Source organism: Suncus etruscus, chromosome 1 (assembly GCF_024139225.1).
Source record: "Suncus etruscus isolate mSunEtr1 chromosome 1, mSunEtr1.pri.cur, whole genome shotgun sequence".
NCBI classification, from domain to species: domain Eukaryota; kingdom Metazoa; phylum Chordata; class Mammalia; order Eulipotyphla; family Soricidae; genus Suncus; species Suncus etruscus.
In genome coordinates, this window is record NC_064848.1 from 78408729 (window position 1) to 78480817 (window position 72089).

At 35.7% G+C, this 72089-nt stretch overlaps 2 non-coding genes across 2 annotated transcripts; both read left to right on the forward strand.

Moving 5' to 3' along the window:
- Positions 1-40870: 40870 nt before the first annotated feature.
- On the forward strand, positions 40871-40975 carry LOC126028243 (U6 spliceosomal RNA). Its single transcript, XR_007502407.1, has one exon. It is a non-coding gene; the product is annotated as a U6 spliceosomal RNA (small nuclear RNA).
- A 6192-nt stretch (positions 40976-47167) lies between these two features.
- Positions 47168-47302, forward strand: LOC126030295 (small nucleolar RNA SNORA72). The gene has a single exon (XR_007503098.1). It is a non-coding gene; the product is annotated as a small nucleolar RNA SNORA72 (small nucleolar RNA).
- The last annotated feature ends 24787 nt before the right edge of the window (positions 47303-72089 follow it).

Here is a 72089-nt window from a genome sequence, read left to right on the forward strand (position 1 = left end):
GGATGCTGGGGATCAAATCTGGATCTGATGAATGTAAGCCAAGTGCCCTACTTGCTCTATAATCACTCTGGCCCCTACTTCTTTATTGTTTTTAGTGTTTTTTCTACACTATCCATTTTAAAACTACAACCTAAAACTCATTCATAATACCTCTCTTATTATTTAGTTATGCCTTATAATAATAATTTCACACACATATTCTATTTATTACATTTTGTTCATTTTTTCTTTCATTCATAAGGTCAACTCAATAATTTTTCAATTGTATAAGTAACAAGATATTCACTTATTTTAGTTTTGCTCTCCCTTATTTTAACCTGTTTTCTTTTTCTATTTTTTTAACTTTAAATTTTAGGCAAAGTGGCTTGTAATATTACATTTTTATTATCTTGTCTTTTTCAATTTTTAATATATTTTTTAAAGCACCATGATTTACAAAGTTATCACATATACAATGTTTCAGCACCCATCCCACCACCAGAATAAAATTCCTTTCACTCTTATATATTGTCATTTGTTCTTGGACATTTGTGTTATTTCCAGACTTTGTTTATTATTATTAATAGTGCTGCAATGAACATAGATGATAATTTATTTTCTGAAAAGTTAGTAAAACCTATGGGTAGATACAAGAAGTTGTATTTCTGAGTCAAATGGAAGATTAATTCCTACTTTTTTGAAGAGGAGTCTATATTGTTTTCAAAAAAGCTGCACCTGTTGACATTTCCACCAGCAATATATAAGTTTTGCTTTTTGTCCACATCCATGCAACACTGATTTTTTGGTGATGTGTGCCAATCTTTCTGCTAAGATATCTCATTGTTTTGATTTGCATTACCCTGATAATAACTGAAACAATAATTTTTCATATATCTTTTGGTCTTTTGTATATATTCTTTAAAGAAGTTTATGTTCATTTCTTTCCCCTCCATATTTTATGATTATTTTTCTTATGAAGTTATACCTGTTTTCTGTATTTCTTGAATATAAAACCTTTATCAGATGAGTGCTAGGAAATTATTCTTTCCCAGTCAGTGGGGTGTCTCTTTATTCTGGTCATCTTTCATCTTTTCCTTATGCTTCTAAGTTTGACATAGTCTTATTTGTTTATTTTTGTTGTTATTGAATTGGTAGTGCTGTTATTAAATTATTGAAGATACCTCTAGATATGAAGTCATTGAGTTATTCTATCTATGTTTTCCTCAATATAATGTATGGATTTAGGTCTGATATAGAGATCTCTAATCCATTTTTATTTGCCTTTTGTGCATAGTAGTAGGAAGGAAACTAAATTCACTTTATTTTTAACATGATAAAACAGTGTTCCCTGCACCATTTGTTGAAGAGGCCTTCCTTTACTACTTTATCAAAGATTAGCTATCTGTATATCTGGAGATCTATCTGTGGACTCTCAATGATATTACATTGATCTGAAGATCTATCTTAATTTCAATTCCATACTGTTTATTATTACAATTTTATATAATTTGAATATGTGGAAATAAAAGTCTCTTATAGTTTTTATAGTATTTCTAGATATTTGGGGGTAGGGAATTATAACTTGATATTAATTTCAACAGAATTTTAGCTATATATTTAAAAATGTTTGTGGGTATTTTTTGGCCTGCATTAAATTTGTATAATATTTTTGTCAAGATTATTATTGATAATATTAACTTTTCCAACCCATGAACAGGTAATCTGATATCAGTTCATCATATTTTCTTTTATTTAACTTAATAACTATTTGCAATTTTCTCTCAACCAATTTTTAAGCTTATTCATTGGCACTTGATTTTTGAAGACACAATTGTAAAGCAGCTGATTTTAATATTTCTCTCATTTTTAATTATTTGCATATAGAAAAGTCATGCTATTCTGTGTAAAACTTTGTTGCTTGCCACTGTTGTATAGGTCTATTGTTTCTAGGAGCTTTTTTGGTAGAATTTTTAGGGATTTTTGAGTATAGTATGTTATCTATAAACAGGAAAGTTTAACTTTCTTCCATTTTGGAAGCCCTTAAGATTTTTTTTTGTCTAATTGATATGGCAAGGACTATATCCAATACTGTCTCCCCCCCAATTTATCCAAACTTCAATAAGAATCTCTATACACATGTTAACTGCTACTAAAAATCTGAAAGTCAAATGATCTATGTGAAGTATGCTGGTATTGATGGCTCACCAAAGTATTTAATGTTCTACCTACATTCATTTCATTTATTGGATGAAGCTTTTCAAAGTATCTAGGGTTAGAGCTGGAGAGCACAGCGGTAGGGTGTGTGCCTTGCACGTGGCCAACCTGAGACAGACGGTAGTTTGATTCCTGGTTTCTCATATGGTCTCCCGAGCCTGCCAGGAGTGATTTCTGAGCACAGAGCCAGGAGTAACCCCTGAGCATCACCGGGTGTGACTCAAAAAAACAAAACAAAACAAAAACCCAAAGTACACAGGGTCAACAGAGAGATAGTATAGCACGTGCCTTCTACACAAGCTGACCTAGACTCAATCTCCGACATCCCTATGGTTCCCCAGAGCACTGCTGACTGCAGAGCTGGATGTTACCCCAGAGAACAAAAAAAAAAAAAAAAAAAAGCAGGGAGAGAGATGGGGCTGGCGAGGTGGCACTAGAGGTAAGGTGTCTGCCTTGCAAGCACTAGCCAAGGAAGGACCACAGTTTGATCTCCCGGCGTCCCATATGGTCCCCCCAAGCCAGGGGCAATTCCTGAGCGCTTAGCCAGGAGTAACCCCTGAGCATCAAACAAGTGTGGCCCGAAAAAACAAACAAAAAAATGGGGGTGGGGGGGGGAAGAAAGAAAGAAAAAGATCCTTGGCATCTCATATGGTCCCCGAGCATATTAGGAGTGATTTCTGAACACAGAGCCCTGAGCACAGCCGTGCGTGTGCTCCCTCCAATTTTTTTTAAAATGGGAACTTAAGTATATTCAGGACTGAAGAAAGCTCAAAGGGTTGAGGTACATGGAGATGCATGTCTGATCACCAGCACCATAAACAGTCCCCTAAGCACTAAATGAGTGACCTAGAGATTGCAAAATACCAATCTGAAAATTGCCCTGTGAACTGCTGCTAGGTGTGATCCTCAATCAGTACCCCCACAAAAAAACATTGAAAAAAAAAAAAAAACAACCTAAAAAGTATATTGAAGTCATTCTAGTTTAAGTTACACAGATTTCTTCTTAGTTATGATAATTTAATTAGGAAAGAGGTCCCTGCTCTACATAACCAACCCAGGTGGACCCCTGGTACCCCATACGGTCCCCCATGTCGAGAGATGACCTTTCACCTCTAGCTAGGTGTGCCCTCCCCCAAAAAATGTACAAGTAAAAAATGCAGGGCCAGGACAGCCTCATGGAGGAGACCTTGGGTTCCATCCTCAATAGCTCATGAACACCACATTTTCCCAGCAAGGTACCCCCAAAAGAAAAAGAATGACATTATGGAATCTATAGATAACTAAAATATTGTCAGCTGTCTGTCTTTTGGAGTAGAGCTTTCCAAGCTCCTGTATAATTATTCTAAAATTCCTATTAAAACAGAATAGCACAGGAATAAGGATTATGGCTAATTGGATTTTTGCGTCATTATTTTCCATGTTGAACTCAGGAAGCTGTAGATAGTACTTGCAGTAACAACGGGTACATTGAAAGGCCTTTGTTCTTGTACTAGTCTCTGCTTCCTTCGGCTGTGTTTCTCCCAAGTATAACTAGCGCAGGTATCTTCTTCCGAGCTACAGTATCCTCTCCTTGAGGTTTTTCTGCACAGTCAACAGTGTTCGCAACTCCCTCTGCCTCCAGACAGCTCTGAACCCAGACTTCTCATATTTCCAGTCTTGTTCCTGCTGCGGAGATGAATAATCCAATTGAAGAGAGGGCTTGGTATTAGAGTCCAGAATCAAAGTTCTAAGGTTCTTGATTAAACTTTTTACAAAAACTGTAGTGGCATCAGGATCCTGGAAAGGTCCTGCAGACGACCCATGAGAGAGTAGGCATTGACTTTACGGGAAATTTCCAGAGAGTCACAGCTCAGAAGAAGCCTGGCCTGTAAATTTGGGTTGCAAGCCAATAGCTACCTAAATAACTGGGAGGAGAGCAAGACTGAGTGCTCCAATACTGTCTTAACAGTAGTGGAAGAGTATGAAACAATGTCTTATGCCTCATCTTAGAAAGAAGAATTTCGTTTTTTACCATTGAGTATTATGTTTACTTTTCACTTATAATAAAAAGACGATGTTGAAGAAAGTTCCTTCAACCCCTATTTATTGAGATCTTGTATCATGAAAGGCTGTTGGATTTTGTTAAATGCTTTATCTGCATTCATTAATATTATCTTATGGCTCTTATTGTTTTGCATGATATGGTGTTATGTTGACGAACTTACTGATATTGAATCATACTTAGTCATACTTAGCCATGGTGTGTGATCTTCTTGATGTATTCTTGGAATTGGCTTGCTTTTATATTGTGGGGATGTTTAATAGCATTTGTTTTTATCAGAGATTTAGAGCTACAGTTCTTCTTTATTTTGATCTCCACCCCCCCTGCTCTTGGTATATTGACAGTTGCCTTGTAGAAACTGGGATAATGAGCATTTATTTTTCTTTCTGAAAGAACCTAAAAAGATTTGAATTAGTTTTTATTTTTTCTTAAATTTATTATTTGAATGCCATCTGCAAATATTGAGAGTTTGACTATAATTCCAAACTAGATGTCATTAATATCTCTATCTTGTCTAAGTGCTATGACACAGACTTCCAATACTATAGTGAATAGTAGTAAGGGTAGTGGCAGATCTTGTCCTGTGATATGCTTAATAGGTTTAGACGATTCACCAATAAATTCATCTGGCATAGGATTTTATTTGGGGGAGTCTTAATTATCATTCAGATTTCTTTGAAGTAAATATACTTTTCAGCTGTTTCTTCTTTATTCAACATTGAAATATTATAGGAGTCCAAAATGTATCCACTTCTAAATACTCCAGTTTTGCATACAGGTGTTTTGAAATAACATCTGATAATCCATTAAATTTCTGTGGTATCTTAATCTATTAGCAGAGCGAGTCTTCTAAACTCTAAATGTGATCATAACATTTATTTCTTTTGTTTGTTTGTTTGTTTGTTTGTTTGTTTTTTTGCCACACCTGGCTGTCTCTGCACTCAGGAATTACTCTTAGTGGTGCTTAGGGGACCATATTGGATTCTGGGGATCAAAACCGTCTTGGTCAAGTGCAAGGTAAATCTGTATTATCTCCTCAACCCTATTCCTTTTTCTCTTTTTCTTTCTTCTTTCTTTCTTTCTTTTCTTTCTTTCTTTCTTTCTTTCTTTCTTTCTTTCTTTCTTTCTTTCTTTCTTTCTTTCTTTCTTTCTTTCTTTCTTTCTTTCTGCTTTATTTCTTTCTTTCTTTTCTTATCTTTCTTTTCTTTCATTTCTTTCTTCTTTCTTTCTTTCTTTCTTTTCTTTCTTTCTTTCTTTCTTTCTTTCTTTCTTTCTTCTTTCTTTCTTTCTTATCTCTTTCTCTTCTTTCTTTCTCTTTCTTTCTCTTTCTTTTCTTTCTTTCTTTCTTCTTCTTCTCTTTTCTTTCTTTCTTCTTTTCTTTATTTCTTTCTTTTCTTTTCTTTCTTTCTTTCTTTTATTTCTTTCTTTCTCTTTCTTTCTTTCTTTCTTTCTTTCTTTCTTTCTTTCTTTCTTTCTTTCTTTCTTTCTTTCTTTCTTTCTTTTCTTTCTTTCTTTCTCTTCTTTTCTTTCTTTCTTTCTCTTTTTTCTTTCTTTTCTTTTCTTTCTTCTTTCTTTCTCTCTTTCATTCTTTTCTTTCTTTCTTCTCTTTCTTTCTTTCTTTCCTTCTTTCTTTCTTTCCTTTCTTTCTTTCCTCTTCTTTCTTTTTTCTTTCTTTCTTTCTTTCTTTCGTTTTTCTTTTTTTTTCTTTCTTTCTTTCTTTCTTTCTTTCTTTCTTTCTTTCTTTCTTTCTTTCTTTCTTTCTCTTTCTTTCTTTCTTTATCTCTTTCTCTTTCTTTCATTCTTTTTCTTTCTCTTTATATCTAGTTTTCTTTTTCTTTCTTTCCTTTCTCTTTCATATATATGTATATATGTGTATATATATGTATATATGTGTATATATAATTACTCCTGGCTTGGGAGACCATATAGGATGCTGGGGGATCGAACTGCTGTCTGTCTAGGTCAGCCTGCATGCAAGGCAAATGCCCTACTGCTGCACCACTGCTCCAGTCCCATCTTTCTTATATCATTTTAACCAATCACTTAGTGTTACTCTATGATCTCTAGTCAAAAGTCCACAACTTGTGAAATATGTGTATAATGCTTGCCTTGCATATATGAAACTCTGAGTTAAATCCCTAGAGCCAACATAAAAAAATAAAGATGGAAGACAGGCCAGAGAAATAGTAAATAGTACAAGGGTTAAGGTACCTGACTTGTCTGCAGCTTAACCAGTTTGATCCTCAGTACCACATATAGCTCCTACCATCTCCAGTAATGATATTTGAACACCTATCAAACGTAAGCCTTTGGGGCAGAGCAGTAGGGCATTTGCCTTGTACTTGGCCAATCCAGGATAGACTTTGGTTAGATCCCCTGAGTCCCATATGGTCCCCCATATTTCTGAGTCATAGCCAGGAGTAACCCACAGCATTAGAAATAATGAACTTTTACCAAAGCAATTGTGAATAACTTCTAAACATTATATATAGTGTGTGTTGGGTGACTGCATGAAGCTTTTCTGTGGAAATAATTAAATTCAAATTTAAATATTCTAATGATTCTTGCTTATAATATTTTTCTCATCACTATTAATTTATTAATCACTTAGAATACCAGAGGGAGGATGAAAGGCAGAAAGAAAAAAGGTAGACTCTTGGTTTGGATTGGTGTATCAGTGTGTTGTACACATATAATTATAATTATTATAAATTCATATCTAAGTATGTCTAGATAAATATGTTATTCTATACATTTTATATTAATACTAAAATTCAAATACTTTATTTTAATATAAATGTAATGGAGATGATCTTTGCATATATTGCTGATAAGTGTGAAAATGCAACCATTATTTAAAAGATACGTTCTACAAGATATAAAGAACTTTTATAGCTTCAATTTTTAAAATCCTTTGACATATCTTATGAAAATAATCCAAATAATTAAAAATATAAATGACTATAGTGAAATGACTAATTATATCATAAAGCAGTTTTTAAATAGAATTTAAATAGTTCCTTAAAAAATGAACTGATAAAAACCATATGTTAGTCATATAGTAGGAAAGTGTTTATAAGCTGAGTGGGAAAAAAAGCTAAGAATATGAAAGTATGACTATGCAATAATTGTAATTTAGAAATTATGTGTGCATGTAGGCAATGACTATAAAAGAAATACAAGAAATCAGTTTGATGAAGAAGGATAAATATGATCTGTAGGTAAATTCCTGATTTTATTTAGAATGTGATTACTGTTTTTCAACTAAAGCAAAAATAAAGTAAATTGATGGGAACAATTTTTCTTATTTTTATGACAAATAAGGATGTATCTGAGCTCTTTAGCAGACCTAAATCTTAAGAGAATGTTGATTGTATTTATAAGTACTTTAAGAGCCTACCTTCCTCTTCATCCTAGAAAATATATTTCAGATTCTACAATTACCCCAACAGAATGTCAATTGTACCACTGGAATGTCTCATATCAAAAGTTGATGGAACTTGGAAATTTGCTGCATTCAACCCACAAAGTTAACTGCACCCTTGGTGCAGCCAAAAAACTCAGTCTGGAATTGATTGCTATCATTCTCTCCCAGAGCACAATTAAATTGAATGCTTTTTGAGAATTCCTCTTTGGGATTCGCTGAAATGTGCTGGGTGGGTGGCTTGTGCCCCTAGTTGGACCAGAACTTGAAGAAGAAATATCTAGGGCTCATCAAGCAGAAGGATCTTTTGGAAGGAAATCTATTCTTAGACATGCTCTGGTAAGAGTTGAAATTGAGAACTAGGAAAACATGATAAAGAGAAGGAGCTAGAAGTAATCATTTGGACATCTACCACTAAAAGCCAAGATAGTCGAAACATACACTCAGCAGAAAGTGAGATTATCAAAGCATGCATGTGAAGATATTTCTTTTATTTAGGTATGGGCCACAGTAGCCTTAAACTCTTAAAGACTGTAAATCTGCCTGTACTAGTTAATAGAAGCTAATTCTTCAGTTCTCTGGCCTCTGAGTTATATATATGCTTGTAGATTATATTTGCTTTATTTATTTTAGAATTGCCTTCACTAGTAACAATTTAGTGTCTTTCCTTCTTTAATAAATAACTTTTAATAAAATAGTGGTGTCAAGACTGTTGCTTTATTTTTTGTAGTTACTTTGATGACATCATCTATTGTTTTACTCAATGTCTATGTAATTCTTATAATTGACCTTATAATTTTTATAATTATTTAATAAATGCTTTCAGAATTATTTTAGGTTGCAGTGACAGAAAAATCATCTTTTTTATTTAAACAGTGTGATTTACAAAGTTGTTTATAATGTAGTTGTTTGGGCATTAAATTTTTTTTTTTTTTGGTTTTTGGGCCACACCCAGTAACGCTCAGGGGTTACTCCTGGCTATGTGCTCAGAAGTCGCTCCTGGCTTGGGGGGACCATATGGGACGCCGGGGGATTGAACCGCGGTCCGTCCGAGGCTAGCGTAGGCAAGGCAGGCACCTTACCTTTAGCGCCACCGCCCGGCCCCGGGCATTAAATTTTTTAACACCAATTAAATTTTTTAACACCAATCCCACCACCAGTGTTATACTACCTCCAACATTATCCCTAGTTTCCCACCCACCCCAAGGAAAAATAATTATTCTATATAGCTTGTTATGATTACATTGTAATAAAGCTATTGAAAATATTTTGGTAAAAATTGTTGTAAAAATTATTAATCTCACAATGTTACAGTTTTCTGTGTTATTTTTTGTTGTTGTTGTTGTTGTTTTTTGTGCTTACTTGGCTTCTCTGTTACTTTTCACTTAATCTGGGTTGTCAGTTCTGAAGAATTTGGAGGTGTTGGAATGTGTGCTAGGAATTCCCAAGATCTGTAGAGCTGAGCAATAGGCTTACATGACTGCTGCTGTAGGATGTGTGTTTGGATTCTGGGACTTCTGCAAGTACAGTTCAAAGTGGAGGAAGGCTGCCTTCCTCCACTCCAAGAAAATTCTAGAGTTTCAGCCCCCAAACTGAAATACCTAGAGTTTTTATTGTCTTGGTATCTCTGGAATGTGGATGTGGCTGCTGGGGCTTTAGTAAGGTGAAGACTCAGCCCATGGGAGTTTTCTAGATTTTTCAGATGTTGACCAGTGTAAACCTGAATTGTATGGGTTTGGCTTACCTGTCTCCTGAGAATAGTCAAAAGTTTGTGGAGCTGAGCCAATGAAGTTACATGGAGGCAGCTATGGGTTGTGGATGTGGCTGCTGGAGTTTCAGAAAGTACAGGAGGCCAGAAGAGGTTACCCTCCCACTCCAAAAATACCCCCCAAATAGTCTTTTTTTCTTCTAATGACTCTTGGTTTCCCTAATTACTCTGGTTAGAACATGAAACTATAGGTGTACTTGTTTTTGTTTTTAGTTTCAGTAAGTTCCTGGCTAAATGTGACACTTAAATAGATACTACTTTTCTTTTAATTATGCTATACATAACCATCTTTCTGCTTTAAAAATGTGTTATTTTAAAAAAATATATATAACCCCAATTTACTTTGTTCTTTATTGAGTTTTACAGTTTTACATTCAAATTTACAAGGAAAAGAGATAATCTTTAAATAATTTGTAAATAGAAAAAATAGAATGTGAGGTATCACTTAAGTTATAGTTTAATAACTTGGTATTATTTGTAATCTTAGATGTTGGTTATATTGATAATCCTGATTAAGATTCAATATGCTCATTTGCAAAGTATAGATAATGGTTTTATAAAAATGTTTCACACCCACTTTTATTCACTGTAGCCTAAAGAAAGATGGAGGATTTCAGAACACAAATTCTTTGCTTCAAACCTCAATTCTTGTCCTTTATAAATAATATTAATAATAATAATAGAGACCCCACAGGTCTCTATTAATTCACTGTAAAGTGAGATTACTAATAGGACCATTGTAGAGAGTCAATAAAAGAAGGCATGCAATTTACTCAATTGAGGACAAAATGAATAATATTTGCTCAATAAAACTTAGCTTCCTTGATCTATTTTATTCGCTCTAAAGGCTTTTCTTATTACCTTGTGTTAGAATACTAACGCTTTTATTTGGAGGGGTTATTCCTAAGAAGTATAAAGGACTCACTCCCTAATATTTTTTTTATTGTGAGCAAACTGAATTAAAAATCTTTCACAGTAATATTTAAGGCACATAGTAATAACGAATGAGGGGCATTCCCAACACCAGTGTTGTCCTCCCTCCACCCCTGTTCCCAGCATGCATCTCACTTCCCCCTCCTCTATCCCTGTAATGCTAGTGCAACTGTTACCCCTTGTACAGTTTGATGTAGATTGGGTATCATTTCTGTTGCTGTTGACTTTGGATTTCGTATTCAAGTCTGATCATTTTTATTTTCACCAAATGAACATACGACTGGTCCTGGTACCATCCATTTTCCTCTCTCCACTTAAGATGCTGATCAAGGTAATTCTAGTAATGTGGCTCTATTGGAGACATAAGAAAGGATATGGGAGGAGTCTGTCTCCATGCTGTAAGTATCCATTTGGAAGAAGAAAGGGGAAAGAAGAAAAAAGTAACAAAACAATACTAGACAAGGCAAAAACAACAACAACAAAAAAAAACACAAGAAAACAATAAGGGAGTAACAACAGAAGTACAAAAAGAATTAACAAAAAGAATAAACCAAAAACCAAAACGATCAGGTACAGGAAACAAACAAACCAAAAAAAAAAAAAAAAAAAAAAAGAAAAAGCTCAAAAACTCAAACACAAAAACAAAAACACAAAAACAAAAGCAAAAACGAGAAAAAAAAAAACCAGAACAGCAACTCTTAAAGTAGGGTTGTTGTTGTATATGTAAACATTTCAATGGGATTATTATGTTACTGACCCTACCCTGATTGGTGATTGTGCCCTACCCTAGGGTGTGACCTGGCATTCTGCTCCCATCCTAGGGTGGTACCACCATTCGGTGGTACCTGATCCCACCATGAGGTGGTACCTGATTCTGGGGAATAAAAGCAAGGGTCTGTGGAAGGAGAGGGGCTTATTCCTGGGGCTGATTCTGTTGCCTTTTGGCTTCAGCCTCTTCTACGGAATATAAGCTATTTTCTTCAGAAACCTGACTGCCTGTTAGCTGTCTTCCCACCGCATTCACCACAGAATCGCTGGCTGAACAGGGTAACAGGCGCGTGGTCCAAGCTGGAGGAGAAAAGCCTCATCGTCCATCTCTCCATCAGTCAACCCCATCAAGGGCAGTATTGCAACAACAGTATTGCACAGTAAATATTGGGGATATTAGAACGGGAATTCCCTTGGCCTAAGAGATACAGGGTTTCTCTGCCCTTGAAGCATACTGCCATAGGAAAAACTACAGGCTCCATACTCACTCTTTTACACACCCCAAGGTCTTTTTATGGTGCCAAAGACTTTCCGCTCAGATGTAGGTGATGACATCCTGCCTCTGTAGCTGAAGATCTTGCTATTTGAGTAGGTCATGTGGTGAAGGCTAGGAGAGAGGTTTTTTCTTTTTACGGTTCTAGGATTTCTGTTCCATTGTTGTTGTAATCAATCTTCTGTAATTAGTGGACATGGTTTTTGCTCAAATCCTAGGTCAGAGCTTAGGGATATAGTCTTTAAGCATGGTTCCATATGTTCTGCTTAGTTGCAGTTGTTAAAGTCAGACTTCTGGGATTAGAGAACTTGGTTTTTGTACGAATCCAAAGCTGAGGCCTCGTCTAGGAACTTCCTCAATGGTCCCTTGTTAGGTTCTTTCCAGTCTGTTTGTCAAGGTCAGTCTTCTGTAAATAACAATTTTGGTTTTTGCTTAGGGAAAAGGATGACATGTCTCCCAATTGTATCAGACTGCTAGATGATGAGATAGGGCAGCCCTCTCATTGCTCAAGTTGTTGCTATTTCCTCATGTCAGGATGTCATAGTAAAACTGGTGCAAGTTGGTGCCAGGGCAGCGTTTGGAATTTCCCCAGGTGGAGTCTAGTTCCTGGTGCTGTTGCTGGGAACTGTGTCAGTTTCACATCTGGGATCTGGGGTTCTTGGTTGGATGGTTTCTGACTGATCACCTGGAGTCCAAGTTGGGTCCACATGACATATGTTCAGGGTGGGTCACTCCCTAATATTCTTGATTCACAAAAACAGACTGTTGAATGCAGGAGGATACAGTGCTGCTCAAACTCTGAAGTGCTGGACCCCTATCCCCTATAATTTCACCAAGTAAAACTAACCCAACTATTATTTCCCAGCCCCAGAATGCTAACATCTTTAATCTAGCAACTAATTAGAATTGCTCCTTAAGTATTTCATCAAACCATTTAATTTATAACTCTTTTTTTTTTGTTTGTTTTTTGGAGGGGCACACCCGGCGATGCTCAGGGATTACTTCTGGCTATGCGCTCAGAGATCTCTCCTGACTTGGGGGACCATATGGGACAGCGCGTGCATAAAGCAGATACCTTATGCCCTGCGCCACCCCTCCGGCCCCTATAACTCTTTTTTAAACAAAAGTTTAAGCCTTATTCATGCATTTATTCTCTCAACCAATTATTTAATAGCCACAGTTTCTTATAGTTTGTGAAAAAGGTTATTATATAGGAGTATATGATAATTACATATATTATACATATATAATGGATTGGTATTCATTCATAAAAAAAGAAAACTTTGTCATGGTGAAAATATAGAAGTCATTGAAGATATGTAAAGTAAAATAAATGAAATATAAACAACTACCATGTAATCTCATATGTAAAATACAAAAGAAAAACAAATTAAGCTAAGATATAAAAAAGATTGGTCATTGTGAGGTGTGCCAAATTGGTAATGGGGCCAAAATATACAAATTTTTACTTATAAAATAGATACATTCTGGGGATATAGATATAGTGACTCCAGTTTAATGAAATCATATATTGTATTTGAAAGTTGCAGAGAAAAATCTTAAATGTTCTCAATAAGAAAAAATGTAATTATATGTGATGATAAATGTTAACTGGGCTTGTGTTGTTCATGCCACAATACATACAAATGTCAACTAATAATCTCTACAACAAAAGTAATATAAATTATATGTTAATTATACCTCAGGTAATATTGATCACAAGAACACATACCTATTTATATAAAAGTAACCAAATGCTATGACCTAAGGGCCAGTCTTCCTGTCACCTATTATATGTCCTGAATGAATGTATAGTTTAAGCATCATAGTTTAATCTTGTGACTCAAAGCAATGGGATAGAATAAGAGAATAAATTATGTTATGATATGATTATTATAATAGTTCACATAAGATAAAACCATTATATTCTATAAGGAAGAGACTGTAGCACATAGAAGAAAATACATGTATGGTGTAAATGTGTATGAGAGGAGAGTGATTCCAGAAGTAGACTCAGAATTCAGTGGTTGCCTTTTCAGGTAAATAGAATAGGAAAAATGGTTAAATGTAAAAATTATATTTTTAGTGTTAGTGGCTTTAGTGGTATGTAGTTGCCATTAATAAGCATTGGGGTTACAAATTGGAAGATGCTTGTGCAAAAAGATGAGTTGAGTTCTATGTTTGATTTGAAGTGTTGGTGGAACATTCAAAGAGAGTAGTACTAGCAAGAAATATGATACAATATCCCAAGAGACAAGAATGTTGTCAGAATTGTTCCTAGACAATGTGGAGAAAGAATTTCAAGTAGAAAAAATTTATGTACAAAAGCTGAAGGTTAAAAGTACTGCCAACTTTTAACGTTGTAAAAATAGTGTGATCAAAACAATTTACGAGACAGGGGGAAGGATAAGAGTTGAGATTGTATTTGTATTATAGATTTATGTCAGAAATAAACTTGTGTGAAAAAACAAGGGGTTCAAGAATCTTCTAGGTTATAGAGAACCACATATATAACATATATAACATATATACATAGTTAGATTAGAAAAAATATGATGAAAAAAACCACATATATAACATATATACATAGTTAGATTAGAAAAAATATGATGAAAAAAACCTATCATTTGAATTCAAATGTAAATTGTGGACCAGAGCAATAGTATAGCAGATAGGGTTCTTACCTTGCATGTGGCCAACACAAGTTTTATCCTTGGCACCCTATATAGTTCCCAGAGCCTACCAGGAGTGATCCCATAATGCAGAACCAGGAGTAAGACCTGGAAACCACCAAGTGCACCCCAATTATCCAAAACCAAAAACAAAAAACAGAAGCAAATTGCTGAACCCCCAAATTTGAGTTCAAATGTGGTCTTTTTCTGGATTCAGATACTTTTAATTCAATCAAAGCATGCTCTTCAGTTTTTAAACCTACAGAAGGTTTCTGCTTTAGAGTAAAAGGAAGAAAAATCTTTTATTTATGTACTTTACTCCTTGACCTTGTAAAAGCAAAAAAGCAAGAAGATGACATTGCTTACTCCCAGAAACCCAAGTCTCTTTTTCTGAAAGAATGGAGTCATTTCTTAGAATCTTTTGAAAGAGATTCTATAGTAGATGAGAGATGTTGCCAACAGAGTTAAGTCTCTCCCTGCCCTGTGTTTTTTAATTTTTCAGGATGAAGAACAGAAGATTTCTATGAGAAGAAAGTTCATGGATTACTTGTCCAATGAGAATTCTCTGGCACAATTCTGGAGTTCCCATATTCTAGGAACACCCCGGTGATGCTACATGGTCATAAGTAATCTAATTATTCTCTAATGAGAACAGCATAACATTGACATCTTCTACCTCTGACCCACACATGAATGTGTTACCAACCAAAAGGAAACTGGGGATCTTAATACAGGAGGAAATCTATTATCAGGCCAATGTGTCCAGTACTGCAGTACTATGAATGCCTTATTGGCATTCCTATTCACGTCCCACCCCAGCGTAATTAATCACTGGTGCTTTTACTATCCCAGGCTACAAAGTTATGTCTCAAAATCTTTTCAAGTTTCTTCCAAGCTTCTTGCCTTGGCATCTTCCCAAACTGCTTCTTGAAGAACAGCAAGCTGGTATTTGGAGCATATGGCGATGGCCTGTTTGTGTGTTCATTAAATCAAGATACCAATGAAAAGAAAAGCAGAAAGCTTTCTATCCTTTAAATGAAATTGTCAACCCAGATATCTCCTGCCTTCCCCAAATCCTAGCCTGAAATGCCTGGCAAGTGGGTCTGTGTTACAATGACAAATTAATTCACATCAGGCTTTGATCATGGCCTGAAAAGTTTTCTGACATCAATTTTCAGGAGTTGCATTTAGAAAATCAGAAATCACTTTAGTGTTTCCAATTCTTACCAGTCACAGCAGAGAACTCTCATCCTCTCTAGGATGTCAGCTTCTAAGATGAGGATGGGAGGAGAAATTTTAGGGCTGTGACAAGTGTGCAATAGAAGGCTATGTTGGGGGCTGTTCAGCATGCATGGTCAAAACCCAACAGAAGAGGGCTGTCTTGCTGACTAGAGACCTGTGCACAACAGTGTTGTAGCTGCCTCTCTCTCCCCCTCATTTTCTCTTGCTCCTTCCTCCTGCCATGTAACGTGTCAAAAGCAAATGAAAATTGAGAGGATTCGGCTGAAAATAGAATTGAATTCTATTAGTCCGCCTAATAGTGAAGGTACATTTGGAAATACAGTGCAGTATAGCTAATGTTTACCACTTGACTACTCATGCCCCAGGCTCAAAATGCATAATGATGCAAATTAAAACCCAGCAAATGGAGGAGCTGGAATCTCAAAGATAACCATACCTAACGCAGGGTATGACAGAACATCTGCTCTTTAATTAATCTTACGTAAAGACTGAAGCACAGCATTAAGATGCACAGTGTTTGTGACAACTGTTTTTTGTGCTTAACATGCTCCTGGACTCCCTCATGTAATTGTTGCTGCTTTGTAACTTACACAAAGCCCAGCTGAACAACCCCCATCAGCCAGAAAGGAAATATGGGCAGGAAGGATATTGAAAAGAGAATATGATGATTTCAGAATATAAATCAGACCAAGCACTAGTTGCAACTTTCATTCCCTTACTTGTGGGTTGACTAGACTAAAAAGTTCATCAGAATATTACATTTTAAAAACAGAGAAAATATATATATTACATATATATGCATATATGCATTATGCACATAGCCACACATATGTGTTGTATATATTGCTATTTTATGCTTTGTAAATAACTCTTTTTCTTCTGTAAGTTGTTTGAATTCTTCCACAATGTTCTTATCTGTAATTTTAGTAAGTTGCTTTAACAGCATTGTTCCTCAGATTCTTTCTCTATGCAAAAGGCCTACAAACACTTCAACTTTTAGAAGATTGTTGTAACCTTCTAAAAGGTTTACATTATCACCTGAATTGCTATATATAGTACATTCACCAGGTGCTAGATGTATATATTTTATGCCAAAGGTAATATATATTTAATCCTCATGACCACTCTGTGAAAATGGTTGTTGGTTCCCCACTTTATAGATTAAGTTGGGGTCAGAAAGTAATTCAGGTAACCAGTTGAACTCAAAAACATCATTCAGGTAACCAAAACTGTACATTCAGAGAGCAACCACATAAGCATCTAGTCCCAAATTATATGACTTTAAATTTTGTACCTTAACTTTCATTTTATTTTAAAACTGAGGTGTTGCGTAATTGTAAAAATGAAGGTGTAAAACGAGGAAAACAGTTTTAAATTCATGGCAATATTGTGTTTGTTCAAATCAGTCCCACCCAATCAAGCATGCTCAGCTCTGAAAGAAAATGGAGGTTATCTCAAATGTCAAAACACTTCCCTGTGAATATTACTATTTTGGACACTAGCCATTTTACAAATTTCAATATTCATGTTTGCTCCACTGCTGTTTGGTATTCCTGTGGTATTTATTCACCAGGCATGAGGGTAATATTATGGAAACGATGAGGCATCAAGATCTTAATTTTGCTCTGACATGGAATCTATTCCTATTTCATATCCAGGTTGGCTGTTATTTTTCAGCAGATGCTTTAACGTTCATACATATAAAATCCACACAGTGTAGAATTAAGTAGAGGGGGGAAAGGGGAAAGGAACAAAAAAAAAAAAAAAAGGAAAGAGAGAAGTGAGATGCTTATGTTTTTTTGACACCGAGATGGAATCTTAAAGTGTATTTCAATGCACTGACAACTAATTCTCCTGTTTGCTGGGTGAGCTTCATTTAGTGGCGTTATTTCCCCATGGATATTAAGAGTCTTCCTGAGATGAGCACAGGAAGCTAGTGGCAAACAAACAAAGAGAAGATGGTAATGCTTATTCCCAGCCACCTTGTTCCTTCCACTGGAGGGGGCTCTCTCAACCCCTTCTCTTAGAATGTGAAAACAAACCAGATGGGTGTGCTATCTCCATCTTTTGGCCTTTAGCAGAGTCTCTGGAACAAAGAAGGGCAGCAGGGCTTCTTGAAGACTTGCTTGGAGAGGGAGTGAGAGAGGCTGGATGGAATCTTGAATAAAAATGATAGGTTATGCTTTAAGCTGAATAAAAAGAAGCTATCTGAAGAATATAGAGAAGTGGCATGCATGCTGCCTCTGAAAAGATTCATTTTTACTTGTCTATCTATGTAGAAAGGAAGAAGGTAGATAAATGGAAAGGAAAGTGCCATATCTGTAATGTTCACTCTGGCAAAGGGTTTGCAAACAATATAAAAATAGTGGTTCTTCCAAAATGAAGGCTTTTTTTCGAATGTATCCAAATCTCTCCCCATTTTTTGCACACCCCCAATACTCAAAGCTAGCAGAGTCACTATAGGAAAAAACAGCGATCTTTTGTATGCTGTTATAATTAACCAGGACCATTTCATCATCAGATTATAGAATGGGATGTAGTGTTAAAAAAAGAACTAAAGGAAGAAACCAGGAGAAATGACTATTTTAATTGCATGTTTATTCTCTCTTCGCTTCCCAAATTGGTTTCGTTTCCTCTGAGTGGGGTAAGTGCCAGGGTATTCATATGAACAGGGGGCCAGGGTGCATTCCAACATTTACCAGCATTTGAATTACCTCTGGACGGTTTGGCGGCCTCTAAATTTATACCCTTGAAGGCACAGCAACAAGCCTTCATCTCCTATGGAAGAGACTTGAAAGCATGCCAGAACAGGACCTCCGTCCTCCCTTCTTAGAGTCCTGGCACGTAGAATCACACAAGAAAACAAAAGGCATTTGTGAGGAGCCGTCCAGGAAGAAAGATTAACAATATAAACCGAGGGGGGAAAGAGAAAGAAAAGAAAAAGCCCTTTAAAATGGTTTTGTGCTTATTTTAATAGAACTTGCACAGTCTCTGAATATCCTCTAATCAAAACCAAATGCTTGTTGCTGTACAGCTCTCTTTCTTTGTTCCCTGGTAATGCCCACTCTGCTTGGTTGGGGGGGTGGGGTGGGGCCAGGATCTGGCAGGCTTATCTTTCCACCAGGAATAAACAATGTCTTCAAGGTTAGGGCTTGGGACTGACTTGGAAAACCAGAGGGAAAAACACCCATTGGCAGCTGGACCTTGTTCTCTAGTCATCTCAAATGCCTGATGCAAAATGTGAAGATTTTTATTCCGTTTGATCCTAAAATATGGCAGGAACAGGACTAGAAAAATGAACTATTTCCCCCCCCCCCACCTCCATCTCTGTCTCTCATTCCCTGTCAGTCCATCTGTTCACTTCTTTCTGGGTATTATGCTCCTCTGTTCTTCCTCCTTCATTCTTTTTCCAGCTACCTCTATCCCCCTTTTCCTCTCTGACTCACTGCAGAAAATCACACCGCTTTCAACTTGATTGGCTAATGTGGCTGACCTTGACTTTTAGTGGGCTGGAAGGATTTCAGTCTTGGTTTTATCAGGATTAGCTTTTTATCTGCCCAGTAGAACCCGAGCAAGTAACTCATCTCCTTGTCTTTCACCTTAGCCTTGCTGCTTTCCCCTCTAATTTCTCAAACATCCTGGAGAAAATAAACAGGAAGATTGTGATGATTCTAGTGATATGACTTTCACTACAGGTCAGAAGGGACAAAGCTATCCTCTAGTCCCAGGCTCAGGATCAATGACTTGGGTGATGTTATTAAGGGAGTCAGCAGAGTGTTTTGTTTTTAAGGCCAGGCACTTCTTTTCAAATGCTTATGGAGTATCTTAGGCATCCTGTTCAGAGGGAATGGCAGGGAAGAAGAAGACCATGGAAACCCAAAATACATAGACTCTGCACCTTTTCATGTCGCTCTGGCTCCTAGCAGCACAAATTGACTTTGTAAGATTGGCTCTGAAAATGAATACCCAGGACATCGCTCTGTGTTACTTTCCTGTGAAATTACTTTTCTGAATGAAAATATTGAATTCCTTTGAAAGCAAGTAGTATAATATCTCTGGAAATGAAAATCCTGTGGAAATCACAAAGGAAAGAAGACTGAAGGATATGAAAGCTTTATATCTCTAAATGTTAGTCAGGCCCTGGATTTTTTTTTTCCTTGACAACAATCATAACTGCTCTTTCTGATGTTGATACACAGCACTGGAATCTCCTAGATGCTCCTATTGCAGATTTATGTTTTATCTTCAATAAACAGCCAATATCATTATCTTAATTTACTCCAGCATTTGTATGCACTTGGCACATTTTGTAGTCTACTTGCCTTGCAAGTCTGACCTGCGGAATTTTCCTTGTCTCAAGGGGAACATATTGACTTACCGCCAGGCTTCCGGCCATCACAGACAGGGCTTCTGCTGAACTGACAGATGAAGAGGGCAGAGCCTTCCAAGGGGTGGCTGGGCAATAGGACTTCTCACATGGCATCGGCTTCCTGATTGCTCACTATTATTTCTCTGGTCTTCGTGACAGGGACAGCCACCACTCCCCTTGTGACACTGGCAAGTCCACCAACTCCTAAGTAAAATTTCCTGCAAATGAAAGAGCTCTTTATAAAAATTTGCCTCCACATTTTCATTTTTTTAACCATCAATGTTACTATAGACTTAGTTCAGTGAAGCACCTTTGTTTTTATAGCTGAGTTATGCTTGGTGTCTTATATGCCTTGTTGTGATTACTTTTAAGGAGCCAGGTGTCAATTGTCAACTGAAGAAATTATAAAGTGTCTTTCTCAGTATCTTTTAAGATCAGTATTTTTCTTCCAAAAAGGCAGGAAAGAGAGGAGCAATCATTAAAGGGGGGATCTGGTTGTCTAATCAAGATAAAGGGATTCCTAAAGTGTATTATCTTTCTGTGAAAAACCCAGGGGCCTCTGCCTAGATGGAATTGCAGTCTTGCCTGGTGCTGGGCTGAGAAAGGCTGCAGATAGGATTGCCAAGATGTTTTCAGCCATGTTTGAGGGACATGGAGAGTAAAGTGGCACTAGTTGATTGAGTCAATTGTTTCATTTCAAAATAATTTTGAAAGCATGAAGATGCACACCGTTTTTAAATAGGTGAAAAAAAGCAGTGGAAAAAAGTCAAAGGGATCCCTTAAATTTAGCAGTAATCCTTCAAACTAAATTATGTCAAATCGCCTTAATTTTGTTTGATGGATAAAAACATAGTCATTTATAAAATCCTATGGATGCATTAGGTTTGGTTCCAGGTACTTTATAAAACCTTAAAGAGGAAACAGAGCTTGATGATGTCAATATTCTGTAAAAAAAAAAAAAAAAAAAAAAAAGGAGTGTTCAGAGAACTTTGCAATAGATGTCAGAAGAGACATCCCTGAAGAAATGGCAATGCATCAGGTTCTTCATCCCTCAGGCCCAACATTTTTAAAGTTATAAGATAAGGGAATATGTCTTTCTCTTTTGGGTAGGAGGGAGAGGAGGGAACCACACCTGGTGGTTGCTCAGGAGCTATTTCAAGCTTTGTGTTCAGGAATGATTCCTGGCAGTACTCGTGGAATCATAGAGGTGCCAGGGGTAAACTGGGGTTAGTAGTATGCTAGATGAGTACCTTAATACCTGTACCATCTCTCTAGCCCAGATGATACCATAAAGTTGGAAGGAATAACAAACATGTTGAAACATATTACAACAAAATTTCAACCAAAGTAGGGTTAACATTAAGATGAAATGGCAAACACATCATTTGAATATATGTATGGCTCATGTGGAACTAAATAATTGAATGTGATAAAAAAATGATTAAGACAAACCTAGTCAGTATGAAAAGCTCTTGATTTTTCTTTCTCCCACCTCAAAAGTTTCCTGGAAGATGTTCATATTAAGTCAGTCTCTTCAAAGAGAAGTCCATACATGCCTTTGGCTCTCCTACCCTTCAAAAAGATTTCAAATACATTCTACATTTATAAATATCAAGATATGATTTAATAGATATGAAAATGTTCTGGCATATTATTGGTACCCTCAAATTACTCATGGATCCCATATCTGAAACATTTTAAATTCTGAAGTTCCAATGTATACTTCATGCTGAACTTTTGCCCTAGGACACTCCTTGTGCCTCCATATATTGAAGTGTTTTAATGTCCTACTACTATGTGAATGAAAATTAACATCCTCAGTCAAACTTCTAATATGCCTTTTTATATCAAGTTTTCCAAAAACCATTGGATAAAGGATGGCTCATTATTATTTTCCACAACATATAAATACAATTCTGGTATAACAACTATTAAAGATCAAGGATTCTTGATTAGTGGTTGAATTTTCTAAGAATTTTTTGACATGACCAGAGTCCAAATTTTCTAACAGAGTATTGGAATTCAGTATTAATAGGATATTTCAATAACTCTATGAATTATCTTAATAAATATTTACTTCAAACTTCACACATTTAGTAATGATATAGGGTGAAAGGTTGACTGAACTGAGAAGAATTAGAGATGATAAATCAGTTTCCTTAAGACTGTCACAAGGTTGATGACTATGAGTCATACTGAGCACAAGAGTTTTTTCCCTACATTTAGATGAATTAAAAATGTTTATCATATTGCACAGCAGACTAAGGTTCAAAAATAGTTTAGAGAAATGAATCTGTAGTGTAGAACAACACAAAGAACAACACAAACAATAAAATTTTCTCGCACTCAATGGGGAAGCTATGTGGTAAAAGACACTGGAATATTGCCATTTATTGGTAATTAGGGCCACCAAGATTTAGTGACCACCTGCTATGGTATTTCCCACATGTTGTAATACATTACAATATTGTTTCACAAAAGGTTTAAGTAAATTACTATAATATTTTAAATATGCAAAACAGATGTATCAATATTTCCATAAAAATAATCATAAGTCATGCAGCATTTATATTTATTTGTTTTAGTTTGAGGCATAATGTATGTAAATCAAATGAGCATTTTAGATTTTAATTTTTAATTTAGGACCTTCTTTTTTGGTTCTCATAAGTGAGAAATATGCATGGAATCCAAATATTGACAACTAAATTAATTCTTTTCAAATTAATCAACCAATTAACAGCAAAAAAATATTCTTTCTAAACACAAGTCTTGAGTTGGTTTGGTAAATAAAAAAATATTTTCTCTCTTCCTCCTATTTAATACTTTCCATATTTTTTATTTCCATTGCAATGTTTATTGGGGAGAGATTTATAAAGCAATTACCAAAATTTAGTATAGTGAATGCTATAAGTATAAACCATAGGAAGGAATGAAAAGAGGGCTTTATTGGGAATTAGAATGACTGGAATTTTGTTGGCAAGAGTGGCAACAGGCATTCATATCTGACACTAAATCTCTAAAATTTCATTATATTATAAATCAATGATAATTATAAAAAGAAATTGCATACATGCAATTTCAAGAAGCACATATTTGAGAGTTGGGTGTGTTGACAGCTTTCTTGAAAGAGATAGCAACTAGGTTGAGTCTTGAAGCTAGTTTATTTTCAGAATTCAGATGAAATGTCAAGCTATATAAGGATTGTTCTGAACTTTCTACTCTTTCTTTAAAGGTAGAAGTAAAAAGCTAAAATTTATTTTTGTATTTATTGGATCATTCTCTCTTGTTCACTAACTGTCAACTTTGCTTTTTGTTAGAAATAAGTTTGGAAAATCCAAATGTAAGTTGAACTGGTTGCTAGCTCTGTTATTTAAAATAAACACTCCAGGATATTTTCCTATGGAATATTGGGGAGGATAGGAAGAAATGGAAGTAAAACATTTAATGGTACAATGGAATAAATGTCTTTTGGTGGAAAGAGTTCTACCCTTAGTGGGAATAGAAGGTGACTTAAGAGTATTTGAGAAGCCTTTCTCTCTAGCTGTTGTAGCTAAGTCAATATTGACAGAATTCTGGGAAGACAGAGTACATGCAGAGAGAGAGAGAGATAGATAGAGAGAGAGAGACAGAAAGTCATTCAAGACAAAGATCTAGATTTGAAGCACCATGTCAAAACTCTCTTCCTTTGGTTCAGTATTGGAAGGGCCTGGTTGAGATGAGAAAAAAAAAAGTGGTAGGATGAAACAGTATCTTAGACTAATTCTTCATCCATTACTTATCACCTACCCATTATGTTTGACCCTTTATTGCCTCTGAAATATTCAACATTCACTTTCTTCATCAGATCAATGTGGAGCATAAGGAATAGGTTTAGAGAAGATGGCCTAAATATTAAAAAATTTAAATTTAATCAATTATGGCTACAAGAGGCTCATTTTTATTCCTCCATACTCATTGCATACATTTTTCTCTGATAAAATCTTTGTATGTATGTAAGCAAATATATCTGGAAACTACATGGAAGGCTTATGAGGTAATAAAGAATTGCTAATTACTACATCTTACTAAAATGTACCTCAATATCTGATTTCAACATTCTTTCTTCAGGCTGTCTCCTACTAGTCATCTTCAAACATTTCCCAATTCAATCAATTTTCACCACTACCAGAAAATGGCAAACATGTTCTTGTCTCTCTATTGGCTTGTTTTCTAGAAACCTCTGTAGTAAAGTATTCCCTATGTTAAACTCAACCTATCATTTGTATGGTTGGTTAGTCTGCTTTTGGGGCCACACCCAGCCATGCTCAGAGTTGACTCCTTGATCTATGCTCAGGAATCACTCCTGGTAGGTTTGGGAAGTGTATATGGTGATAGGAATTGAATCTAGACCAGCTACATGCAAGGCAAACACACTACCTGCTGTAATTGCTCTCTGGCTCTCAACTTGTTCATTAAGGTCCATCACAGACACCTGATCTTCACAAACCTCCTCCCAGAAGCTAAGATAAAGCAGTCTTAGTACCCTGGAAGATCCCCACTCGGGTAATTTTCTACATTGAATTAAATTTGTCTAAATTTATGACTTTTTATTGAAGAGATATTGGATCTGGTATAAACCTCAGAGCTTATTAAAGTGCTTGGGACTCAAAGGAGAAGGCATGAGGATGAGTTTATAATGGTGCACTAGTGTCAGGGAAAAGTAATTTGTTTTCCTTTTGAGACTACAGCATTTTTTCTTAAAGTAACATTGCATAGTAATGTTATGTATTTCAGATGTGCATATTTATAAATCAGCAACTTTATAGCATACATTTTAAGTAGGCACAATGAAAATCTAAGTTATTTATCAGCATATAATGTAAGATTCTTCATCATCTCTACCTTTGGTTCTAGTTACATTAAATGCTTTCTGCTGTGAGAACTTTTCCTAGACGTGTGTGTGTGTGTGTGTGTGTGTGTGTGTGTGGTCATTTGCACAGAAGGTTCATCTTCCTTGAACTTTTCCCAGATAATAGCATGCTATTTTTTTCATATTACTGCTCAGTGAGGCCTTTTTACTTCTCCCTTCATAAAATGCTATTTTTCTAAGACTCTATCACTTATCTTTCTCTTTTTTTTCATAGCACTATTGGCTATTTGCAAGAAACCCCAGGAAACAAAATGCTTATTTCACCATTTTTCAGCAGTGTCCAGAACCATGCCTGGTACACAATAAAATTCCTATGTCATTCCACCAATATCTGCTTATTCTCATCATTGTGTCTAAGGTATGTCTGAAGACTTTTTTTATCCTCATGAATCATTTTTAGCTTGATTACAAGACTCAAATAAGACTTGAGTATACATGGAAATTTATCAGGTAACTTTCATGTCTGAAACATGGTAGGAATGAAAAACAATTATTTATGAATTTTACATTTAAAGTGGTCTATGTAAAGACCATGAATTTAAACACTATTATAAACACATAACTAAACTGATAAATAGATGTGTTTTTGTGACATGGTACATTATGTTATATTATTATTGTTCTTCAAATTTTCATGATATTTTATCTTTACTGAGCAGAGAAAATTATTTTATTTAGGTTAAAATTTTACCTAGATTTGAAAATGTTTTTTGGTGAAGCAAGATTGTTTTTATTAAACATGAGGGGAGAGAGAGAACATCAGTTTCTCTAAAGTAAAAAAAAAGGGCAAGGAAAGACAAATAGAGACAAACAAGTGAGATACATATTTGAGGAAGAAAAGAGGAAGAACTAGATTTGAAAACTATTATGTCTGGTTTACTTCTGCTAGAATGATTCCAGTCTACATTCAGACACATTATTGGTCTATCTTGACCTTTTCATTTCTAGTTAGATCTTCTTCCTTGAAAGTTCCTATTTGAATCACCTGCGTTTTTTAAGATTCTTCTTTCTTTTTTTTTATTTTATTTTATTTTTTATTTTTTTTATAATTTTTTATTATGAATTATGACAACAAAAGATGCAAAGAAAGAGGATAAGGTAAAGTTACAGTGGAAGGACAATCACCCATAACATAATTATCAGAAGAAGTCCCCTTGCTGATATCTTAACTTTGAATTTTCACCAAAGAAAGTTAAGATAAATAAAACAGAATCCATGTGCAATTACTTTTTCCCTCAAGTCCCCAGATTGTAGCACATTATAATATTTCTTAACAGCACACAAGGCAATCTAAAGCCATCAAACTTACGTAACTCCTTAAACATTAGAGGCATAGTATTTTTTACATTTCCATGTACATGCATATTAGCTTAAGTTAACCTCAAATTTTAAGTGGGTGTGTTTTAAGGATTAGAGTCAAAGGAGCACAGTAAAAACGGTGTTAGAGTGGCAATTGTTGTTTGCATAGGCCCACCAAAATATGAGAGGCATGGAAAAGAATAGCCTTGGCCTAAATACAAAGAGATCCTACCCCTAAAGTTTCCTGGCATAAGACCAGCTCTAGGCCTCAGGAAAGTTATCGTTCGCTCCAAGACATTGTCCGTAGCGCCAACACACTTATCACACAGTCTCTGTTGTTGGTCTCATGTTTCTGTATTAAAGATTCTGGAATCTGCATGTCCTACATTGAAGTCATGATGTGGAGTGCCTTTTCGTTTCACCTCACCATGAAAGGGGAATGCAGGAAGCCCTGTCCTGTAAGCAGGTTGTTGTTGTTAAGTCTTCTCAGTGTTAAGGGAAGTCTCTTTTGAGCAGGACGATGTCTGAGCAGTGGTAGGGTCTTCCGTGGTAGAGGATTGCTTCCAGGTGATGTTATAGACAAACCTCACCATAAAGGGGCAATACAGCAAGCCCTGTCCAGTAAACAGGTCATTGTTCTTGTTGTCTTCTCAGTGTTAAGGGATGTCTCTTTTGAGTAGATCGATGTCTGAGCAGCTGTAGGGTCGTCCCTGGTATAGGAATGCCTCCGGGTGATGTTATATACAACCTTGGATGTTTTGTAAATGTCTTCTGTAGATCAAGGGGTAAATGGAGAATGCCCATTCTTCTGAGGCCTGTGCCAGGTCTTTATGTCAATGTTCAGGGTATAAGGTCTCATTGCACTACAAGATTTGTGTGTTCCCATTTCTATTAGATAAGAACTTATTGGTATGTATAGTATTATTGGTATGTATAGTATATCTAGTTAGATCTTAATATTTGTTTTTTTTTTAATGAAAATCTTAAGCAGGCTTCTCCTTGACTAGATGGATCATAGATAGCCCTTGAGAACTCCTATTGTAAAACATAAATGTTCATAATTGATGATAAAAATAGATATACAGTGAAGAAGACAGACTTAGAGAAGATGGCATGTACAATTTCTTATGGAGCAAATATTTAGTATATTCTTTGTACCAGTTTTAAAACTAAGTATATAATAATATTTATGATATGCTTCCTGTTCCTGAGAGAATCTTTGTCTAGGATTCACGACTATATGATTCATGCTTTTTGCAAAAATTGAAGAATGTAACCAAGGACATAGAGTAGAGGAAAATGAGAGGTTATAATTTGGACTGGTTGAATCTGAGTATAAGAAATACAACCATATGATTCTGAGATGAATCAAAAAGTCCCAAGTGCTATGGGGAAAGAACAAACAATGAATAAAATTGTAGGCCATCATAGTAATAGATATAAAATCTATTTTCTGTTGGGAAGTGTACATTTGATATTTTATGGATGGAAGAAGGATTTTTATTATATTCTTTTTTGCTGCTGTTGTTGTTTGTTTCATTTTAGTGTAAGTTGGGTATTCTTGTCAAGTCTCTGTTTAGGAATTCCAAACTGAACTTCACATGTTTAGGAGCTTCTGTTTTAAACACATTTGGAGTGGTGGCTTCTTACTCAAGGAAGAAAACCCCTTCAAGTACATCAAAGAGCTGTAAAAAGGAATAAAAAGATATGTTGACAATTTGTGTAAGGTATCAAAACCAGAACATTTTCTGGGCTGTACATACATATTTCAAAGTTAAGGTGAAAGGTTTCTGGCAAGAGGCTTCTGTTGCTGTATGAAATCCTAAATACTTGGAAAATAATTTAACACATTCAACATGCCTAAATTATGAACAGATTTACCCCCACAGTTTCAAACTAAGACTGAAAATATTTGTGGGTAAATCAAATAAATGGTGAGTCTCCTCAATGCTGTGCCCAAGTGAAAGAGTCAAGGAATAGAAACAGAAGGAGAATTCTGCCCCTTTAACTGAAGAAACCATTGGATCCAGAATTTTGGGGAAAATATGTTGCAGAACTGTATTTAAAATACTATTTAAATTATTACTGTTACTATTAAATCATTACAGTCAGGATGTAGTGATGTGATTCAGTGAAGGAAGAATATTACCAGTGTTTGCTCAAAACCAGTTTCACTTTTCAGTCCCAATGAGGGTCCTGGATAAATTCTTACAGCATAAAATCAGACCTGTAAAAAAGAAACCCACCATTAGATCCTTGTAGAGGATCTATAGAAGCATAAGGTCACATGTTCATAAATTAGGGCTCATTTCTATCACTTATTAACGGGTGTGTTGGAGCAGGTTTCCCTAAATACTTCAAGCTTCTTTTCATTTGTAAAATGGAAGCACTAATAAAAAAAAAACACCCAAGATTGTGTTTTAAATAATGAATGAATGTTAGATACAAAGTGCCTAGAAGATTACTTGATGCTAAAAAAGAGTTCAATAAGCCTCTGCCTGCCAGTCATGCCTCCCTATTTTCCCTTTTCCCTTGGGAAAATAAAATAATCTCAAGCCTAGGTTAGGTAAAAGGAAATATTTCTAATTAAGAAACCCACTTTTTGATATGAGGGAAGTCACCTGAGACTATTTTACCTTCATTTTTTTTTTTTACCTTCAAATTGAAGATGAGACTAAAACCCATAAATCGGAACAAAAGTGCAACCTCTAGGCAGAATGAAACAGACCATCAAACTGATCAAGGCCATTTTCAAGAGCTGGTTTTGTAAATTCCAACCTAAGCTCCAAAACCTACTTACAATATGACATTGATCTAGTTACCAAAGATCTTTGCGTCTCAAGTCTCTCGTCTGCTAAATAGAATCAATAATAATAGTTTCACTCCTATAGATATGCTGGGAGAATGAATATTAAAAACATAGCTAATACTTGACCTAGAGCATTGTGTTCCATAGGTACTTTTATTATTTCAGAGAACTGTTGGAAACTTTATGAATAGAAAAGAAATATCAAGTTAGGAGAAAATATTGGGGTATAATTTTTAATTACTCTGAGGCTCTGAATAGATTGCTTATTTTTTTATTACATAGTGGAGTATATATAATACTGAATTGTTGACATATTTGGGGACCATTCTGGGAAATTACCTGTTTGTTATTGTTAAATGTTCTCCCAAGCATCTCTTTATGCAGCTGATCTTCTCCCCAATAAGGATGCCTTATGAAAAAAATTTGAATTGTTCTACTTTAAGTCAATTTGTCTAAAATTTAAAGACTTGCCTAAAGGGCTTCTTTAAGTTTTTCTACTTGCTAACCCTTTTTTTTTTTGTCTAAGAATTCTTATGCAACATAGGGGAGCAGTTTCAGAAACACCACATATTTGTTTCATGTTTTAATTTAAATTAATGTTTGGTCAGTGTGTATTCAGAAGTATATTAATGTCAAAGTTTACATACACCTCCATATTTACTTATACCACCAACTTACAGTTAAAGAAGTCATATTCTAGTATCAAATTTCACTGCATAATCATAGTCACTATATAGTCATCACACTCTGTTCTTTTTGTCCCCAAATTGGCTTCAACTCTGTGTGTGTGTGTGTGGGGGGGGGGGTGTCCTACTCTTTTTAAAAAAAGTTTCACATAATGTTTGCACTCACTTTTACCTGCAAAAAAATACATTAGTTCTAAAGTTATGCAGTGAAGTTCTGTAATGATGATGCCCTTCAAGTAATGATAATACAGAAGATTCTCTTTAATACTGTTCTTGGGTAATTACATTGATATACTATGGTGCCATTTCTGTGAGTAAAATAAATGTCCTAGGGTTTAAACTCAAATTAGGCCCTATGAGTGGCTATTGATACTCTGATATTATGAATACAGGTGATGTTTTCAGCATTTCTATAAGTGATGAATCCAATTCAGTGTACTGCAATTGTCGTGCCTTCTGATATCTAGAAATTCTCTATAAAGGAGGTCCAAAAAAGAAAACAACTACAACAACTTTCAGAAAACAGAGTCTGAATAAAACCAGACCAAGAACTTTTAAAGATGTAACTACTAAAAAGATGCAAGTCCAATCTTTACCCCTTTAATGTTTTCCATTCTATACAATTAAAAAAATATGTAAATTATAAGATAAGTATAGTTGATTTCAACAAAGTTCTGATTTGGTAGGATGATTTAAAAACTGTGTTTACACGTAATTTTCAAAATATGCCTATTGTTTGTTTGTTTTGTGCTATGAACACATGTTAGTTGCCATAGATCCCTAACTGGTTTTACTGGTCATCTTGAATTTAGTAATCATTATATGGAGAATATCTAAAAATGTGGGAAATGATTATCTCTTTGATAAAAGAATATAACTAAATGGGTGGATTATTTTTTAAGTTTTCTTCTTTCTCAAAAATATAGATGTTAAGATGATAAGACTTTAGAATGATATTACCTTCTAGGTACAATCAGTGGTAAAGGCACACATAAGATTTTGTAGTAAGCCCACATTAACATAGAACTCTGAACTTTGGAATCAAACTGTTAACTGACTTATTTTATTCTAATACATATTTCTGATAGAAATAACATTTCTCATAAAATGTGATCATGATAGTCCTCTTACTTAAAGCACTTCATATGAAGCTCAAGAGTTCTTTGCAACTATTTTTTTGCTATCTATTTAATGACCTTTCTTTTGCCCCTGCTAATTTTATGCCCTCTCAAAATGCTCAAACACTCTTCTCAGCCCCCTATTTCCATGGCAGCTCTTTACGTTCTACTTTCATCCACCTGGTAACATTTTTTTAAATTTAATTTTAACTTTATTTATTTGTTGGTTTTTGAGTCACACCCGGTGGTGCTCAGGGGTCACTCCTGACTCTGCACGCAGAAATGGCCACTGGCTGGGGAACCATATGTGATGCCAGGAATTGAATACAGGTCCCTCCTGAGCCTGCCTCATGCAAGATGAACTCTCTACTTCTATGCTATCTCTCCAGCCCCAGACCTGGTAACATTTTATCCATTCTCAGAACTCAGCCTAAATACCCCTTCCTGTGCCAGATTTCCCCAATTTTCTAAGGATTCAGTGACATGTGTGTGTATGTGTGTGTGTGTGTGTGTGTGTGTGTGTGTGTGTGTGTCCCACACACTTAGTTCAATCTCTATGGCCTCACATATGCTATAATCTTTCAGACATGGTGGGGTAGATGTTTGTATTCTCTTCACAAAAGGGAACTCCTTGAATACTGTGGATGTGCTTTTTTCATGGATATGTTCAGTGCCCTGAATACAGCAGACACCAAATAATGTCTACCAAACAAACACAATAACTTGTCAATACATCACATATAACACAATAATATTGCCATGAATGCATTGGTTAAGTTACTTGTAATCTGAATAAGTAGGCAAATGAATAAAAACTTCAAAAACTTGAGAAAATTGCATGAAAGCTCTGGCACTTTTGTAAACTATGACTGGTTGGGCCTCGGTGAAATAGTGTTAGTAGAATTGCACTGAGCTTAGGCCCCTGCCTTTCAGAGTTGTGTCTCTATGTGAGGAGGACCATAGGAACCAACTATCAACTGCCTGACTGTCACCCCAGTACAGAAAAGGCAGAGTTCCATTGACTGGCTGTGTAATGGGGTGAAAGTGAACCTGCTGCTATTTCTTTCACAGCTTGTGAAGTCTGTAATGAAAAGATCTGAGAGATTCTTTCTCCCTGGTCTTGAAAGAAGAGTGTCATAAGTGTCCAATTTGCCACTGATTGCCACATCGGCACAGGGACCCCACAGCCACAAGCCATTGAAACAAAGCTAACCAGAAGTGCGCATGTTGAGAAAGTAACATACTCACTTGTATCACACTACTTGGGTAACAAATTAGGATAATAATAATCACCATGAATCAAAGTACTTCTCTATGTCTTTTAGTAGGACAAAATCTCAGTTGATTCCCAGTGAGTCGTATGGGTTGGGGTATACTGTCACCATTTTGGGAAACACAAAACTCAATCTGATTAAGTGCTTTTCCAAGAATCACCCTGTGTCTAGTTAGTGTTCACTGTAATATGAGGACATAACAAACAACACACCTACTTTTAATCCCCATTATGTTTGAGTTTCTTGGGAAAACATAATTTTAATTCTTTTTCATGTTACATATCTATAGAATGTCTGAAGTCATATGTGACTCTGCTCCATGTAGGATGTTTACTCCACAAATAATGCTGAAAATGACCTTGACTTGAAATTTATTTTTTTATCACAATGAGAAAAAAAAATTACTGACATCCTATAAATTCCTTAAACTCTTCTGGGTTACAGTGGTACATTTACTTACACTGGCCAAAGCAAATCATATGGCCACACTTGTGGTCCAATCGTAGAAATGTGAGACTCCTGAACTCTCATGGCCATGAACAGGAATCAATCATTGAAAAGGAATAATGAGGAACAATAACAAAATCACCTAATAATAGATTGAATTAAAATGGAAATGGAAATTCTTCCTAATGCGCATTCTAACCTCTTTCTCCAATACCAAGTAGTCTTCTGTTGAGTTGCACTTGAACTTTATTAACGTGGTGATGGGGGCCTGAGTAAAACTTCAACACTTTGATTTCTTCCTTGGAAAGGCAGAAAAAGGAAGAACTAAGGACCCTGTCTTGTCAGTTAACAGAACAGGATTGCAAGTGTGTGTCAGTAGAGTCTTGCACTGATGTCTGTCAGTGTAATTGGCATGAAAAACCTACTCTTTCTGCAGCTCTTATTGCTCCAGTAAATCTCCCACTGTACCTCCCATTACCCCTCGCTTAAAGCACCGATTATTCCTTTATTAGAGCACAGCCACAAGTAGGCCATGAATTTTTATGGCTTTTCCGGATCTCATAAGGCAATGAGAGGCATCCATTTAAGCACAGTCACTAAACTATACCACAGGTTTATGACCTGATAGCATTTTGCACAGTTTAAAAGAAGCCACACCCTCTCATCTCTTTGAACATTTGTTTCTTCTATCAGAGGGAAAACATTTCAAATTCCTACTCTCAGTGCCCTTAGTGATTACTTTGGAGTATGGCAGAGTTGAAAAGCCATCAATGAAGAAAATATGAATCCCCCACACTTGGAAATCACTTCCCTCAGTTCTGTTTGAATGTTTATTCTGTTATATTACATGTGCCTCCATTTATTCACCAACTATTTGTATTAATATATGCCAGACAATGTGTGAAATGTGAATATCCATGTGATACTCAACTTCTCATCAAATATATAAGGACAAATCTTCTAGCAATAGAGAAGGAAAGGGAGAAGAAATAAAATTTCAAGACAATTTTATGTATGTTGTCTCATTTGAGTATGTTGATAGTCTTTGCCATGGTGTAGAGCCCTGAGTTTGACATAACTGAAATCTCCTGAATTTTTTGCATAGAGCCACAAAAAGTTTGTTGAGTACTATTGGGTGAATAGATTGAACACAAATATCAGTTACTAAAGAGGGAAAAAGTCATGATTTCAAAGCAGTGCAATTTCTGAAAATAACGACTGTAATTGCTTATTAACAAGCTTTTAAGAATATTCTCACATCAAAAAAACTGCTCTGAGTTCTCACATAATGAAATTCATTTCCTCTGGGTTTTACTCAAAGAATGAGGACTGAATTTCTTATTCCAGATTTTCACAGATAATTTTAACTTTCATAGGACTTAAACTAAACTTGAGATTCTTCGTACCGACTGACTCCTGAACTTGCTCATCTTATTTTCCTGTTTCGGTCAATGGATAAATCCTTGATGTGAAAGGTACATTTGGAGTGATAGGAAATGAGTCATTTGCCCAATCACCTGTCTTTGCAACCTAGAATATAGACTCTTTATTCCTCATTCTCTTTTACTCTCATTGAGCTTTTCCTTTCTGCTTGTTTTCTTCGCATCTTTCAAATAAATTGGAACTATTTCATCCTCACCACCTCTATCCTCCCTTCCTGAAATTTCTACATCATCTTTTCTAATTGTGTTTCTTGCATTCTTTTTCACTCTGTCCTGGCCCATTTTAATCAAGCCATGATTTTCAGGGGGACCTAACTGTCGAATCTGATAGTGTCATATGTCTTCATAGAGACCCTTCTGCATGGTGGTGGAAAGTTTCTTCTTTCAGCTCAGAGTTAAAAAATCCTTCATTCGCAGTTGCTCCACCTTTCACTACTATAGTTATAAATTATGTCCCTTTTCAAACCAATTGTTTCTATTTGCATTCCCCCTTTTTTTGATAAAATAAGAATCTTTTAAATTTGTTTATTTTCTATCTCAGCTACACTATCTCTTTTTTGTCACTCTAGAAAATTTCTACTCTACCTTTATAATTTATTATTGTTTTTTGTTTGTTTTTATGTGTCACACCCGATGATGCTCAGGAGTTACTCCTGTCTATGTGCTCAGAAATCACTCTTGACTTGGGGGACCATATGGGATGCTGGGGATTGAACAGCAGTCCATCCTAGGCTAGCGCCGGCAAGGCAGACACCTTACCACTCCAGCCCCTACCTTTATAATATAGTTCAAAGTTTTTTCCTAAGAAAAGTGCCATATCTCATCTTGGGACAAGATCAATTCCTTTTCCTTTTGAGTTTCTACAGTTACTTAAACGTAATGTCTTAAATTTGTTAACATCTATACCAACTTACAACTCAAGAAAATTCAGTACTGTATTTTAAACACACCTTGCTTTTACTCTAAACTTCTGTGTCCTTTCCTTTTTGATCCTCTGATTATGTCAACTGAAGAAATTTTGTTGTTCTTTTTTTTTTTTGTATTTGTTTGTTATGGTTGTATTGTGGCCACACATGGAGGTACTAAGGTCCTGCTCTTAGGAATTGATCACCTCTGAGGGGTCTAGGGACCATATGGGCTGCCAAGAATCAAACTTGGGTTAGCTGTGGGCAAAGCAAGTGTGCTACCCATTGTACTTTATCTGAAGCCTCAATTGTTCGGCCATTTTATTGATGATTATTGGCTTATCCTAGTATTTTAAGAGGGGGTTAAAATTTGTAAAGAGAAGACCCAGAGGTTTAAACCAAATCACCCCTTCACTAGATGCTGCTTTTGTAACTCACATTTTTACTGTTTTTAGAAACTTCTCCATTATAAATAGATGGGGTGTAGGAGAAGGTGTCATGTTTTATAAGAGAACTAGGGGATTCATCTCAAGCTAGATATATAAGGTATAAAAAGAGGTGATGTTTTGATTGTGTTATATATCATTAAAAAAGGCAAGTTTGGGGAAGATATTTTTGTTTTACATGTTATATAGGATTAAGAACATCTGAATGGTCTGGAATAAAATTATTCTATAATGACATTTGAGGCTTTGTCTTTTCTTTGATATTGCTATTATTATTATCACTTTTCATTGCTTACTGGACATAGATTTGAAACTCAACCTAAAAATCATAAAAGCCATTCCATAAGAAATGCTTTTACCAGGTAAAGGCTAAAAATTCTGATCTCGTTGATTACAGGTGGGTAGAAGATGTGAATATTTCCACCTCTAGGGAAGAAAAGGTGCTACTGTGTTTATATACTGTTGATCAATGACACATATGTGTTAAGGACATGAGTTTAGAAGTGAGGCATTATTTTTTTTCCTAGAGATGTGCTTGCCTATCTTTTATCACAGCAAGAGTTATGGAAACCAATATTCCCCAAACCTTGACCATGAATTGGAATTACCTGGGAGCATAATAAATATGCTGATACCTTGACCCCATCCCTAGATATACTGTTTGAAAGACCGACAAGGAAACTGCAGAATCTGCTCATTACAGATCAGCTTGATTCCTCCTGTGTTCTCTGTGGTGCTCTGATTAAAGCCACAGTCCTGAGTATTAGCCTCTCACATTTTAACCTGCAGTGTGCTTTGCTCCAATGGCTGTCAGTGTTGGGTTGATGAGATTCCCTTTTAAAGTCTAGCTATAAAAGAGCTGGGCTTGAGCCAGATTGTGGTGGATGCCTTTAAACTTTGGCATTCCCCCCCCCACACACACACCTTTGGACCCCTGTCTGAGGGCTCTTAATCCTGGCCAAAGATGAACCCAAATACTAAAGGAGCTCAGCTTCCCCTAACCCTTTACTTGCTTATTATGTTTCTGAGCCTAAAAGGGGGGCTTGAAAATCCATTGGAAAAGCACCAGGTGCTTCTAGGCAGGTATTTATGGGTTAATGGGTCACTGATTAAGAAATAAAGTTCTCAGAAGCAGATTTTTCCAAGGTCACCAAGTGTTAGTGGCAGAGCCTGAAGATGAATCTAAGACATTTGACTCCTAGTCCAGTGCTTACCCTGCGAATGCCTATAGCTGCCGTGCAGTATATATTGTAGAGTATTTTATTTCCCACTTCCTGACCAAGAATGGGGCACAAATCATGGGATTAGAGTAGCTGCTATATATTCAAAAACAGCTCATGGGGCAGCAGTGATAGTACACCAGTAAGGTGTTTACCTTGCAAGCTGCCAACCTGGAATGTACCTGGGTTTGATTACCAGCATCACATATGGTCCCCTGAACCTGCCATGAGTGAGACGTGAGCATGAACCAGGAGTAACTCCTGAGGGCCGCCGGGTGTGGCCCCAAAAAACAAAATAAAATAAAAAATAAAAAAATAAAACCAGCTCTTTATCTCTGAATATATAAGTTATTCATGCTCCCATTAGGACAAAAATGGTCCCAAGACACAAATGGGGGTGGGGTGGGGTGGGATGAGTATGCTCTAATTTGGGATCAACTTTGTTTTTTTTTTTAATTTTTTAAAATTTAAGTTAATTTGAACTTGCTTCTCTATCCTCTGCATCCTCAGTGACTACCAAAAGCAATTGATTAATGTCACTTTCTGTAACTGGCATTCTAATGGGTACACAAGAGGAAAATAAAATATTTAATAAAATAAAATGTGACAAACGAACTCAGAGCAAATCAAGCCATATTAGTGAGTTGCCGATGTAGCAGAAGGAGAAAGGAGGTTCTGAGAGCTGGAAAGAGGCCCAGGTGAAAATTGGGACGGGTTTGAAATTTCTTTTTTCATTTTAAATTGGAGGATCTGACCATATTATCCATAATCTGATGTATACATGTATACATTACATCTTCATTCTCGATCCTTTTGTCGCTTCTCATTTGGCGTAGTCAGAGCAGGGTTCCCTATTATGTAAATAAGGGGATGAGACAGATGGTGCCACAAAGCAATGAATTCATTTGGGGGGAGGGCTTTAATTATGGAGGGGTGGGTCTGGCTGTGTTTTGAGTTCAGCAAACGTCCCAAACGTTTCAGGATTGGCAAAAACCCAGATGTGGTTTTCCAGGCACATTCTAAAATCCTGTCATATTTCCAGGGGAATTGAAGTTGGGATTTGTTTCTTGTTCATTATTAAATTCCTCAAGGTGCTGGTCAGGCTTTTAGCCTCTGAAACTATGAAGGATTTCAAGCTGTAGTTTAAGGATTCAAAACTAAAATACTTCATCAGGTAGCACAGAATTTGGGAGTAAACTTTCTGCTGGATTAGAAAAATCTTGGTGATGTAGGAAACTATCTATAAAAGAAAAGTTAGAACCAATCATAATCCTAGAGATAAATGCTATTAATTTGTTAGTATATTGAATTTTAATTTTAGGGCATTTTATACTATTGAAATAGCACTATACTTACAACTTTATATCATTAGTGTTATCTCATATCCTTACATAGGCCTTAATATCTATCCCATTTTATTCCTACTTTTTGCGAATATAGAATAGCTTGTTGCCATAATAACTTAATCAGTTTGAAAATTAAAAACATGTATGTGGGCATTTCTTTCATCTAGGGTAATAGAAATTAAATCCCTAAAGCAATGTTATTTTTGGTGTTGGCTTTAGAATCAAATGAACAGACTAATCAGAAATGTCCAGTTGGGTTTTGCAGGTTCCATAAAGTCACCACTAATGATAAATTGATTACAATCATGTGGCAAGTTCAGTGTCAAAGGCAAAGGCTCAAATAGAGACCTGAGACAGACTGAGTTGAGGACACATGACTCCCAAAGGACTTGGAGCTTTAGATATCATTACATAAAAAAAGGCAAATCCAAGTTAGGTGAAAACTGAGGGGAACTGAGTGGGCCATTAGCATTTGTGAATTTAGTGTCCATGAATTCAGCTATTCACCAGAGACCTTGCAGAGCTAGCACTTGGGTGATTTATCATTTCATGGCAATAGTTCTTTAAATCACAGGGCTTTGTGCAGCTCACATTTTGACCAAGACTCTCAGTCTATAAACCTAGTCAACTGCCATTTTTTGTGTTTTAATCAGTTTTGTGGTTTCACATTTTTTGACAAAAACTTAGCCATTCTCATAATGTGATAAATTATATTTCTTTGTGGATAAAAGAAAAAAATTTGAGACAAGAGAAGAACATCACAGCAAGAGCTGGTGCTGAAGGCGAATAGAAAATAAAGCCTAAGAAAGTGATAGTCTCTTGCCAGATAGCTGAACCCTTTGGTTGGTTTTAGAAGCAAAAAGCCGCACTTGGCAGTGCACAGCTTGTAGGACATAAATGAACCTACCATGCACTCGGTACAGCATTAAGAAATACATATTTGTGATTCTACTTCAGGCAGCACTATTAACTGTGAAAAAGATTGCTCATTAAATAAATTATCTAAGCACAACAAATATTTTGGGAATTTTGTATTTTTTTCTGTGAGAAATTATATTTAAATTATATGTACAAATGTGCTCATTCACCAGGACCTTGGATATATCAAGTATTTATTTCAACTAAATCTTTATTAGTAGTGAGTCATGTTAATACAAGTTCTAATTCCTTATAAATTCTTGAGTAGTGGGGAAGCATGCAGCAATGAAATTACCATATAAAATGTGAACAAATGGTGTAATGAGAATGAATGATTCACTCACTAAAAGGGAAAAAGGAGAGATGACTACATTTGAGTGCCAAATATCTCTGTAATTGGTGGAGTGACCTAAAGATTATTTAAAGTTGACTGTGCAAGTATGCTTTGATATCAGTTGGAAATTCACAGAGATTGGCCCAAAAGAAAACTGTACTCTAGTTAATTTTTAAAAATGCAATAAATATCTCACTGAACTCAATAAAAGCAGCAACAACAATAATGACAATTTCAGCTTAAAAATGGGCAGTCCAAAGATATACACAGTCAATAGATCTGTAACACTATTTTCATGTCTTAATACAGTAAAGTGTAAATAAAAAAGCAATAAACTATCATTTTATACATCTAAGAATAGCTATTATCAAAAAGGCAAAAAATGTGCTGGTGAGGATGTGAATAAAAAGGAAGCTTTTGAATTGGAGAGATAGTATTAGAGCAGTTAAGAAACTCGTTTTGTATGCCAACCCTAATCCAAATTTAATTCTTGAATACATATGGTCCCTAAGCATAATCAGGAGCAATCCTTGAGCACAAAGTAAGGAGAAGAGGGAAAAAGGTGAAGAAAGAGGAGAGGAGGGGAGAGAAGAGGTAAGGGAAGGGGAGGAGAGGAGGGGAGAGGGAGAGAAGTAAAGGGAAAGGAAAAAAAAGGGAAAGAGAGGAAGGAGGAAGAAAATGGAAAAGGAAAGGGAAGAAAGAAGGAAAGAGGAAAGGAAAGAAAAGAAAAGGGAATGAAAGGAAAAACTTGAGTTGAAAGGAAAGGTAAAGGAAGGAAAGGAAAGGAAAAAGAACAGGAAAGTAAAGAGAAGAAAAAAAGTTTGGTAAGGAAAATAAAGAAGGGGAAAGGAATGGAAAGGGAGATGGGGAGAAATGTATATAAAGAAAGAGGAAGGAAAAAAGGATGAAAGAAATGATGGAGAATGTCTCATACATCATTGCTGGGAATATAAATTACTGAGGTAGAAAATTGCATGGAAATTTCTCAAAAACATAAGAATGATGCCATATGGTCCATTTCTTCCACTTTGAGTAATTATCCAAAGAATATAAAAGAATGCATTTCAAGAGATATGTGAATTTCTATGTTCATCTCTGCTTCATTCACAATAACCAAGAGTCATCAAAATCCTATGGACTCACTGAAAAATGAATAGATAGAAAAATGTGTTACATACACACAATGGCATACAACTCCATTATTTTAAAAACACTAAATCCTAATGTTTGCAACAACATGGGTTTACTAGGGAAGAATTTATCAAAGTTAGTGAAATACCCCACTTGAGGAGGTAGTGGATAATCTGATTGGGACAGCAGTAGTCTTGAGTGCCTTTTGTTTATTATATAAACGAAGATAAATTTCCAAGAAGGGAGATTGAGTAATTTTTTTCTTTGAAAATGAGGTGATGAGTCAAATAAGTCTGAGAGCTTCTGCACTATAGTTATGCTAAGTGATGTAAGTCAGATGGATAAATACATACACTGTATTATTTTACTTTTATATAGAATGACAAAGAAATTATAAACAAAACAAAATTTCTGTGTTATAACAACAAAATAATAGTTGTCAGAAGGGAAAGTAAGTTAGATCAATTAGATAAAGGGGGCATTCAAGTGATGAATCATGAAGCCTAAACTTTTAATGAAATGATGAACCATATATAGATTCTGATAAATACCTGATACTGATATTTTATAAAGCAATGTTTCTTTAATACTTTTTTCCATAACTTTATAAATAAAAACATGCAAATTATGGGGGAAGAGAGATTTGACTTTTAAAGACTCTCTAGTTAAAATAAAGTTCTATTGTGCTTGCTTCGGCAGCACATATACTAGAATTGGAACTATACAGAGATTTAGCATGGCCCTTGCATAAGGATGACATGCAAATTCATGAAGCGTTCCATATTAAAAAAAAAAAAAGATGAAGTTCTATTGACCTGGCTTCTTAGGCTGTTCCTAGAGCCTGATGTGGGATTGTGCCAATAAAGTCGGGGTCATGAAAAACTTTTTAAATATATTTAAAAACACGTGCCTTTAGAAATTATTGTAAGTACATGTTTAATTTGGTGACCTATTTTTCATACCTTTTTACCTGGTGCCTTGTAAAGTTTTTGGTATGATCCCAAGCACAGAATTAGGAATAGTCCATTATAATTGCTTTGTGTGGTCCCTCACAACAAACACAATTTCTCAGGTAAAAAGGGTTCCAAGAGGGAGAAGTTTAAGAATCTTGTTATATAGACTGCGTGATATTCTGTCTATTCCTTTCACCTTACTCAAGCTTGTTCACCTTTTTTGTCCTCAGCAGCTGATACTCTGCTGGTGAGGCCTTAAAGTGCATTTTTCATTTCTCTGACCAAGTTTTCCGTCCTGTTATTTATGTTTGAAGGTTTCTGATTTATACTCTCATATCCCCTTGAGTCTATGCTGTTCATTCCGTTCATACCATGCCTCTTTGAGTTTTTGTACACCTTCATTTCCTTCCATTCGTATCATGTTTCTTTGAGTTTTTGTACACCCTCATTTCCTTATCAATGAAGCTACGTAGGTGACTGGTACTAGTTGGGTCTTCAGACTTACCATCATCATTAACTAAACCTGGTGGGGCTCTTTATTTTCCCCCCATTATGACATTTGCAGTGTAGTGTTTTTTTGTTTTGTTTTGTTTTGTTTTGTTTTGTGTTTTTATGTGTTGTGTGAGTCATTGACTAGAAGAAATGTGTGGCCACTGAATGAAGTGAGGATAGACTTTTTCACAGCGTGCTGGTCCTGCCAGTTCTGTGTCATGGACAGAGCTCAGCCCACCTCAAAATGAATGGTAGACATGATGGCTTGTTCTGCCTCTTCTGTGTAGGTCACAGAAAGTGCTGTGCTTCATTGCTTATTTGCATTTCTGAGCCTCAGTATTTTTGTCTGCAAATGAGGTACAGTATAGCTGATCTGAAAAAGAAACATAGTAAATGGACATATTACTTTTCTGTCTTTGATCCCTCCAATATCAGAGGAGAGTGCCAGTTACTCTGGAAGAAACAGAATGCTAACCAGAGAAGCCCAAAGCAAGTACTAATGTTATGGTTTTCAATGTCAAATCTGTTTACAAGACTGTGTTACCTTGTTAGTTGTCTCTCCAAGTTAATTAATAACTGTCTCCCTTACTTCATTAACTTCAGTCTCACAGTATTCATTTTTCTTCAAGGTTGTGGATCAGGTAGTTTCATCTTGACCCACCTCTTTGCTGTCACCACCCTGGTCCAATCTCCTGCTTATGCTTCAAATGATGCTTCATTTGCTTTTTTTTTTTCTAGACTTTCTGAGAACTGTTATGCTGTCCTTCATAGCATCTACCCAAGCATTGGTGACTAACTCATCTGCCTCCTATACTGGACTATAAAATTTTTGTGATAATGGACTAATTATTCCAAGTTCTGCCTGGGACACCAATACTTTGTACAAAGCTCAGTAACTATCTTCTTAATGAAGAAATAAACTTATAATTGTTAAAATTGTAAGACATTTAAAAAGTTGTTGAGCTAGAGGGATAGTATAAAGGGTAAGGTGTTTGCCTTGCATATTTCAACCCTTTTGAACAATTTGAAGAATTCTTCAAATATCAGGTTTGAAGATTTTTCTGGTAGTATGTGTGGTCCTTATAACACTGCCAGAAATGTTTTCTTAGCACAGAAACAGAAGTAAACCATGAGCACTGCTGGGTGTGATCCAAAGGCAAAACAAAACAAATAATTCTCTTTCTTGTCCATTTTTATAAATCATTGTTTGAATAAGTGTACTGTTCTAAAAAAAATAACACAGAGTCCATTGATGACATCTGGAAGTTGTGTCCTGTTTGGTCTTTCACTAGTGCATTGCTGTGAACACTATAGTGCTCATCCATCCTCCAAATGAAGGCTAGAGAAAGATGGAAACCATCATGGCTAAAACTATCTTTACTATTCTCTTGCCTTCTTTTCTCCCACAGGATCAGCTAGTTATTTATTAGCAAACTACAATCGATATTGATAAATCATTCCCTTACTATCTTGTTGCAATCATTGCCATATTTCAATAACAAACTTTCCTGAATTTGTTTCACTGAAAGAATCAAAGCTTAAAGTAGATCTTCATTCATTGATAAATACAAGAATAGCTCCCAGGGATACATTATTCATCTAGGTCTCATAAATTGACAACATGTCATAAATTCATTTTTAACTAACCTTTTAGTGATGTGAGTAACTACTTCTAGTTCTATGCTTAGAGATCACTCCAAGGGGGTTCAGAGGATGATATGGAGTGCTAGGGATCAAAACTAGGTTGACTACATGCAAGGCAAGTGATATACCTCTGAATTATCTTTCTTGAACTAACTTATGGTTTGGATGGCATATCAGTCACATTTTTATTTGTTTTAGTTTTTGTTTTTCAGCCACACCCAGTGATGCTCAGGGTTTACTCCTGGCTATGTTCTCAGAAATTGCTCCTGGCTTGGGGGAACCATATGGGATGCTGGGGATTGAATTGCAGTCTGTCCTAGGCTAGTGCACACAAGGCAGATGCCTAATGCCCTGTGCCACCACTCCTTGTAAGTCACACTTTTAGACCAAAATAGAGTTGTACTCTTATGTAATACTTGCTGTGCTGCTATGCCATGCACACAACAGAGTTATAGAATTTATCTCTCATTATCCTAAGATAATTCAGAAACCTTTTAATTCAGAACCCTTCGATCACAGTTCTATTGGCAACTTCTCAAGTTTATTCCACCTGGGGACTGTTGGTCTAACTAATCCCTCACTGTTTATTTATACTGTGAATATTCATGAGATTATCTGGCACATTTATTTCTGACTCACTTAGCTTATCTTCCTCTAATTCCATTCAAGTTACAGAAAAGTGGATAATTTGTTTTTTTTTTCCTCATAGTTGAATAGTATTTCATTGTTTATAGACACTACAATTTCTTGATCAACCTGTCTGTTTTTGTATGCTTGAGTTGTTTCCTGATGTTGGTTCTTCCCACCAAATTTATTTTTCTTTCTGCTTTATTTTTGGGGCATACTTTCAGTTCATATGGCTTACTGCTGATTCAGTTTCAGAATTCACTCCTAGAGTTACTTGAAGGACCACATGTGTTAATGGGGATCAAATGGGAATTGACTGCATGCAAGGCAAGTACCTTAGTCCTTGTCTATCACTCCAGCCCTAAATATCATTCAATGAAAACTTTTACAAGTAAAGTTAAAGGCACAGATGGGAAGTAAATAAAGTCACAGACTAATGTCCATTGAAACTATGACCCAATTAATTTTCAAATTCATTTTAGGAAAGTTATTTTTCAAACAATTTTCTTTAAGTCATTAAAATGTTTGTTTTGTTCAAGAATATTTTGTAATATAAAGATAGTATGGCCTTAGATTTAGCATTTCTAGGTTCAAATCTGGCATGCTTTGTGGTTTTATTTTGTTTTCAGAAATACCTCAATTAAATTATCTATAGATTAAAAATCTAATAGAAAAATCCTTACAAGATTGTATAAAATTATTGATTTGTAGTAAACCAACGTGCTTTGCTTGAAATAATTAGTTTTTTATGAAACTTCAGAGTTAATAATCAGAGATAATATTCAAAACTTGCAATATGAGTCAAGTCTGATCATCCTAGGACTAATAATGAGAATAGAAGTTTGTGGTAGGATAGTTGAAAACCCTTAGAAAAAACATTTAAAAACCTTTTCTTAATTATATGACTTGATTCATTCATTCATATCACTAATCAGTCCATTTTTAAGAGTTCATTCTAAACAGTACCATATTTTCTGGCATATAAGATGACTTTTTAACCCATGAAAAACTTTTTTAATGTCAGAGTCATCTTATATGCCCATATATGGCATGCTGAAACTTACTCCAGCTTCAGGGACAACTGATCCGCCGCCTTTTACTGCTGGCATCCTTGTGTTCAGCTTTTATGGGACACAGAGGAGGCACTCTGTCTCTCTCTAGCAGTCCTAATAATCAGTGCACCCAGCCAGCTGCTTTTGGAGGAGCCCTCTCCCTACTCTCAAAGTAGATCACTGTTCTTTGTTTACATGTTTATTGACAAATAGCCTTATGTTTATAAGTGACAGTTTTCCAGCTAAGTATATGCATGACATAGCATTTGAATTATAATTTCTATATTGAAATCAAATCTTACATTTTTAAATTTCCATTTGATGTGTATAAAAAGAAAGGTAGTCTTATATGGCAAATATAGCCCAAAACCTATATATATATATATATAGGTTTATATGTATATATATATAGGTTTATATGTATATATATATATGTGGTCAATGTGAATTACAAATCTTTCACAGTAATATTTAAGCACATAGTTATAATGTATGAAGGGCATTCCCACCACCAGTGTTGTCCTTCCTCTACCCCTGTTCCCAACATGCATCCCACTTCTCCCTACTTTACCTCCCCCTGTGCGACTGTCACCCTTCTACAACTTGATGTAGATTGAGTATCAATTCTGTTGTCATTGATTTTGGATTTGGTATTCAAGTCTGATCATTTTTATTTCCACCAAGTGAACATACGACTGTCTGGTCTTGGTACCTTCCATTTTTCTCCCTCCAATTATGATGTTGATCAAAGTGATTCCAGTAATGTGGCTCTATTGGAGATATAAGAAAAGATATGTGAGGAGTCCATCTAGGTGTTGTAAATATCCATTTGGAAGAAGAAAGGGGGAAAAAATGAAGAAAAAGGTAACAAAATAAAACAAGACAAGACAAAAACAAAACCCAAACAAAGAAAATCAATAAGGGTGTAACAACAAAAGTACAAAACAAATAAAAAAAGAATAAACCAAAAACCATACAAAGATCTTGGGGTGTGTAAATGAGTGAGTACAGAGCCTGTTGTTTTTCCCATGGCAGTGTGCTTCAAGGGTGGAGAAACTGTGTATCTTTTAGGCCAAGGGAATTCCATTCTAATATCCCCAATAATTACCATGCCTATGAAAAAAAAAGGAAAAGAATAAAAAAGAAACACAACTCTTTTTTAAGATGATGCTGGTCTGGTTTGTTGTTGTTATTGTTTTTGTTTTCATTTTGTAGCTGTTGTTTCCTCATGTCAGGATGTATGGTAAAACTGGTGCAAGTTGGTTCCTGGACATCATTCGAAGTTTCCCCAGGAGTCTCTCTGGTTCCTGGTGCTGTTGCTGGGACCTGTGTCAGTTCCACAACTGGGATCTGGGGTTCTGGGTTGGACGGTCGCTGTCCAATCACTTGGAGTCTAAGTTGGGTCCACATAACCTATGTTCAGGATGGGAAGTGAGCCTGTATTATAAAAAGTATGGGTTCTTTTCCCTAGTAAAGCTTGTTTCTGTGTATAACATTTTCCTTTATTTAGAGTGCCTATGCAAAAGAGTATGGTGACATATTATATTGCTGGTGCATTTGGAGGTGAGAATGATAGTCTGCACAATCTCTGTGCCCTGGTTTTGACCTGAGCTTTTATCCCAGGCAAATCTTTTCTTGTAGCTTTTCATACCAATTAGAACCAAAACAAGTGAGGTTGGAAAGAGAAAGAGAAAAAGGAAAATATATATGATAGAAGAAATAAATAAAATTACATTTAAGAAAGGTTTTAAAAACAATGCTATTTACAAGGCTAACTTACTTTTGGGAATAAACAGACTAGAAGGTATTATTATGGAGGTATTAAACACATAAAGGAAATATAGGCTTCCCCATTGAGTCTTTTGGATATTCTTGTGTGTGGGGGTGTGTGGAATCCAGGACATTTTTTCATCACACATTGTGTCTTGTTGGGTTTGCGAAGTTATTGTAGCCGTGAGGGGAGTGTCCTTGGCCTGGGGTCCTTCTGGGGCTAAATCAGTAGCATGCAACAATCCATGATTAGAATGGTAAGAAGAAGGGCCATAAAGCATGAGTCAGCATATGTGTTGCTTGTAGTTTCTTACTGAGGCATGTGATGTGGGGCTGGGAGGGTGTCCTTTCGGTTTGAGAGCTTGGTGGTGGATTATTGGAGCAGGCGGTTGGTCTTGGTACCTAATGAGTTAATAAATGAGGGTTAAGAGAGTTATATAAGCTGTGAATATTCTCACTGTTCTGATTTTGCCATAATCAGGGCAGGCTAACCGTTCTCTATATTAAGACCATGCATGTGTCCCCAGGCCTAGTTCTTTACCCACCTAGGTCTGGTTTAGTAATGCTGGTGATAAATAGTCTGGAAGCCCCAACTATGAGTTTCTAGTTCAACTCATTTAGAATGGTAGAAGAGCTATTGGGCGACTATGGTGAGGAGGGAATCATTTCTAATTTGAGTTTACCAGTTGCCAATAAAAGTAAAATTGCTGTGGTTTTACTTTCTTCTCTAGAAAAAAAAAAGAGAGAGTTATATAAGGAAGAGTGATGGATCAGGATTGGGGATGAGATAATGTAGGAATTTCTGAAGGAGGGAGCAGGGGCAACATATAAGAGGGCTATATACAGTTTAGGCATGATTTGTTTACATTTTAGGTTTGACAGTCAGAGAGGAGTCCACTGTCTACATCTTAAAAGTATAGAGGTACCTTTCCTAAGAAGCAACTGACAGTGAGAGATTTTTTTTAGTAGATTGAATTGATGAGGAAGGATAAAAGAGAGAGGGAAAAAGAAGTAGAGGGAAGAAGAGAGAAAAAAAGAAAAAACGGAGAGGGGATTAGTGATTTGCCAAAACATGTTCAATGAGTGAGACCTGTAACAAGTCTTTGGTACGCCATTGACTGTTCCAATGGTCTGAATGATCATATGCTTTGGGTCCTAATAGAAGACATAAACAAAAGGAACTGGGTAAATTGGAGTATTTTATCAAGACATTGACATAATGGGCACTGTATATGGTAAACGGTATGATTAACACCGAGGTTTAAAATTAGAGTGTCCACCCTTTGTTTTCAAGCCCCCCTGTGGACAAAGAAGCTGAAAGGTTATTTTATACTTGGTAAAATTAAGGCATTAAAGCATATTGTTAGTAATCACTGCAGCGGGAGTCCAAGCTTCCCATCATATTCTGCACTTGGTTCTATGGATAAATACATTAGGACATTATAGTAGACCTTTGTGGTTCGAGGTTGATTACATACCTGTTCACTCAACCTGCTGCTTTTGTCATTGCTGGTTTCTTTAGGTTATAACGGGTATTCGCATCTTTGTGTTGCCCCTTCTTCCACTTCATTTGGACACTTCTTGTTATATGCTGGCACCTACGGTGTTTGGAGTTCTTACCCTTGTATTTGTTCATGAATTACTGTATGTAGATGTGGTGTATGTTCTAAATACCTCAAAGATGTGCTATCATTCTGTATATATCCTTCTTCTGGCTTACTTCGTTTAACATAATATTTTGAAGATACATCTATGTTGCCACAAAATCCATGATTGCATCACTTCTAACTGCTATGTAGTTCCATTGTGTATAAATACCACATCTTCATGATCCATTCATCTGCTGTTGGGCATCAAGGTTGGTTCCAATTCTTGGCTGTTGTGCTGAGTGCTGTGATAAATAGTGGAGTGCATACATACTTTGGGATGAATATTCTTCTGTCTTGGGGGTAGATACCCAGGAGTGTGATTGCTGGATCATATGGCAGCTCAATTCTGAGTTTACTAAGCATCCTCCATACAGATTTCCATAGGGGTTGGATCAGGCAGAATTCCCACCAGTAGTGGATGAGAGTTCATTTATTACTATATCCTCGCTAACAAAGATTGGTCCCGTTAAATTTGATACATCATCCTCATTGGTGTTAGGTGGTACCTCATTGTTGTCTTGATTTGGATTTCTTTAATGATGTGTGATGTCACAAACTATATTTTAACAGGAAATGTAAGGGGTCATCTTATATGCTTAGTCATCTACGCGAAAAATATGGTAATATAGTTTTTTATATAATGCTATGATGAAATACCAATGTACTTGATGTTTTCCATGATTTTTATCTCTAAATTAATATTTGTTGTAGGATTAGAGAGATAGTGTAGTGAGTAGGGCACTTGCTTTGCCTTGTGTGCAGATAACCCAGGTTCAATTTCTGGCACTATAAAAACTTTCTAGAATACCTCCAGGAGCGATTCCTGAGTGCAGAGCCAGAAATAACCCATGAGCATCACCAAATGAAAATAGTTTACTAAAAGAAAATATTTTGTTTAAAATTTTTTGTATCTATTGGACTGAATAATATATAATTACTAAAATAAAGTTTATGAATACATAGAAAATAAAATATACAGAAGTATGTTCACACTTCCCAATCAGTACTCAGGAGGTCTAGGACACCTCTCTGCTTACTCAGCCAGCCTGGCCAGCTTAACATTAGATCCAAAGATGTGCTGCTCTGGCCTAGCAGTGCTAGGAAACACTAGTGCCACTCTGACATTACTTGGGGATACATATACATTTTAATGATTAATCTAAAAAATTAAGTTTCCCTCTATGACATGTCCTGTACTAGGTTGAAGAACTTTAGATAAAATGCAAGAGATGTCAAATCAACAGACATATTCCTTGGAAGAGTGATGCTGAGTGATTTATATGAAAGAAGTATGGTTTACCATACCCATGGGTAGAGGAAATAGATTTTAAGATGACATAAAGTGTAGTAAAGCAGGTTAAATTTGAAAACAAATTTAAGTGTTTGGGCAATAGCACAAAAGATAATGATGTAGCAGATTCCCAAACTTATTTGGTCTACTATGCCCCCTTTAGAAAAAAAAATCACCAATTTTCTGGAAATCGTCTTTTTTTAAAGAAAACAAACAGAAAATGCCCCCTCGTTGCACTGTCACCTCCTTGAATCATTCATGTTTCCCAACCTTCTGCCAATCCTTGGAGAAGTATTGCCACTTTGGGAGACACTAGCTGTTAAGCAGCTAAAATCAGTGAGGTAAGATTGCCACTTTAAAGAATTTGGGCTTTACAATGAGGATCACTAGAGAATACTGAAGGGTTTTAACTAAGAAGCAAGTTGGACTGGTTTTCAGTTTTAAATATCTACTTTAGTGAAAGTTTGAGGAAGAGTAAAGGAAAGATAATAAGAAAGATAGAATCCAGAAGGTCTGGTGAGGATGAGGAAAGGTCTCAGACTTCACTCAGAACAGAGTATTTTCTTCTCATTCCTAATGTAAAAATATTGCTTTTTTTTTGGGGGGGGTCAGGCCACACCCATTTGATGCTCAGGGGTTACTCCTGGCTAAGTGCTCAGAAATTGTCCCTGGCTTGGGGGGACCATATGGGACGCTGGGGGATTGAACCGCAGTCCTTCCTTGGCTAGCGCTTGCAAGGCAGACACCTTACCTCTAGCACCACCTCGCAGGCCCCAAACATTGCTCTTTTTAAAAATATCTTTATTCTTTAATATGCTAAGCACTTATGTCCATTATGAAAAAGAAAGGGGAGACAGTTATTTAAAGAGTAATTCAAGAAATTAAGCAAAGTGCCAATCACTGCCACATAATCACATTGTGGATTAGACATTTATTTCTAATCATTTTCAATAGCGAAATATTTGAACCACAATCTGTGTGACTCTGTATGTATGTAAAGATACTTTGAAAGTGCAGTGACTTCAAAAATTTGGAATGCCGCTAAGATATCAGCGTTTTATTCCAATATCATTCTTAGACACTACCTCTTGACCCTCAAATTGTTAATTAGCACTATTTGTCATATTTGTTTTGGGCATATGGAAGAATTGAAGTTCCAAACTTTCTTTTGCTTCGATGGGACCACTTGATTAGATCTGGCCAATGATTTGAATGAAGGTGGTGCAGGATACTCCTGAGCCAGATAGATTAGTTGATGATTACTGTAAGTTTCCCAAAGCTCTGTCTTTTTGCTAGCCTGAATTCTAGACTAAATCCCAGGGTAAAGTTTTTGCTTATCCATGGTGTAGTTTCCTAAGTGAGTAATAAACGTTTGTTATCCTAATCTAGAATTTCCATGTCTTCATGTTAATGAAATTTAGGGTTGAATAATTCTTTTTTGGGTTGAGGGGTGGGAACAGTAAAGTGACCTCAACTCACTAGATGTTAGTAGCACCCCTCCTCCATAATGATAACCACAAACCATGTCTAGGCATTGTGAAAAGTTTCTTTTGAGAAAAAATTATTCCCTGGTTAATAATAATGTTTTAAACCATTTTGTTAATATTTTGTCTTTTGTTTTTATCATCTAATCTAGCTAAGTCTACCATATATCCCAATTCCTTGTTTTCATCTTTTTCTACTTCTTTTAAAGGGGAAAGACATACTTTGGATCTGTAAAATATTGTGTTTTAGGTGTTTCAAGGTTTAACCTTTTTACCTTTTTTAAATTATCATTAAATTTAACTGTGATTAAAATTTATTTTTGATAGTCTCTATTCAACCTGGTCAAATAATTTCTAATAAATTTATGTGTCTCTTGGTGACAGTTGTCATTAAAAACAAGTAGGGATTAAAAATATTTCTTCATTGAATTTACTTATAATCCCAGATTGCAACCAAAACTGATGTTTTAGTTTAATTTAGGGTAATGTAAGAAAAGCAAAGAAGAAAACTTACTTTTTGGTTTTTTTGCATAGGCACAAACAATTATTTCACACAATTTAATTCGTTTACCTATATACAGTATGCTTTATTACAAGATAAAGGAACATCCCTTACTCCTCTTTTGAATTCCTTGTGTTTGATACTTTGATACAAGGAATACAATAAAAGTATCAACCAGATAAATATTATGTAGTCAGAGTTGAAATGAACTACATCTACATCTTGAAACCCAACTACAAACATTTTTGTAATAATGATGCTTAAATAAAAATATTATTAAAAATAAATTAACTACATTCTTGCCTTGAATTTAGAAGAGAAGTACCTTGTAGGTCAAGTACTTCAGGGATATTTTTATTGCAATTTTTAGATAAGAGGTAAAGAATTTAAGAAATATCCCTTTGTACCATAAAGACTATCCTAGATTTAGTTCTAGGATTTGTGTAAAAACCCAGATATCCAATTACAGAGGACTGACTTTGACAAACACACTGAGCAGGACATTTCCTGGCACCATAAAGAAAGACCTTGGGGTTCTGACATTGAACATGTCTGGAGCCTGCAGTTGGTCTCATGACAGTATGCTTCAAAAGTGGAGACATCCTGTAGTTCTTAGGCCATGGGAATTTCCTTTCTAATTTCCCTAATACTTACTGTGCCTATGCAAAAACAAAACAAAAAAACCCAAAACAACAACAACAAAAACCTTGCCACACTCTTCCACTTTTTTTCTTTTCGCCTTATAAATTTTTATTTATAGTTTTAGACACATGCTCTCACCACTTTCTTTCTTATTTTCTTTTTCATTGTTGTTTTGTTTTGCCTTTTGTTTTCTTTTTTGAATAGAACCATAGAGCATGAATCAACTTGTTCTGCATCATATTTCTATGTCTTCCTACAAATTGAGAAAAAAAAGTGTATGGTATCTCATAAGAATTGAGTGGAAATAAAAAAATGATCAGATATAAATTTCCAACCCAAAGTCAACAACAATAGAATTAAGAAACCCAAACTAAAACAAGCTATACACAAAGTGGACCAGTTACACTAGCAGTTCAAGGGGCTAAGTGTGGAGGTTTGGGATGTGTGCTGGGAATAGTGGTGGAGGAAGGTCAACACTAGTGGTGGGAATTACCCTAATTTACTGTCACTATGTATCTTAAATATAAGTGTGAAAAACTTGTAATTCAAAAAAAGCAAATTTTAAAAATTAAAATAAACTTTCCAAAAAAGAAACTCCCTTTGTATTTAAAGAATCATTTCCATGGTGGTTTACTTTCTTGGTTTCTTTTAGCAATATATATAACAAGTCATAGGAGAAATTTTACAGTCAATAAACTGAGGACTGCTTTAGAGTCTTAGCTCTAGGGTGTTCAGTCTTCAAGGCAATATAGTCTCTCCCAAATCTTCTTACTGCATGTGTAAGGTGTACTTTTACTATATTTTTACATATACCCACGAATCTCTGTAGCATACAATTATTTTTGCTTGGGGGAGGGGAACACATTCAGTAGTGTTTAGGGTTTACTGTTGACTCTGTGCTCAGTGATCACTCCTAGAAGGCTCGAGGCAATATATGATGTGCCAGGGATCAAACCCAAGCCAGCTATATATGAGACAAGTGTGTTACATCCTGTACTATATCTCCAGCCTGATAAAATAGTAAAATTTATTCACATAAAATCTGTTATTATTGCCACTATTACCTAGAGAAAAGTAAAAAAAAAAATCTTGCTAGAAAGAGGTGCTCAATAATAGCAATCAATGAAAACCATTTACGGTATATTTCACAATCTTTATACCTGGTATGAAATGGAGAGGTTGGGGAGGGCGAAAGAGAATAGATGCACTGGCTTAAAAGAAAGTCATAATTCACTTAGTAGTTATAGTTAGCTAGATCATTAAGCAGGAAGGTGACTCACTACCAAACAACCTTCCCTATCATCAAGATGCGGTAAACAGTAGTGGGGCTCTCTACTCTTCTGAGCTAAAGTTCTTTCTCCCTGAAACTATTCTTACCATGTGTGTGTTCCATGCTATTTTCTCACCCTGTTAAAAAAAAAAAGATTAAATGGTTTGGAAATCTCTCAAAATATTTTTTTAGAAAGGAAGGAAGAAATTATGTTGAGAAAAAAAATTAGCAATGAGAAGGGATTGAAAATGAATACCAAAAGATTGACATAAAGACCCTTGAGTTTAAGAGCAGGAGGAAAATGAGATGAAATCATAATCTCTGTAGCTATTCAATATGTACGAGTTTTTTCCCTCCCCACAAAAAGCAAGCCTTTACTAAGTGTTGCTTAATACTCTGTAAAAAAAAAAAAGTATGAGTTACGTCAAGAGAATTAAGAGAAAGGGCAGATTCAGGTGGTTTTGTGACATGATGTGGCCTCTCTGGACCCAATGCGGTCAATCAAGAGACACACTGTGGTAGACAGTGCTTGCCAAACTTGGCCCGAGATGCTCTTCCAACCAATATACTTGACCAACTTTTCCTCAAGCTCCTTTGTGTGATGGGCAAATAACATGCTCCAGTGATGAAAGCCTTGATCTCTATCTCCAACTTTTTTACAATCTCACATTGAAGCTATTTGGATGGTTCCAGATGAATAAGTGAATAAGAGAAATGTAGAGGTAGATTGTATTACAAAAGAAGGATGAAGATGCCCTGGAAATCAAATATATTTGCCTAATGTGGCAATGTCCCTCTTGTTACTTGAGATGCTTGAGCAGAAAGCAGATACATATCTATGCACAGTGGTAAAGAATTTTAATATAAATCTTTCCAATTCAGCATTCCTATTGCATTAGCCCTATCTTCCACCCAAACAGGCATTTCACCTAGAGCATCCTTGGAAAATGGAAGCCTGCTGCCAAATTTTTGAGTAGTTTATTTTGTAAAGTGTGTATGCTTCTAGCTAGAGTTCCATCTCACAGAGGTGGAAATTCACTGATTTATAGAGCAGATTTTCTGGAAAAGGTAAAAGCAATGATTTCCAGAGTGCAACTGAGTAAACTATACTGAATCATACTCAAAGTATGCTCAGTTTGAAAGTGAATTGTGGGCCCGGAGAGATAGCACAGCGGCGTTTGCCTTGCAAGCAGCCGATCCAGGACCAAAGGTGGTTGGTTCGAATCCCGGTGTCCCATATGGTCCCCCGTGCCTGCCAGGAGCTATTTCTGAGCAGACAGCCAGGAGTTACCCCTGAGCATCGCCGGGTGTGGCCCAAAAACCAAAAAAAAAAAAAAAAAAGAAAGTGAATTGAGAAAACTTTAAGGTTTAACATAAACCTTTTTTGTTTTGTCTTTTGTTTAAAATGCACATGTAATTTTTTTTTTTGGTTTTTCGGGCCACACCGTTTGATGCTCAGGGGTTACTCCTGGCAAAGCGCTCAGAAATTGCCCCAGGGACGCCGGGGGATCAAACCACGGTCCTTCTTTGGCTAGCACTTGCAAGGCAGACACCACCTGGCTGGCCCCGCACATGTAATTTTTTATGCTGAAGATATTAAGCAACATATATTGAGCACATTGTAATATAAAATTCTTTCAACAGAGAAATATAGTTGGACTTCAAGAAAGTTGCATTATCTATTTTTTAAGGTAACATAGAAAATAGTAGATGCCACTACTTTCATTTGTGACTCTGTTGGGACTCTGTTGGAACCTTAGATACCTGGTGATTGTCTCCTAAGACTCATACAAAGTACTTCTCATTTCCACACTATTCCCAAGAAGCAGGGGCTGAGAATAGAATCACAGTCAATGAGGTACAACAATAAGTCTTAATGAATGGGGCCATAAGATGCAAAACCTGGTCAAATGTACCAATTAAAAAAAAATTATTGGGGTTGGAGAGATAGCATGGAAGTAAGGCATCTGCCTTGCATGCAGAAGAACGGTGGTTCGAATCCGAGCATCCCATATGGTCTCCCGAACCTGCCAGGTGCGATTTCTGAGCATAGAGCCAAGGAGTAACCCCTGAATGCTGCCAGGTGTGCCTCCCCCAGCTCCTCCCCCCAAAAAAGGTATAGGACAAAAGAGTTCAGAGTTCATTAACACATAAACAAGTCAGAATGTGACAGTAATAGTGGTCTCTGGTTGCTCAGGTTCTTAGAGGTTATGTGTCTGACTTCTGATCTGGAGGCCTCAGCAGTTAGTGTGGAATTTCCTCTACTGTATTAAATGTAAAATCACAGTAACTTTGCCAGATAGGTATGAAGAGATTAAAGACCTGTCAAAGACTACATATAGAGCAAAGCTTAAGGTTTTCAAGACATGCTATGGGAATTGAAAGCTCCACATTCTTCCAAAATCTCTAAATGTAGCCAGAACCTTAGCTCAATCGCTGTTACTGTTCTCATACTTAATTGATTCTCTTTGCCTGTACAGTATATTTTTATTTTCCCCATAACTCTCATTTTTTTCAAGTTTTCATCAAATAATCCAACTCCACTAGAAAACAACTAAAAAGGATAGTTTAGGCCAATGTCCATATTCTTCATTTAGTTTCTTTCTTTATTCACTTTGGATTCCTGTCCTTTTTTTCTTTTTTTCTTTTCTTTTTTTTTTTTTTTTTTTTGCAGAGAAAGAAGCCATATGCATCTTCATCCCAAGGTAGACTTCTATACTGCATTTTCAATAAGTAGAATAAAAAAAAGATCTAACAAGAGGACAATGGACTTATGGTACAGCCTGTACTATTGATACCTGCCTGGCAGTGGGTCTCTTTCCCATGAGGACCATTTTTCATTATATTTTTATTTATCTTAGAACTCACTCCATCTTTTTAACCATGGTAACAGCCCCTGAGATAGATATTATTATTTCATTTATCAAATAAATGATAAAATGGTGAGAAATTATGAAATATAACTCATGGCACACAAAATTTAAGTGATGAAGGATGATGTAGCCCCAAATCTGCTTGAACCTAGAAAGTACTCTAAAGTGTATTTATACATTGTTTGTCTAACTGCAATTCATTTTTCTATTAATTGAGGTTGAATCCATCAATTTTTTTTCATTTCTACCAGTATTTCTCATCAAAAACTGTGATATAAAGAATTTAAATATGTGAAGAGAATGAAGGCAATCTTTATAAAGTGTAATTTTATTTTTAAAATATTTTGATTATATTCCATACTTATGCATATTTATTGATTCATGCAACTTATTATTTATTATAAAATCAGCTAAAATATTTCAAAATTACATAAAATAAATATAATTTTAAAGTCAGAGGTTATGGATCATTGTTGATGTTAGAATTCAGTTATTTCAGTGATTTGCTTTGGTTTCATTAGCACAAAGAAAGTGATTCATATAAAGGAAATTCTGATAAAAGCTAAAAACTTTTCAATGCACAAGCTTAGTCTTCCATTCACAGTTAGAGTGAGAAGCACAAGGATACTTTTATTTCAAAACCAAATCAGTGACATATTTCAATAGCTACTTTCTTTCCATATGTGGTTATCCCATTTAGGAGGTTAATAAACTGGCATCTATATAGCCAGTTGAAATGTCTTTGGCAGGAAATATATCTTAAATATATTAAGAATAAGCTAACTATTCTTACTATATTTTATAACAATGTAAGCCTTCTCAATAATTTCATAAGAATGTTACAAACACAACCTGAGCTAAGCCTTTCTTCAATCTAGTTTACCCTTACCAAACATGATCAGCCTAAAAGGGAGGAAAGTGTGTGTAGGGGAAATCTTTTACAGCAGATTTGCCAGCAATACTTTTTTCCCCCTTCTATTTAACTGTTCTGTCCCATATCACATGGAAAACCTTTTCAAATGTAATCCACGAATCTATCTGGCTGCCAATGTAGGTGCATGTGTCTGTGTACGCCGCCATATCATTGTCAGTCTAATTTCCATACATAATAGATAACCTTTCCCCCTCTTTTTTTGCTTAACACCTTACAAATCCTCTTCGAGCCCTTCATGTTATTTCTCCATATTTAACTTATTTTTTACTCAGTCCTTAACTCCTCACGAAGCAGAACATTTTCCCCAGCCCAGCCAGATGCCAACCAGCTCCCAAAGTGAAAAGAAAGATTCTCAGCATGAGAAGAAATCTTTATTCCGCTACTCTGATTTGCTCTTGTTGACTCCTCTGCCTTCACCTCCCTGTACTGTGAACTTTTATTTGCTACCAGATTTGGTTCCTGAGAAATCCTCTGCATGAGGACATTTCCTGTTATGGGACTTTTGGGACCCATCCTCCCTTCTGCACAAAACCAAACCTCAGCTTGAAGCTGCACCCCGGATCTTACCCCTTCCCTGGCTATTTCAAAAGATTTAGAGAGGTCATATAAATTTCCTTTGAGTATTTCTTTTAGATACAAGCCTTTAAATAGGCATAACGGCTATCGATTATTTTTTCATGTAGCGGCAATTTCCCCTGTCATCGGGTTCCATTCAATATACTAGTAGTATACTATATACTATACAATATATACTATATATACTAGTATGCTATATACTACGTATATTTATATACTAGTATACTATATATACTAGTATACGACCATATACTAGTATACAAATCTCTGTTCAGAGTTTATGTAAGCAAAATGCTCTGGGGACTGTTGATCTTGACACCTAGACGGCCCCCATACGCAGTAGTAACTCCCAGTGACATTGTTCCCTTTTGCATAGGCACATCAAAATGGGAAAAGCCAACAGTTGCAAACAAGTTCTTATCTAACAGAGATGGGAACACAAAAATTTTTATACTGCAGTCGGACCTTATTACACCCTAGACACTTGGCATAATGACTTAGCATAGACTCCAGTTGATTCGACATTGTCTATTCACCCTCCTGAATCAAAAATACCACATAGGGAAACAAACATGGATTTCCCACACCAGCACCAGGAACATAAATTCTGCCAAGGAAGGCCCTACTACTGCCATGGCACTGATTTACTCCAAAAACAGTTCTTATATCACTGAAGCAATAACAATAGTATGCTTTTAGGACAAGATTCTCTGCAATGTTAACTGATAGAGAGACAGAACCAGAAGACACTACACACCTCCTGGTCTTTGACACAGGACCTGTACAGAAACCAGAATCTATAACTACGGAAACCTGACAGCAACAACTGTGAGACTGAAGAACTGACCACCAAGAATAATAAGGGGTTGGACAACTGAGTATGCCTGGAGCCTTGAGTTGGTCTTATGCCAAAGTGCTTTGGGTTAAGAACTCCCTGTTTTTTAGGCCAAAAGTGTTTATTTCCAATTTATTCCATATTTTGCTGTGCCTATGCAAACAACAATTGCCACACACACACACACACACACACACACACACACGCAGACACACACACTTTTATTTTAGTGTATGTCCCATCTTTGGAGAAAAAAATGGGAGCATATTAAAGCTTCGGTTATTGCATTAATGACGTTATTGATAACATAATAATTTTTACAAAAAATTGCTAATGAACTATCTCCCCTTTTTCCATTTTTTAGATTTTAAATTTCTTAATAACTTTGTTTTCTGTCATCCTGAAACAAATGTATTATAATCAGTTATGTCAACAACGTGATACATTTTCTTTAAATAAATAATTAAAATAAAAACTTCTTGTTTTAGCATACCTCTGTCATTTTATTTTTTGCTTTTTGGTGACACTCAGGGGTTACTCCTGGCTATGCGCTCAGAAATTGCTCCTGGCTTGGGGTCCATATGGGACATCGGGAGATTGAACTGTAGACCATCCCAGGTTAAGCGTGTGCAAAGCAAACACCCTACCACTTGCGCCTCTGCTCTGGGCCCATGTCTTTTATTTTTCAAGTCTGTAAAATAAACTTTTGTTTTTCATTTAGTGGAAATTTGAAATTTCAGTTTCTTTGCTGACACCTTATTTGCAATTGTAAGCAAGAGAATACCAGAATTCTGACAAAGCTGTGTATTTTTTGTTAGCTTCTTAATAAATAGAATTTTGTCACAAACACGTATTTTTTACTTCCTTAAAAATCTTTGAGAAATTTATATTAGCGTCTTGCCTTCAGCTCATCATATAACTTTCCTGAGGAAAAAAACACAAGGCAATTCTAGATAAAACATACTGCCAAGATAATTACCAACAACTCTAAAAATTTTCAGTCTTTATATAATTGATTATTTATATGACCGAATCCAACACTATTTAGAAAGATATTTGCACATTTGTAAAAACTTAGCACCTGGTAGTTGACTATTAATATTATTAACAGTCATTCTGCTTGAACACATTGTGCTGATGATATTAAAGAGAGCCATTAATTACATTTATTTTTTTCCCAGATATTACTTTTATATCACCTACATAAACCTATTGCTAATTTGGTCAGTTTAAGGTAAAATTTTTATTTTTTATTCTACATTAATTTAGCAATAGAGATACCAATATTTTCAAATCCGAATTCTTAGAAGTAAAGTTCATTAAAACATTCACAAAACTCACAAGCTTTCATTCTAATTAATCCATTTCATATATTGAATCATAAAATATCCACTTGTCTGGATACAAAAATCAAATGGAAACCAGGTATGTTAGCAAGTTATATATATGTGTATATATATACATATATATATATAAAACAGGTATATACTTTTTAGTATTCTCTTGTGATTTTTGAGTTGAATTTTTGAATTCCAGAGTTTTAAAACTTCCTCTATATAGACTCTGATTCTCTGTCATGCAACAAAATCCACGGCCAAAATTGATTAAAATGGACTTTGATTCAAATTTTATTTATGTTTGGAGGTTTTGGGGGCCACCCCTGATGATTTTTCGGGGCTACTCCAGGCTCTGCACTCAGCAATCACTCTTGGCAGTGCTTGAGGAACCATATGGGATGACGGGGATTGAACCGAGTTTCTCCACATGCAAGGCAAGCACCTTGCTGTACTATCTCCTGGTTCTTGCCTCCAATTTTATAACATTCAAAATCATTTAGTCAATATGTAATAAAATAAATAGGGTGATTAATTTTCTTTCTTACTGTTTTTACTATTATATTACTAACTTTCTAGAAATAATAATGCTGCTAACATTATAACACACTGCAGGCTTCAACATTTTTATGATCATAAACATAAAATTATTCAACTCCTTAAACATCATTAAAATTTCTTGACTTTGAGTGAGTCACTATGATAGCTGCCAACACTTGCGTCTGTTACTTACATTATTCTCAATGGATTGAAACTATATTAGGTTAGAGCTAGAATAAGTGGCTTCTGAGCAATAAAACAAAGTTAGCTTCAGTTTACTTATTTAATTCCTTCTCCCCCCACCCAAGCAGTAAGGCATTTGCCTTTCATGCCACTGACCTAGGATGGCTTGATCCCCGGCATCCCATATGATCCCTTAAGCCAGGAGTGATTTCTGAGTGCATAGCCAGGAGTAACCTGAGCATCACCAGGTGTGGCCCCCAAAAAACAAAAAACAAAAACAAATAAACAAACAAAAATCAAATACTAGTTAGTATCTTCTTGCTTTTAGCACACTATACATTTCAAGCATTTATTATATCTGAAATACTTAGATTTGAGCATCTGTACAGATTCTAATAGTTCACAAAATATAATTAATAATCTAAGTGATCAGGTAATTACTGAATTTTCTTTAAGTTCTAGTTTTATCTGTTGATGGCAATTTTTCTAAAAATCTTTCCATTATTTTTAGTTTCTAATGACCTCCTTATTTTTTTTTATTTTAAATTATTTTCCAAAGTCTCCTTTCTATGAGAGAACATATACGTTTGGAACGTGGTTGGTGCAACTGAAGAACTTAATAATTTGCTTTACTTTCTTTTAATTTATATTCAAATAATCACATATGATTATCCTCCCCCAATATTGGACAATGTAGCTATAAACCATATATGTTGATATTAATTAACAATGTAGAATCATCAATAAATATGAAATTTGAAAGGTCAACCAACATAACAAAATTACATATATATTGAAGTAACTGAAACCTAGATATCATTTTTCAATCTTCATATTGATAAGAAACATATATGTATTTTAATGAGGGTAGAAGCATATGAGTAATTAAAATATAAAGTATTGGACTTATTTTAGACATCCTAGCCATCATAGTTATATAGTTATTCTAGTCATCTAGTATATCTGACCATTTAATCCAACCATAATTTTTTCTCTGTGATTTTAATCCTGAGAATCAGATGATAAGAAATAGTGGTACAAAGATAGTCAAGAAAATTTATTGTTACATCATCTGTATTATTAAAAATAGTGTAAACTATTTAACATTAAATTACCTGGTATTTTGCACACCCAACTCTTGTGGACACCATTCAAATTATAGTTCATGTAAAAGATAGTTTATGGCTGATACTTTGTAAATGCTGGTGTGTCTACAATAGCAAAATTGTTACATTAGTTATAATTTTTCTTACCTAAATCATGGAATATTATGCAGTCAGTAAAGGAATGAGATAGAGATATGTGTTTTGATAAGAACCTATGTCAGTTAAAGAGCTGGTGAGAATTAAAATGTTCAGACTTGTATGTGAAATAAAATCTTTCTTGTGCTTGATAAAATAACACATTTAAATATAATTTTAAAAGAAATGTGTGAGGAAATTTAAGTCTAAAGTCGAAATTATGAAATGAAGCAGGGATCGGGTAAGCAGGGAATGAGATATGAGTAAGCATATAGATTTGCATATCATATACAAGAATGTTACATGTTTTTAAGAAAAATTAGATGATCAGGTATTACTAGGCATTTAATTTTTCAGGTTAGCATTTGACCACAAATCAGAAGCCAAAATGCAATTCCATTGTATTCCTTGTATTCCTATTATATACAAATTTGTGTCACTTCCTGTGTGCAATTGATTTAACCATGATCCCTCTTGTATTTTTAGTACTTGCTCTCTTCTAAAAGTGATTATATGTGAGGCTGGAGTGATAGCACAGTGGTAGGGCATACGCCTTGCAATTGCCGATCCAGGATGGACCTTGGTTTGATCCCGGCATTCCATATGTTCCCCCCAGCCAGGAATGATTTCTGAGCTCATAGCCAGGAGTAACCCCTGAGTGTCACAGGTTGTGGCCCAAAAATAAAAATAATAATAATAAATAAAAAATAAAAGTGATTATATGAGAGATAGCCCCCCCCCAACCCCTTGAATTTGGAATAAAAGCCTGGTACTTTCTTAGAACCTACTTTTCTCTCATTTTTCTTATGCAGTTCTTTATGGAACCTTACTTTGTAAACCATTGATTCATATTTATCAAATTACTTATGTTACTTTGATATTACAGAATAGATTCTGTGTTCTGGAATAATTTATATGAATATATTCTATGTATAGTTTAAATATTTTTATGATTGTGAGCTGGAGCAGTGGTGCAAAGAGTAAAGGCATCTGCCTTGCCTGCACTAGCCTAGGATGGACAGTGGCTCGATCCCTAGCATTTCATATAGTCCCTCAAGTCAGGAGTGATTTCTGAGCGCATAGCCAGGAGTAACCCCTGAGCATCACCAGGTGTGACCCAAAAATAAAAAAACAAAGATTGTATGATTGGTATCTACTTAATAACAGTGCTCATTGTTTATATTGATATTATAATAATATCATTATTAAACATGATAGATCCTAACATCTGAATCACAGAGAAATTAGAAAATTTGTTTAAAGAAATGAAACTAGTAGGGTTTCATATTGGAACCTTAAAACTGATACTCCAGTATACAATTCAAACTCTGAAATAAGTATTTACTTTTAGGGAAGAAAATAAAAAAATAAACAATAAAAAGAAAATTTTCTAGATTCAATAGTTGTCATTTTCCTATATTTGTGTTATTTTTCAAGTTTTCTGCATTTTGGGCTGGAGCAATAACACAGTGGTAGGACTTTTGCTTTGCACATGGCCAAAACCGGAGGGAATCCTGCAATCCCATATGATCCCCTGAGCCTGCCAGGACTTCTGAGTTCAGAGCCAGAAGTAACACCTGAGTACAGCTGGATGTGACCCAACAACAACAACAACAACAACAAAGATTTTTGCATGTGTTTGTTGGAATTTTTAAGTATATTCTTTTGGAAGATTGCAAGAACCTCATAGACGTATATGTTCCATATGGTTTATAGAAATCAGGTTTCATTTTCTGTAATTCTTTATGGTCAAAATTAGTCAACTTTAGTGATCTTAATAAAGAAATAAAGAATACCTCTAATTTCTTATTAATTTGAGATACTTATAAATAAATATTATTTTGTTTTTTAAAAAATTGTTCAAAAGATTTAAAATGTAATTTTTAAAAATTTGGGTTACAATGCAGATAATTTTTTTCATACACACAATTTCAGTATTACACACTCACCACTAATGTACCCTTTTTCTCAAGGACTCCCAAAATCCTCACTCCCAAGACCTCTCAAGTTAGTTGCGTGATTTAGTTCTCCCATATGTTTCCTTTGGACCTTGCTATATACCTTAAGTCACATGTATGAAAGAGATTTTTTTTATCCCTTTCCTTCTTATTAACTTCACTTAGCGTAATAGCTTCTAGTTCCATCCATGTTGCTTCAAATTACATGATTTTGTTCTTAGAGCTTAAATATGTATGTAGACATACATACACACACACACACACACAAATAAATTATTTTTAATTTACTTTTTAGTTTAGTTTGTGAAAAAATGCTATGGATTCACTGTAGCTCTTCTGATTTTTGATTCAGTGGACACCAGATACTGCCTAATCTCTGCAGGTAGGTTTGTTGCCATGACTAGTTTTGACCAATGCAATGTGTGAAGAGGTGATACCTAACACATCTAGATTGAGGCAATGAAATTCCCTGTTTCACTGGAACTTCTTTTCCTTTTGAATGACAAAGGTGGAAGTCCTTGTTCAGAGATAAATCACAGAATGAAGGATTTATTGGTGAGAAAAAGAAACCTAAAACAGATTTTTTGTGAGCAAGAAATAAACTTAAGGGGCTGGAGAGATAGCATGGAGGTAAGGCATTTGTCTTGCATGCAGAAGGTTGGTGGTTCGAATCTTGGCATCCCATATTGTCTCCCGAGCCTGCCAGGAGCGATTTCGAGCATACAGCCAGGAGTAATCCCTGAGTGCTGCTGGGTGTGCCCCAAAAACCAAAAAAAAAAAAATAATAATAAAAGAATAAAAAAAAATAAACTTGGCCCATAGATTTGAGGGCTTCAACTTCAGCGTAGATTTGGCCTAAACTGGTTAATATATAATATTATTGTTTTATCAAAATCCTCCTAATCACCAGTATTTTCTCTTCCTACTTAATTTGCTTTTTAAGTGCAACACAGTCAGACAGCAATGTCCTGTAGTGAGGAAGCCTAGAAGAAACTTCTCAGTCCTTTAAATTTACTGAAATGGGGGTGTACTTGTGTTATTTACCCACTTTCTGAAAATGTATGTCTTCCATTTATTTTTTCATTTACATTTCCCAAGCCACAGTTTGGTACAAGAATTTATACTTAACTCTCTGGGTACCTTCTACAAATAAAAACTGACACTGGGAGAAAATTACCAAGGTCCAAAAGTTTTAAATAAGGACAGATAGGAAGAGCTCAAAGCAGATGTTCTTTCCAATACCTATGTCCTTCCGTTCTCCATACCTGCTGCATCATCCATCTCTCTCACTTCCCTCATTATCATGGCTCATTATTGAAGTTTTCTTATTTTTATCATTCTCCTAATTATCTGATCTTTTGTGTATTTTATTTTTAGACAACAGCCTGACTGCTGTTTCTGATGTGTGCTGTATTTGCACACGCTATTGTTTGCAGACACATTTTGGCTGGGGCTCATCTGATGAGCATTTGTTAGTTCTGATTGAGTGGGTCACTCGTGGGCTCAATTAACCACTTGCCCTTCATCGGATGGTGCAAGTGGCCAATTGCACCTGCAATTAGCTAATTAAGGGTTCAGTCATTTCCATAGGCAATTTTGCCTTTATCTAATTGTGGGCTGTACAGGATTCCTTTTATCACTTGTGCATATATACCAACCAGTGTAGCTAGAAGATGATGACGCTTGATAGATGTAAGATAGCAAATATGGAAATAAAAATCTGTGTTTAATACATCATATTCTTTTTATACATTCTTTAAAGAATAAAGAATTGTGGCCAAGTACACATGACAAGGAATTATTTTCATAACTATTTTAATTAAGTATGCAGTTCAGTTGTATTAAGTATATTCGAAATGTTGTGTGGGATATTATCACTATCCATCACCATAACTGTCTTCATCTTGTAATATCAAAACTCTATTCTACTTAATAGTAGCTCCTATTACCTATCCCCTTCCCCTCCTATTACCTATACCACCAGCTTACTTCCTGTCCCTATGATTTTTAACTTCTCCATGTATATATACATGTGTGTGTAATAATGAATATTTGTCATTTTGTTACTAATCAGGAAAAATTTAGATTTCCTAATAGAGGCAAAATTCTCTAATTAAAAGCCTAAAATTGTTTGTTCAAATTAAAAGATTTATATGGAGATGCTTCTAAAAATATTTTGCTTAATACATACTTCTTCTGTACAAACATGTTAAACATCACAAGCTTAGAGTAATGCCAGAATTGTGTGCATGTGTGTATGTACGTGTTTGTGGTGAGGGGGGAAGGAAGGAGAGAAAGACAGGAGAGAGAGAGGGTAAGAGATAGGGAGAGGGAACTCAAAGCATGTTGAATATTTACATACATGAACCCATTCCAAGAATTTGCAGTTGTCATCTAAAAAAGATAAAGATGCAATAGAATCTAGATCAGTTTTCCTACAGAGAAATTATTGAGGTATAGAAGGATCTAAACTTGAGAGAAGAAGGAATCTGTCACATCTATTCTTTTGATAAATGCCTTGCAAATGCTTTGCATAGTCATTTCAAGAACCAGGGATCAGTACTAAAAGGTACCTTTTTTACTTAGAAAAACATAATATCAGGACAAAAGAATTGCAAATACATTTCAGTAACCCTCTCCTGTTTGTTAGTAATAGAAAACAATTGAGTTCTTCTCTGCTAGAAAGTGGCCAGTACATAGGCAGTAATCAGAAAAAACACTTATTGTCCAGATTTTTCATTGTATATAATCTGTCGGAATCATGGTCTCACAGCCAATTTCTATGGCCCATCTGTCAGGACATTGAAATTGCTTTATTATACAGAACCTGCTCACAGATTCTGTGGATTCAGTAAGGAATATTTACTGAGTGTCATCTGAGATCTCAGAGGTTCCATAAAACACTTAATTAACATACAAAATCCACTTCAGCTAAGCCTATACCTACTTTCTGAATATCAGTTTCTGATTTGATTACTCTTGAGGCTCAGGTCAGCATGGGGAAATATTACAGAAGCTACTGGAGACCAAGATAGAGCCAAAACAAGATGGGAAGCCTTTGACAGCTGCTGTTTTCTCCCTGGGGCATAGAGCTGGTCACATATCTCCACCAAAGACTCACTGAACAGAAATCAGTAGGACTCCTTTCGTTTATTTATCCTTATATTGTTTGAAATAAACAGGGGTTCTGTTTTGCTTTAATCACTAATTGTTCATGACATCTCTCCTTACTTACCTTGATTGTTAATGATCATTGTTACCTTATCCAAGGTAACATCTCTCTGGACCTTTATTTTCCTTCTTTTATTTATTTATCTATTATTTATTTTACTGACTTTCTATTATATTTTTATAGGGGCACTGAGGCAGTGTTTTACAGACACCAGGCTATGTGGTATTAGATGGAAGAAATGGGTCTATTTGGTGGTATTAGAAGGAGAGATATGAGGTGACTGGAATTTAATTCAGGGTTTTGCACTTGCATAGTGTTAAGTTACATCCCAAAGTTTTTCTTATGAAAACAAAGACAAAATAACCTTTGTGAAGTGCTTTGATGATTGAATGAGAAAATATCTGAGGAGAAGGAATTTATTCTGCATTGTCAGAACTATGAAGGACTAGTAACTAGTCCCTTAAGAGCAAGGATTTTGCCCGTGGCATTGTTCAGCATATAACAGTTATCTGCATAGTCTAGATGCCAGAAATACAATTTATATTGATTGACAGGATTTAAAAAACATTTAGATCATACCTGATGACATTCAGGCTTACGTCTTGTCTCAGTACTTTGGAATCGCTTCTGGAGGTACTTGAGGGACCATATTCAGAGATGGAGATCAAAGCAGTGTAGATTGAACCATTGATGTACTACTGCCTGTAGTACTTCTTTGCCTGACAGGATAAATATTAATGAAATTACATCAGAAATAATAATTCTGTATATAATAATTAATAATTATTATTAGCAGAATTAATGTAGTTTGGGTCTTACTGTATGTACATAACCTCAGTTTCATGTAATTACTCTTCAAATGTTTATAACATCTTTCAAGGGACTCTCCTTCCTAGCACCACATTCATATTCTTGTCTCCAATGGGGACTTTTATGCAGCATTACTATAAACAGTGAAACAATTCCTAGCATCAAATAGGGCTTTAATTCCTTAAGAGTTTCTAAAGCTGGAAGAGAGAAGGTCCCACCTCACTGCATTATGTCACATTCTAAGTCAGACATTTAAGAGGACAATTCATTTGATTTTTTCTTTTGGCCCCTCATTCCACAGGGCTCAGATGTGATTCCTGGGTTAGGGGCAAATCACTATGCTTAGAGGCTAGCACAACAGCCATCATACCAGAGTCAAATTGATATTACATGTGTGGATGTAGCATGGTAACACACAAAACCAAATGGAAATAAACGTGTGATTCAGCTTATAAAACTGAGGTTTCCAGGAGGAAGTAAGTGATAGGGATGGGGTAGGGAACGGTAGTGGTAGTTGTGTGGCAAACTATATTTCTAAGAAGCACAAAATTGTACCCATAAAACATATAGAGTCATGCAAATTAATTGTTCTTTTGCTGATAAATACATTAGGGTGCTTTCATTGAATTACTTCTTATTCCCTGGGTTTTCTGCCAGCGAATTCCTTTTGCTTGTGTGCCAAAATGCACTGGATTGACCTACTCCTTACTTGTCAGACAAAGCCACATGTGTCATAGTTAATATTTAGCTCATGTTGTGACCCTTGCTATAGCTTTTAGAGGGTCTGCACAATATAAATTTTAATGGATGTCTCCTTGTTTGGGAAATCATATTATACCTGGGCATCATAGTATTTTTTAATGTTTTAAAATTATTTCTTTATGGGCCAGAGCAATAGCACTGTGGCTCACCCAGGACAGACCTGAGTTCGAATTTCAGAATCCCATATGGTTTCTGGAGTCTGCCAGAAGTGATTTCTAAGCACAGGGCCAGGAGTAACCCCAGAGAGCTGCCAGATGTGGCCCCCCAAAAAATAACTTCTTTAACTTATCCCCTTTGTAAGCCCATTTTCTTTCTTGAACACATTTCTCTCTCCTCACATCTCTCCAATTTTTTCATTAGAAACTGTTATTGCTTCTCTAACATAAATAAACTGATTAAGTTGAAGCTTCCTTTTTCAAAGAAACATGAAAATTCTCATAAAAAAGTGTGTGAAATCATGTCAAGGAATAAAATTTTAAAGCTGACTTACTCTAATGACTAGTTTTGTGAAAGTCTAGAACAGGTTCAAACTGAAGTGTTATATTTAAAAGTATTTTATCCCAGGGCCAGAGAGATAGTACAGGGTGCTTACCTTGCATAAAGCTAACCATGATTTAATCCCTGGCACCACACATTTTCTCTACCAGGAGTGAACCCTAAACAGAAATCCAGAATTAAACCGGAGACACCTCTGGGTATGCCCCCAAAAGAAAAATAAATACAAAAAATTTAAATTAAGAATTTCTTTTCTATGTGCTGTTCTATATATCTTATGGTTTTGGGGCTGATATCGAGGTCTTTAATCCATTTGGATTTTACCTTTGTACATGATGTTAGCTGGGGGTCTAAGTTTAATTTTTTGCAAGTGGCTATCCAATTGTGCCAACACCACTTGTTGAAGAGGCTTTCCCTGCTCCATTTAGGATTTCCTGCTCCTTTATCAAAAATTAGATGGTTGTATCTCTGGGGAACATTTTCTGAGTATTCAAGCCTATTCCACTGATCTGAGGACCTATCCTTATTCCAATACCATGCTGTTTTGATAACTGTTGCTTTGTAGTACAGTTTAAAGTTGGGAAAAGTAATTCCTCCCATATTCTTTTTCCCAATGATTGCTTTAGCTATTCGAGGGTGTTTATTGTTCCAAATGAATTTCAAAAGTGTCTGATCCACTTCTTTGAAGAATGTCATGGGTATCTTTAGAGGGATGGCATTAAATCTGTATAATGCCTTGGGGAGTATTGACATTTTGATGATGTTAATCCTGCCAATCCATGAGCAGGGTATGCATTTCCATTTCCGTGTGTCCTCTCTTATTTCTTGGAGCAGAGTTTTATAGTTTTCTTTGTATAGGTCCTTCACATATTTAGTCAAGTTGATTCCAAGATATTTGAGTTTGTGTGGCACTATTGTGAATGGGGTTGTTTTCTTAATGTCCATTTCATCCTTATTACTATTGGTATATAGAAAGGCCATTGATTTTTGTGTGTTAATTTTGTAGCCTGCCACCTTGCTATATGAGTCTATTGTTTCTAGAAGCTTTTTGATAGAGTCTTTAGGGTTTACTAAGTAGAGTATCATGTCATCTGCAAAGAGTGAGAGCTTGACTTCTTCCTTTCCTATCTGGATTCCCTTGATATCCTTTTCTTGCCTAATCACTATAACAAGTACTTCCAGTGCTATGTTGAATAGGAGTGGTGAGAGAGGACAGCCTTGTCTTGTGCCAGAATTTAGAGGGAAGGCTTTCAGTTTTTCTCCATTGAGGATAATATTTGCCACTGGCTTGTGGTAGATGGCCTTCACTATATTGAGAAAGGTTCCCTCCATTCCCATCTTGCTGAGAGTTTTGATCAAGAATGGGTGTTGGACCTTATCAAATGCTTTCTCTGCATCTATTGATATGATCATGTGGTTTTTATTTTTCTTATTATTGATGTTGTGTATTATGTTGATAGATTTACGGATGTTAAACCAGCCTTGCATTCCTGGGATGAAACCTACTTGATCGTAGTGGATGATCTTCTTAACGAGGCATTGAATCCTATTTGCCAGAATTTTGTTGAGGATCTTTGCATCTGCATTCATCAGTGATATTGGTCTGTAATTTTCTTTTTTGGTAGCGTCTCTGTCTGGTTTAGGTATCAAGGTGATGTTGGCTTCATAAAAGCTATTTGGAAGTGTTTCTGTTTGTTCAATTTCATGAAAGAGTCTTGCCAAGATTGGCAGTACAGGCATCTTCAAGGAGGAAACTGCACTCTCCAAGCAAGTGAAAGCAGAGATTAACAGATGGGAATATATTAAGCTGAAAAGCTTCTGCACCTCAAAGGAAATAGTGCCCAGGATACAAGAGCCACCCACTGAGTGGGAGAAACTATTCACCCAATACCCATCAGATAAAGGGCTAATCTCCAAAATATACAAGGCACTGACAGAACTTTACAAGAAAAAAACATCTAACCCCATCAAAAAATGGGGAGAAGAAATGAACAGACACTTTGACAAAGAAGAAATACACATGGCCAAAAGACACATGAAAAAATGTTCCACATCACTAATCATCAGGGAGATGCAAATCAAAACAACGATGAGATACCACCTCACACCCCAGAGAATGGCACACATCACAAAGAATGAGAATAAACAGTGTTGGCGGGGATGTGGAGAGAAAGGAACTCTTATCCACTGCTGGTGGGAATGCTGTCCAGTTCAACCTTTATGGAAAGCGATATGGAGATTCCTCCAAAAACTGGAAATCGAGCTCCCATACGATCCAGCTATACCACTCCTAGGAATATACCCTAGGAACACAAAAATACAATACAAAAACCCCTTCCTTACACCTATATTCATTGCAGCTCTATTTACCATAGCAAGACTCTGGAAACAACCAAGATGCCCTTCAACAGACGAATGGCTAAAGAAACTGTGGTACATATACACAATGGAATATTATGCAGCTGTCAGGAGAGATGAAGTCATGAAATTTTCCTATACATGGATGTACATGGAATCTATTATGCTGAGTGAAATAAGTCAGAGAGAGAGAGAAAAACGCAGAATGGTCTCACTCATCTATGGGTTTTAAGAAAAATGAAAGACACCCTGGTAATAATAATTTTCAGACACAAAAGAGAAAAGAGCTGGAAGTTCCAGCTCACCTCAGGAAGCTCACCACAAAGAGTGATGAGTTTAGTTAGAGAAATAACAACATTTTGAACTGTCCTAATATTGAGAATGTATGAGGGAAATGTAGAGCCTGTTTAGGGTACAGGCGGAGGTTGGGTGGGGAGGAGGGAGATTTGGGACTT